Below are 69,309 nucleotides of genomic sequence, written 5' to 3'. Positions count from 1 at the left end.
ATCTTCCCAGACCAGGGCTCGAACCCTTGTCCCTTGCATTGGGAGGCAGATTCTTAACCACTGTGCCACCAGGGAGGTCCCTGTGTTCTTATATTTAAATCATATCTCTTGTAAGTAGCGTAGAGTTGGGTTTGTTATTCTTATCTAGTCTGACAATCTTAACTTTCACTTGAAATATTTGGAGTAATTTTTTAAAAACTACGTGTTTGAATTTAAACATCCTGTATCACCTCTTTGAAATAAAAGATAAATTCGCTCCTTTACATTTTCTTCCACTTCCCCTCCTACGCACTTCCCAGTTACTATTGTTCATATTCTTTTTGCTTTGCTGGAGTTTATAGCATTTAAATTCTGCTTTTTCGCCATAACTTCTTAGCTTGTTTAGTTTTAATTCTCTACTGAAGTGGATTCCATACTCACCTCAGGTCCTCCATTTTTGAGTTCCTTTATTTATAGTGACCTCTTAGCTGCTTGCCATCCAGCAGGAAGGGCTTCACAGTTTTTTCAAGAAGGGCTCATATATGCTTTATGTTTTAATTTAACAATACGTAATCACCTCAGGAAAAATATAAACATAGAAAATAAAGCAAAACCAACTAAAACAATAGCAAGATGCTTCTGTAGGCTCCCCCTTGTACATAGTATTTGCTTTCACTTCATCTCGCCTTTGATCTGTCTTAGAAACGGTGGCTCGTAGTGAGATTTCATTCAGAAAAGTGCTTTCCACTTTACCTTCAATAGATTGAGTAAAATGAAACTGCCCACACTGAGTGTTGGTGAGTGTGTGGATTGCTCACACACCACCGGTGGGAGTGGAAAATGGTCAAGCACGTGGCAAGACTGCTTGATAGATCTACTGAGGCTGACCATATGCCAACCCCATGACCAAGCAAGCCGACTCTTGGGTGTGAATCCAACACAGATGCACAAACATGTTTACTAGGGTAAGTGCATATGAATATTCATAGCAGCAGTATTTTTGTTTTGGCCGCGCTGCGTAGCATGCAGGATCTTAGCTCCCGGACTAGGGATCGAACCCGTGCCTCCTGCAGTGGAAGCATGGAGTCCTAACCACTGGGCCACCAGGAAATTCCCATAGCAGCAGTATTTGTAATAGCCCCTAAACAGGAGCTACCCAGATGCCCATTAAACAGTATATCCACAAAACAGAATGCTATTCAGTAACAAGACTGGATAATCTACAAATACACAACATTCTACAGATATACATACCTACGTGGAAGAACCTCACTGACGTGGTGAATGAAAGACTCCAGAGACCAAGGAGCACATGCTGGATGATTCCATTTCTATGAAGAACAAAAATAGGTGAAACTAATCCATGGCGACAGAGGACGGAAGAGTAGTTGCCTCTGGAGGAGGTCTTGACTGGGTGCTGGAGGAGGTCTTGACTGGGTGCTGGAGATGGTCAGTGTCTTGATCTGGGTGGTGGTCACCTGGGTGCAGACATTGGTCAAAATCCACTGAGCTCCCACTTAAGATCTGTACACTTGGACTTCCTAGGTGGCGCAGTGGTTAAGGATCTGCCTGCCAACGCAGGGGACACGGGTTCAAGCCCTGGTCCAGGAAGATCCCACATGCCGCGAAGCCTGTGTGCCACAACTACTGAGCCCAAGTGCTGCAACTACTGAAGCCCGTGCGCCTAGAGCCCGTGCTCCGCAACAAGAGAAGCCACCACAATGGGAAGCCTGCGCACCGCAATGAAGAGTAGCCCCCACTCACCGCAACTGGAGAAAGCCCGGACGTAGCAATGAAGACCCAATGCAGGGGCTTCCGTGGTGGCGCAGTGGTTGAGAGTCCGCCTGCCGATGCAGGGGACGCGGGTTCGTGCCCCGGTCCAGGAGGATCCCACGTGCCGCAGAGCGGCTGGGCCTGTGAGCCATGGCCGCTGAGCCTGCGCGTCCGGAGCCTGTGCTCCGCAACGGGAGAGGCCACAACAGTGCGAGGCCCACGTACCGCAAAAAAAAAAGAAGAAGACCCAATGCAGCCAAAAATAAATAAAATTAAAAAGAAAAAAGATCTGTGCACTTCATTGTGTTTTATATCTTAGTAAACATTTTTTGAAAGCTTTAAAAAAAGGTCTGAGGCATACGGTTACTTGATCCAGGACTTAGAGCTGACTCTGCCATGCACAGACAGAGCAGGCTCCTTGGCTGACACCTTGATCCAGCCCCAGTCACCTTCTGTGACAGAATACATTTTCAAAAATGTCTAGCACAGTATTTATCACCCCACACATGCTCTTCCAGAACTTTGCCACTCCTCCATCAAGAGGTACAGCCCATGCCCCTGTGGCCACCCCCAACCTGGGCGAGCCTGTGACTGCTTTGACCAATAGCGTGTGACAGAAGTGACACTGGCTGACTTCCAAGGCCAGGTCCTAAAGGGCGATGGAGTCCTCTGGCTCTCTTTGTACATGCCATGTTGGAAGCTGGCTGCCCTGAGGCCGTGATGCTTAGAGACCATGCAGTGAGACCACTAAAAGATAAAGTGAGGTGCCTGAGGAGCCCCAGCTCTCAGCCTCTAGATGCTCTTTGATCCCCACTGATGCCATGTGAGCAGAGACGAGCCACCCAAGTGCAGATTCATGAGCTACATAAGTGGTGGTTGTCGTTGTGTGCTGCGTTTTGGGGTGGATTGATACGCGCCATTAGGTAAGTGGAACATCTGGTAACTTTATTCCCCAGGGCTTTCTCCAGGCCCTCTCTCTGCCACTCACCCCGTCATATCTGGGTGCACTCAGTTCCCTACTGCACGCACCAGCTCCCTGTCCGTGGTGCAGGAATCCGCTCCCCTCTTCCAGACACAGCTTCTGCCCTGCCTCTTCCAGGAAGCCTTCCGGTTTGCAGTGTTGGACAGTTTATAAGCAAGTGTTTATAAGCAAGCTGATGGTGGGGGATGGTGACAATGAGGGAGGCTATGCCTGTGCTGGGGCAGAGGTTATATGGGAAGTGTCTGTGCCTTCCACTCAATTTTGCTGTGAACTTAAAACTGCTCTAAAAAATAAAGTCTATTAACAAAATAAAACAAAACAAGCTGACTCCAGGACCAGACTGTGTGTGGGTTCAAATTCCAGAGTTCCCACTTCCCAGCTGGGTGCCCTTGGGCAGGGCACTTAACTGGAACCTCAGTGTCCTCATCTATAAAATGGGGTAGTAATCGTGGCTACTTCCCAGGTCTGTCGTGAGGATTAAAGGGATTAATCTATGGAAAGCACACAGAATGGTCCGGTAGACAACAAGCACTCTGAAATGCTGGCAATTATTATTGCCCGGGCCTTGGGGTCCTATCCTCTCGGAGCTCTGGGAGCTTCCTCAGTGTGTAAGATGCATTGAAACCTAATATGGATCATTCATTCATTCATTCATTCTGCCCATATCTCTGGAATACCAACTGTGTGCCAGCTACAGAGTTAGGCACTAGGGATTCACTGATGAAGGAAGTGGACGCCACCTTTGTCCTCAGGGCCTTACATTCTATGGAGGATGGAAGTGGACACGTACATCAAAGAGTTGACACATCTTCATGAGAGCACACAGTGGTGGTGGAAGGCCTTCTTTCCACAGAGTGGACAAAGGAACCTCTCTGAGGAAGGGTCATGTGAGCCAGAATCAAAGGATATGGAGGAGCCAGTTACAAGAAAAGGGGAGGGAAAAGCCTTCCAGCCAGACATGGGACCAGTGCAGAGGCTTCTGTGGGATCCAAGTGTGCCAGGACGTGGGGCAGGATGAGTATGGAGGTGGGGGAGGAGGGAGGCAGGCAGGATCTTCTCAGCAGATAGAGCCCTCATGGATTGCAACAGCCATCACTATCCTGAAAGCCTACTGTGTGCAGGGCACTTTACGTATATTAACTTATTTCATCCTCAGAACTGCCCCATCTGTTAGGTACTATTCTCCTCCCCATTTTACAGATAAGGAGACTGAGGCACCGAGAGGGGTTTAAATGCAGGCAATCTGGCTCCAGAGCCTGCACCATGCTGCAGGTTCATTTCATCAGGCCACCCCCACTGCACAGAGGGTAGAAAATGAGGCCAAGAAAGGAGGTTCTGGCTCCCCAAAGTCTGGTAACAAATGAGGGGCAGAGTAGGATTTAACCCGGGTTTTCTTGTCCACACTGAGGTCGCTCATCCTCCCAAGAGCGTGTTGGAGTCAACAAGTTCCTGGTTGGGACGGGCAACTCTGTCTGTGGTCTTACCTGAGCCTTGGCTTCCTCACCCAGCCTGGGATATTAACAGGCCCTGCCCCCTGGGCTTGTGTGAGATGGAGGAGTTCAGCACCCTGCCTGGGTCTGAGGTCTACGCCAGTGGGATGATTATTCACCAGCCTACCGGCAGGACCGCCCCGCAACTCACCTCCTCCCCTGGGGGTGGTGTCTGAGTCATGGGGACTATGCAGAGCAGCAATGATGGCTCAGAATGGTGCAAGTCCCAGCAGGTGAGGGAAATGAGGGGCCCTTTGGGAACAGAATGTGAGATTTCCTGCCCCTGGGCCTTTGTACTGGCTATTCCTTCTGCCTGAACTGCCCTTCCTTCTCTTGCCTCTTCCTCAGCTTTAGTTTTTGATGCCCCTGGGCAGAGGACTCCCCCTTCTTACCACTGCGAGCGACTTAACCTAAAGTGGTTGGCCCAGGGCACCAAACAGGGCTGTGCAGGGAGACTGTGCAGGGAACTGTGCTGGTAGGTGGGCCTGGGGGAGGGGGAAAGGAGGCTCACACGGCGGGGGGGCAGATTTCTCCCCTCCATGCTTAGCACAGCACCAAAAACCTCACCCATGTGAGTCCACATGTCTAGCTGTTTGTTAAGATATTTTTAAAAAATAAATTTATTTATTTTATTCTATTTATTTTTGGCTGCATTGGGTCTTTGTTCCTGCTCGTGGGCTTTCTCTAGTTGTGGCGAGCGGGGGCTACTCTTTGTTGCGGTGCGTGGGCTTCTCATGGCGGTGGCTTCTCTTGTTGCAGAGCACGGGCTCTAGGCGCGCAGGCTTCGGTAGTTGTGGCTCGCGGGCTCAGTAGTTGTGGCTCGCGGGCTCTAGAGCTCAGGCTCAGTAGTTGTGGCGCACGGGCTTAGCTGCTCTGCGGCACGTGGGATCTTCCCGAACCAGGTCTCAAACCCGTGTCCCCTGCACTGGCAGGCGGATTCTTAACCACTGCGTCATCAGGGAAGTCCCTGTTAAGATTTTAAGGAGCTAATTTTGGAAACAGTTTGTACATAGTATGTCCCATATACAAGTGCTCAAAACTGTTGGCTATTGTTGTTATTGAGTGGCAACTCTGTGCCAAGCACGTTCCATAAAGCCATTCATTTAATGACATACAACCATTATTGTCTCCACTGCCCAGGGTCATGACCTCACTGAAGTGTCTGGGCTGGACTTTGAACCCGGGTCTGTAGGATCCCGCGTTTGGTCCTGGCAGGCGGCAGAGGAAGGCACGCAAGCCAGTGGGGCCCCAGTGACTCAGAGCTGGCAGGTCCCCTGGCCCGCCCTTTCCTACTGACTCAGCCCAGGCAATTCCGCGGGCTTTTCTGTGGAATTCAGGGCCCCCAGGCAACGTTCCTGAGTGGTTGCCTTCTCCTGGATGCACTCCCTGGAGAGCTGGCAAGCGGCTCATGTTCCCATGGCAGCCTCGGGTGTATCCCTCAGGTGTGTCCCCCTTGGGGTCTCCGTCTTCTCTCAGGAGGAGGGTCAGTGACTTGCTGGGATGGCCATCTCCCTCCAATTACCTTGTGGTACAGAGGGGCAAACTGAGGCAGAGAGGACCTGTGATGTGGCAGGGTGCTACAGCCATGCTTGGGGGTAAGGGTGGGCCAGAGAAGCTCAGCTTCAATTTCCGGCTGCTTCTTCTGTCTTTTCTCAGCCCAGCCCTGGACCTCCTGAATGGGACCCCTCAGCCAAGCCCAACTCCCAGCCCCTGGGAGCCCAAGGTCAGACAGGCACAAATCTCTCTGTAATTGATCTGAACTGGAATGAGGGTGAGTCGCCTTTCTGCTCTGCTGCTGCCGAGGCTGCTGAGGGTAGTCATGGGGGAAAGAGAAGGGGGGCACACAGCCACCCATTCTCCTCCTGACCCTTGTGGAGTCTCTAGCTCAATCACGTGATGCTGGAGGGTGGCTCCTGCCGGCCATTCCTTCCTCCGCCTCAGGGTGCCCAGCTGTTCCTGCTTTGGGGAACCCAGGGCTCACCCAGGCCACCAAAGCCTCGGGCCTCAGTTGCCCCAATTTCTGTAAAATGGTAGTCTTATTTCCACAGTGTCATTCAGATATAATTGATATACAATGTTGCATTAGTTGAAGGTGTACAGCATAATGATTTGATACATGTATGTATTGTGAATGATTACCACAATATGTTTAGTTCACATCCACCTCCTCACATAGCTACAAATTGTTTTCTTCTTGCCATGAGAACTTTAAAGATCTACTCTCTCAGCAATTTTCAAATATACAATACAGTATTGTTAACTATAATCGCCCTGCTGTATATTACATCCCCAGCACTTATCTTGTAACTGGAAGTTTGTACATTTTGATTCCCTTCACCCATTTCCCATGCCCCAGCCCCCATCCCTGGCAACCACCAATCTGTTCTGTTTCCATGAGTTCAGTTATTTTGGATTCCACATGTAAGTGAGATCATACAGTACTTGTGTTCTCTGTCTGACTTATTTCACTTAGCGTGATGCCCTCCAGGGCCATCCATGGTGTTGCAGATGTTAGGATTTCCTTCCTTTTCACAGCTAATGAAAGGTGATAGTCTTACAGGCTCTTCTGGCCCAGACTCCTGCGATTGGCCACAAAAGACTCCCCAGCCTCCTCCTTCCTTCCCCATCTCCGTGGAATAGGTCCCAGGGAAGCAGGTCCCCCCTGGCCTACTGCACAGAGTGACCCTAGGGGGACACTGGGCAGTGGGACAGAAAGAGATGTTGTCAGATGAATTCAATTGATCATGTGCATTTAGGCCCGTCAGATGAAGGGTAGAGAAAACTTAAATTGTGACTTGCCCAGGGTCACAAGCAAGTGTTATACTGGGATTTGAACCCTGGGGCGGTCTGGTTCTGGTGTCATGCATCCCATCAAAAGGAATTCTCCCCAGTGCCAGGTCCATTCACCAGCCTCTTACTGAACACCTACTGTGTGCCAGGTCCCATGCTGGGTGCTGTCACGTATGCACCCATGGGACCCAGGCCCTGCTCTTGGTGAAGAGATGGCCAGACAAGGTGAGATCAGCCTGGGGGCTGGGGTCGGGGAGCCCAGGTCCACCATGCACCCACATTTCCAGTCTAGAGGAGAGAGAAATCAAGGCTCTGATTCCTGGGATGCAATCAGAGGCCGCCTAAGAGGAACAGAGAAGGTGCCAGTGTTGGGGGCCTCCCTGAAGGGGTGAACGAAAAAGTAGATGCCCGCCTCTGTGGGCTTTGAGGCTGGTTTGGGGGAGACAATAATAATCTGGTACAGTTGATCCTTGAACAACATGGGGGTTAGGGACGTCAACTCCCGTGTAGTTGAAAATCTTCTTATAACTTTGCAGCTGGCCCTCCGTATCCCAGGTTTCACATCCTTGGATTCAGCCAACAAAGGATGATACTGTAGTACATATTTACTGAAAAAAATCTGCAAATAAATGGACCTGTGCCGTTCAAACCTGTGTTGTTCAAGGGCTCACTGTACTACTACTGATAAAAGGGAAAGCCAGGGCTTCCCTGGTGGCGCAGTGGTTGAGAGTCCGCCTGCCGTTGCAGGGGACGCGGGTTCGTGCTCCGGTCCAGGAAGATCCCACATGCTGCGGAGCGGCTGGGCCCGTGAGCCATGGCCGCTGAGTCTGTGCATCTGGAGCCTGTGCTCCGCAACGGGAGAGGCCACAACAGTGAGAGGCCCGCATACCACAAAAAAAGAAAAAAAAAAGGGAAAGCCAAAGTCTTGACAATAACCTGTATGGCCTTCTGCTGTGTATCCTCTCCCCTATCCTCCTGCCTTCTCCAATCTCCTCTCCTGTCTGACTCCACACCTCATCCTCACTGTTCTTGGAACATTCCAGCCCACTCCTGTGGACAAGACACTTCTGTTCTTGGAGCAGAAGCAGGCAACAAACAGGTAAAGTAATCGAAGAATGGGGAAATGTCTGATGGAGAAAACATGCAATGGAGAAAACATCACAGAACGGGCTTGAGGGGGTGCATGGGAACCGTGCAGGGGGAGCTCTGCCTGTGTGGATGCTCCTGTCCCAAGGGAGGTGACTTTTTTTAAAACTAAATTTTATTTATTAATTAATTTATTTTTAGCTGCGTTGGGTCTTCGTTGCTGCGCACAGGTTTTCTCTAGTTGTGGTGAGCAGGGGCTACTCTTCGTTGTGGTGCGCGGGCTTCTCACTGCAGTGGCTTCTCTTTGTTGCCGAGCACGGGCTCTAGGCATGCGGGCTTCAGTAGTTGCAGCACACGGGCTCAGTAGTTGCGGCACACGGGCCCTAGAGTGTGAGAGTTTCAGTAGTTGTGGCTCGCGGACTCTAGAGCACAGGCTCAGTACTTGTGGTGCACGGACTTAGTTGCTCCGCGGCATGTGGGATCTTCCTGGACCAGAGCTCCAACCCGTGTCCCTTGCATTGGCAGGTGGATTCTTAAGTACTGTGCCACCAGTGAAGCCCAATTTTTTTTTTAAGTTTTTTTTTTTTGACGTGGACCAATTTAAAACTTTTTATTGAATTTGTTACAATATTGCTTCTGTTTCATGTCTCGGTTTTTTTGGCCACAAGGCATGTGGGATCCCAGCTCCCCAACTAGAGATTGAACCCGCAGCCCCTGCACTGGAAGGTGAAGTCCTAACCACTAGACTGCCGGGGTAGTCCCAAGGGAGGTGACCTTTGATCTGAGACTTGAATAGCTAGAAGGAGCCCTCCGTGCCAGGAGCTGAGGGACAAGTGTTTCAGGCAGAGGGAACAGGCTGAATGAAAGCACTGAGGTGAGAAGAGCTGACCGGTTCCAGGAACAGAATGAGGCTGGTGAGCGAGTGGGGGCAGTGGGAGGAGATGGGGCGGGGCAGCTGGCAGGGTCTGGGGGCAACTTGCTTTATATTCCCGTTTGGTGGGAAACCTCTGGAGGGTATTAACTGTTTTTAAAGCCATCCCTCTGGCTGCAGAGTGCACTGTAGTCCAGCGACCTGTGGGTGGGCAGGTTAGTGGCTTGGACCAGCAGGGTCAGAGGTGGTGGGACATGGACTGGTTTGCGATATGGGGACATGCTTTGCTCTGAAACAGGAAGAGGACTGACTGCCCAGTGCCCATTTCACAAATAAAGGAACTGTAGCTCAGAGGCAGTCCCTGCATAGGGTGACCATTATGTCCATTTTACAGATGTAGAAATTGGGAAGGGAAGGAATTTGTCCAAGGAGACATAACTAAGGTCAAATGTGCCTTAAAGTCCATAGGGCACTTTCTCTGCTTCTAGACAGTCTTCCTCTCTAGGTGTGGCTGGAATTACTCATCACCTGCCTTTTCAGACAAGGAAATTGAGGCTCAGAAGAACAGCACTCGTGGCAGTCAGCCTGGGTTAAGACCCAGGGCCCCTGATGCGAGGTCTAGACCCTCTGTCTCCCTGCCTCAGTTCCTGCCTTCCTGGTGTGGCTGTAGAGAGATGAATGTAGCAGAATCCACAAGAGGACATAAGGTGATTTTTTAAAAAATATTAATTTAATTTATTTATTTGGTTGCTTCGGGTCTTAGTTGCAGCAGGTGGGCTCCTTAGTAGTGGCTCGCTGTCTCCTTAGTTGTGGTATGTGTGCTTCTTAGTTGCGGCATGCACGTGGGATCTAGTTCCCTGACCAGGGATCAAACCCGCCCCCCCGCCACCACCATTGGGAGCATGGAGTCTTAACCACTGCACCACCAGGGAAATCCTGAGGAGGTAATGTTTAATTGCACTCTCCCACCCTCGGTGCTGTGGATGCTCAAGGAAGCTCTGCCTTGTGGGGAGGGCAGGTGTGTGCCCCCTTGTCTCCCACCTGGTTGGATGCCCTCTGTGGGTGAGTGTATGTGAGTGTGTCTGTGGGTGTGTATAACTGCATGTGAATATGGGAGCATGGTGCCCATGGGAACTGCAGGTTCTCCAGGACTGCTGGGCATCCAGCGACCCCCTGCTCAGGTTAGTGTCCCATCACTTCTCTGTCTACTTACCTGCAGGCCCCTTGGTTTCTGTGCCTTATCTCCAGGCCCTGCTTAGGCTTCTTGATGAGGAAATAATTAACCACAGAAAGATTTTCAAAAAGACTTTCATCCCATTATCCTGGCCAAGTTAAAAATATTGACAAAGAACAGGGCTGCTGGCGGGAGGATTACAGGAAGCCGAGGGCACCTGGGGCTACTGGGAGGAAGGCCTGGTGTGTGCCTGGGCTCAGAGCCTGGTTGAGGAGACAGAGGGGCCAGGGGCTGGGCTCTGGCCTGGTCCCATTTCTTCCTTGCTGTGTGAATTTGGGCAAGTTCGTTGCCCTACTGGGCATCTGCTTCCTCCTCTGTGAACTGAGGAATTTGCACTAGAATCCAGTACTTCCAAAGCATTTCCCCCCATGTAAACTGGTGATCTCCAAAACAAAACAAAAAATGGTTAAGTTTGGGAAACAACACTAGGATTTGTAAAGTTAAACCAGTTTCTTTATCGCAGGGCTTTTCAGAGCCTTCATTTGTTGAAAACTTTTATTTCTTTGGATAAATAACACAGATGCACATGGCATTTAATTCAGGTGGTATGGAAGGAGTTCGGGGAGCTTAGAACTCTTTCCTGCCCTTCCGCTCTTCACTTTCAGCACGCCCCACTGGCAGTTTCTAACCCATGGAGAGATGCTATCGTGGTGCCAGCAGATATGGGTGCACACTTTATCATGGTAAGTGACTACGAGTTTCCCAAGGTGGCAGGGGGGAACATGGAGGCAGCGTTTCTCAAACTTCCTTGACTTGACCACAGAACCACTCCCAAGCATTTCTGGGTCTAGCATCTGGAGGAACACCCTTTTTGGGGAATGGATCCCTGGTCTTCGTGTTCTGCCATGAGACTTTAGGTAGGAGGGGATCGGCAGTGGTGCCCTGAGAGTTCAGGCTCCCATCTCTGAGAACGCAGCCATACTTCTGTCTTTTGCGGCCCATCCAGGGGCTGCCTTTTAGTTTGAGGGAAGGTGCCAGATCTGGCAGTCTACTTGGGGACACTGAGGCCTGGGAGGGCAAGCACTCACCCGGGTCAGGAGCAGGTCAGAGGCCTGGCTGGGATCAGGATCTCCTGCTCCCAGGCAGTGCTCTCACACGAGGGGCCCCAGTAGGCCCACAGCTCAGCTGGGCCACAGAAGTGCTCTGACCCTGGGACAGCTCTGGGGAAGAGATCTGGGGGAGTTCTCAGAAGCGTGGGAGCCCTGCCCCATACTGCATGGTCATTTTCTGAGAGACGGAGGAGATAAGATTGTGACCGGGTGTGTGGCATCTGCACAGGGTTGGTGTGACATGTGGGTTGTCTGGGACCTTTGAGTCCTGAGTACACTGCGCTGGTGTGATGTCGTGTGCCTCTTGCTGATGTGACGTGTGCGCCGTTTGGCCGTCGTGCAGACTGCGTGTTGAGGTGGGCGCCAGGTGCCAGGTGGGAGCCGCGGGCCGGGCGCGGGGGACGCGCGGTGCGCCGTGGGAGCCGACGCCGCGTGCCCCGCGCGCACGCGAGAGGGTGAGAGGTTGCATGTCCCGCCCGCGCCGCCGGGCCCCGAGGCCGGGCAGGTGTGGGCGGGCCGTCGGGACCCCGCCGAGCCAGGGCCGGGAGAGCCGGCGGGAAACAGGAAGCGGGGGGGAGGCGCGCGGCGGCCGGACGGCGGGGAGCCGGGCGTGCTGGCGGACGTGCGGGTGGTTGGCCGGCCGGACGCTCCTCGGCCCGGGCTGGGGCGGCGATGTGGGGAGGCCGGGGCAGCCCGGGCGGCGGCGGGGCCGGGGCCGGGGGCGGGGCCAGGGGCGCCGCGGACCCCGCCCCCCTGCGCCGGCGGAGCCGCCGCCAGAGCGCTGACCCGGGAGTCCGAGACGGCTCCGGCGTGCGGGGTGAGTCCCGGGGGCGCGGGGGCCGGGCACCCGCCGGGCGGACCGGGCGCGGGAGGGGGGGTTCCGGCGGCGACGGGCGGCTGGTCCTGCGGGCGACGCCCAGTGCTGGGATCGGTCGGCGCACCCCGCCCCCGGCGCCCGCGCTGACCCCCGCGCGCCTCTGGCCCGCAGATCCCGAAGACGCGGTCATGCCGGGCGGGGCCGAGGCAGGGGAGGCCGAGGAAGAGGCTGGGGCCGGCTCCGGGTCCGAGGCAGAGGAGGACGCGCTGTGGGAGCGGATCGAGGGCGTCCGGCACCGGCTGACGCGCGCCCTCAACCCGGCCAAGCTCACACCGTATCTGCGCCAATGCCGGGTCATCGACGAGCAGGACGAGGAGGAGGTGCTGAGCACCTACCGCTTCCCGTGCCGCGTCAACCGCACCGGTGAGCCGTGGGGGGCTCGGGGTCGGGCCTGAGCGGACGGTGCCGGCCTTCCCTGGGGCCTTCTTCGGGACCGTCGGGCCAAGGGCTCCGATCCCCGATCCCCGGGGCCTCGGTCTCCACATCGGTAGAGTGGGATGGTTGGTGTGCCCACCATCCTCCCTCCTCCTGAACCACAGCGTGACCCAGCGTGTCCGCGGTGCCTAGACCGCGTCTGGATTTTTCTCCCATTTCCTGGGCCCCCCTTAGAGCAAGGGGTTGGCTGTAGTTGCCGGTGCAGGCTGGGCTTGGGACCTCCCGATCACAGCTGGTGGATTTGGCAGCTTTCCTGTGTCCTTTGATCTCTTCAGTTCTCTCTGCTCCCCCCACCCCGCCCCCCAATTCTGTGTGCTACACACTCCTGGGAGCGTTTTCCTCAAGTGCTCAAGACCCATCTCAGCTTTCTGAGGGTGGCTTCTTCCGTAAGTTGTGCCTTTGAACAGAGCTGGCAAAGGGATGAGGGTCTAATGGTGGAATTTCAGGCGTTGGTCAACGAGAGAAATATTTTTCTTTGCGTTTGGGGATGGAGGGGGCTTCCCTGTGCCATTGAAAAGGCAGGCTGCGTTTGCTGGCCCTATATCTTGTGGGGGCTGCAGGCAGCGGCTTGGGGTGCCATGGAGGGGGTTGGGTCCTGGCTTTCCTGGCCGTGGCAGACGGGCTCTCCCCGCTGATGTGTTGAGTCAGGCCCCTGTGTGTGTCACCGGTTCAGAAATCTGGGGAACGTGGGCCCTGGAGTATGGCGGGGCGTGGGGAAGGGGGGAGAAAGCAACTAGGCACGGGGAGAAGCCCTCACCTTGACTCTTGGGCACCGCCCCCGCCCCACTTCTCAGGGCGCCTGATGGACATCTTGCGCTGCCGCGGGAAGAGGGGCTACGAGGCCTTCCTGGAAGCCTTGGAGTTCTACTACCCCGAGCACTTCACGCTGCTCACGGGCCAAGAACCTGCCCAGCGCTGCTCCATGATCCTCGGTGAGTGAGTGGGTCCGCAGTGGGTGCCAGCGCCTCGGACACCAGTGCAGAGGTTCCTTACCCCGTCCCTGTCAGGGAGGCACTCCCATTGTCGCTGTTGAACAGATAGGGAAACTGAGGCACAGAGAGAACTGTACCGGTTTGCCCAAGGCCCTCCCCAGCAGGCTGAGTGTGGGGCTGCGATTCTAATGCAGTTATAGTCTAAGTTCAGAGCCCACACACTTAATGCAGCTCTTTCCCCCAAAGATGTGTCAGGCATGTACCAGTTTACAGTTTCTTCTGTAAAAAATTCAAACACTCCAGGAGACTTGAAAGTAAATAGGAAAGGTCCTTACTTCTTCCTTCAGCTCTGCTCTGCTGGTATCAGTTTGGCGAGTTTCCTTTCTCTTTGCAGTTATACACACAGACACACACACAGGGAATCATCTTACATGTCTTGCTCTGTGTTTCACTTTTTCTCAGAACAACTAATTTTTGTGTTTCTTCCACATCTATTACACTTGTTTTAAATGACTGCGTAGTGTTTATTAGTGACGTGCCAGTCATTTAACCCATCCCCTGTTGATGGACATCTAGGTTTTTTCCAGTTTGCACCATTACAAACAATGCTGGGAACATCCTTCTAGGTGCATCTTTGTGCAAATGTGTGTCTCAGGAGGAGAGGTTCTGAGAAGTCAAATTTCTTAGAGAATGTGTATTTTAAAAGTTAAATCAGCATACATCCCTCCAGCAGTGTATGAGTGCCCATTTTGCTGTACCCTCATTCATCCTGGGGATCATTTTAAAACATTTTATGCAGTCAGATATGTGAAAAATAATGTTGTTGTTTTAAGTTTGTACTTTGTTGAGAGATGTTCACAGCTTACTAGTTAGTCAACCTTGGGCAAATGGCTTGACATTTCTGTGCCTCGGTTTTTCTGGCTTTAAAATGGGTACAATAAATAGTACCTATCTTAAGTGTTGGTGTGAAGATTAAATAAATTAATATATGTATGTAGGCCAAAGAATAAAGTCAATTGTTAGTGGTACTACTATTATTGTTATTGTTATTATTATTGCTAGTGAGTTGGAACGTATTTTCCTGTGTTTACCAGCCATTTTTGTTTTGGAACTTGCCTATTGATAGTTTTTGCCCACATTTTTATTTGGTCGTTTGCTTATTGATTTGTAGGAGCTTTTTATATGTTGTGGCTCTGAGTCGTTTGTTATATTTTCTCCCACTCTGTTGCTTGTCTTTTAACTTTGTTTCTTATATCTGTCATCGTTTAGAAATCTCTTACAGCGCTTTGATTTTGTGCCTTGTTTAGGAAGGCTTTCCCTGTCCCCAAATTGTAAAAATTGGTTCCAGTATTTCCTTCTAGTTTTCTTCTGGTTTGGGTTTTTCTGTGAAGTCTGTCATCCCCTTGGATTTTATTTATTGACTTTTCAATTTTATAAAATCCCCTTGGATTTTATTTTATGTCTTTTCTCTCCCCTGCCCCTGGCAGATGAGGAGGGACCTGAGGGCCTGACCCAATTCCTGATGACAGAGGTGCGGCGGCTGAGGGAGGCTCGCAAGAGCCAGCTGCAGCGGGAGCAGCAGCTGCAGGCCCGGGGCCGGGTGCTGGAGGAAGAGCGGGCAGGGCTGGAGCAGCGGCTGCGGGAGCAACAGCAGGCTCAGGAGCGCTGCCAGCGGCTGCGGGAGGACTGGGAGGCGGGGAGCCTGGAGCTGCTGCGGCTTAAGGACGAGAACTACATGATTGCCATGCGCCTGGCACAGCTCAGTGAGGAGAAGAACTCGGCCGTGCTGCGCAGCCGGGACTTGCAGCTGGCGGTAGGCCCTGGGGAGATGGGGGGGTGCCATGGGAAAGGGGCAGCTTTGCAAAAAATGACGGTCATATGGTAGACAGCCGGTGTTCCAAAGCCACCATCTGTCGCATATTGGACCGTGGGCAAGTCCCTTCCCTGCCCCGTGCCTCAGTTTTCTCATCTGTAACATGGGAGTGTTGATTTATTATGGGAGCATTTATTTCATTGAATTATGACTGTGGTTTCAACTGGGAGCGATTTTGCGCCCCACCCCCCGCAAAAAAAAAACCACATTTGGCCATGTCTGGAAACATTTTTGGTTGTCACAACCAGGAGTGTGCTGTTGACATCTAGTAGGTAGAGGCCCAGGATGCTGCTAAATATCCTAATTGCACAGGACGGCCCTCCACAACCAAGAATTGTCCAGCCCAAAATGTCAGCAAGTGCTGAGCCAGAGCAACCTTGGGTTACGAGGATTCCTTGAGTTTAAGTCACAGGATTTAAGACATGTAGAGTGCCTGGTACAGAGTTAGTGCTCAAAACCTGGATTTTCGTTAGCCATTGTTATTGATATCATTTTTAAGTGCTACTCGATGCCACACAGGTTACGTGCATCCTGTCATGTAATCTCACTAAGGCACCATGCACCAGGTTCTCATTTTGAAATACAGATACAGGTTTAGGATTGTAAAGGGATTTGCTCAAGGCTGCAAATTGGGAAATGGCACAGCCTGGGTTTGAACCAGGTCCACCTGGCTCCAGCGCTGGCCTCCGCCCCATGATGCTGTTCTGTTTGCTCCTGTCCAGGTGAAATCTCACCCAATTCTTTTCCATCAATGGGTGAGGCCATGCCTCTTACAGGCTGAGAAACTGAGCCTCTCTTTCTTGGTTCCTTACTGGGGCTTCGCATGGGATTTTACTGCAGCAGAGAGTTGTCCCAAGGACTTGACAACGCCCGCGGCACACAGTAGGCTCTCCCCAGTCATACCCAGAGCGATTCCACAGGGGGGATTCTGACTGTGGGATTTGAAGCCCCCTGACCCCATGAGCCTCAGCTGTGGCTGGAGCACCCCAGGGGGTGACAGGTGCCCATGGATGATGGGTGGCACGTGTGAGGCTGTCAGTGCGGGTGCACTGGTGCTCTGGAGCCTGCGGCTGTGCGTGCTGGGGGTTTGATGTCTGGGGAAATGAGTTCTGATTGGGGGTGTTGAGGCCACAGGTGGACGGGCCCAGGCCGTCAGGCCTACTTTAGCCTCAGCTTCCTCATCCTTGAAGCGCAAGGTCATGGATGCGGATGACATCACAGCAAGACAGCACCTCCTGTGCAGCAGGCATGGTCCTCTGGGCTTGCCGTCCATCAACTCCTTTAATTTCCCAGCAACTCCATTGGAATGGGGGTTGGGGGGGAACTGTTATTATCCCCATTTATGGATGAGGAAACTGAGGCACAGAGAGGTTGGTTGGAGTACTTTCCCAGGGTTCGAAGATTGAGCATTTCTGACTTTGCTCTGGGCACTGCTGGGAGTGGGGTGGGGTGGGGGCCGGTGGGGAGAGCCTGCTCCACGATGGCCACCGGCCCCCCTGGGTGTTGGGAGGGGCTGTGGCCTGCACGGTTGGTCTCACCTTTGGGCTGCGTGTGATTGAGTTTGGTCCCCTTAGGTGGCAGATATGTGCATGTGACTGGGGTGGGGGATGCCCTGTGTGTGTGTGCAGCTGTCTGGAGTCTCCTGGGGTTGGGTAGGGGGAGGTAGAAGAGGTGTCGGAGGTTCTCTGTGTGTCTGCGGTTCAGCTGTAGGTGCACACAGTATGGCCCTAGGGGTATGGCAATCTGCCAGTAGGCAGATAATAGTTGCTTTTTCCCAGTTTAGCAATGGAGGGTAAGGGATGAAATTCAATTAATAGATAAGCTTTTCTTATCTAGCTACCCTACATTTGCCTTAACTTACTGGAGCTTTTTGGCAACAAATTAACAAAGGCTTTGCCGATGGAAATGAACAGAGCAGCTGATGGTGCTTTTCTCGGCAGCTTGGGTTCCCTCACCCTGTGGACGGGTGTGTAGTGGCTGTGATTTAATACTGTGTTTTATAAGGTGCAAATGTAATGAGCTGCTATTTCCAAGCAACATAAACTTAAAGGAACGAACGCTATAAGTTTGTGCTAAGTGAGTTTGTACACCAGGATTAAATGCATCCGTATTTCTTGGCGTTCAGCGGAGACTCCCAGGTGCCCTGTCCCCTGAGCTCATCGGGGGAGCCTGCTGGCCGTGGGTTGGGCGGGAGGCCATGGTGTGTGGCTGCGGTTTGCTGGAGAGGGTGTGACCACATTTGCCCTTGTAACTAGCTGTCTTTCTCCTGCAGTTCACAAAGCGTGTTTTGTGAGGGGAAAGGAATGTGAGAGTCATGAATTTCTTTCTGAGTCCTCTGCGGAGGAGGAGTGGGCTGTTAATTCGTGGAACTGCCTGACCCAGCCTCCAGACCCTTGCGTGGGGGGGTGGGTAGGAGGGGGGTGCCATGCCAGGCTCTGGGGGTGTGGGGCTGCAAGTCCTTTCCAAGCGAGGCCAGGGCACTCCTAGGGCACCAGATATCAGCATGCCTGAGTATAGCCCCAGAGGTCATTGTGCCCTTTTTCCAACAGTGACTTCATTTTGTGGCCTGCCACCTGCTTCTCCTCTTGTCACTGTCTAGCCACCACAGGTCTATCCACCTGGACCTGCTGGACACCAGACCCTGCATGAATTTGGAAAATCACTCTGACTGAGTGCATTCATAATCCAGCAAACTGGCCATGCATATCTGCTGTCTGCCAGGCGGCCACCACCCAGCCGCCCACCCAGCACCCTTGGCCAGTTTCTGGCTGCCCACACTGAACTGGTGACAGTTGGGGTCCTAGGATTTTATTTAAAGCTGTAAAGATAGCCACTGTCACACCCTCACAGCTCCATAGTTTAAAGGATACCGTCCACCTGCTGTCTTGTTTGATTCCTGCAATGACTTTGGGAGGCAGGTGGTGCAGCAGGGGGATTGAATGGGCCCATTTTACTGATGGGGAAACTGAGGCTCAGAGGAGGTAAGTGACTTGCTCAGGATGACAGAGGGTAAAATGGTACAATTGAAATATGGATCCCGGACTTGGAATTCATGTTGGGGTGAACCAACCTCATAATCTTTCCAAGTGGAGGCTCTGGTAGGAATATCTTTAAGGGAGGGTGAGACTCACATGTGTTCCGTGAGTGTATGTTGAGTGGGGAGGCTGGGTGAGAGGGGGACATCCTGGCTCCTGGGCTGGGTGAAACCCTCAGAATCCTCCTCCTCCTTCTTCCCCCCACAAGGAGATGAGGAGATTGAAGCACAGAGAGGGGCTGTGACTTGCCCAAGGCCACACTGAGTTAGAGGCCGAGCTGGCCCAGCCCCTGGGTCCTCCTATTCTTTTTTTTTTTTTTTTTTTTTTTGCGGTACGCGGGCCTCTCACTGTTGTGGCCTCTCCCGTTGCGGAGCACAGGCTCCGGACGCGCAGGCTCAGCGGCCATGGCTCACGGGCCCAGCCGCTCAGCGGCATGTGGGATCTTCCCAGACTGGGGCTCGAACCCGTGTCCCCTGCATCGGCAGGCGGACTCTCAACCACTGCGCCACCAGGGAAGCCCGGTCCTCCTATTCTTGATGCAGCCCTCCTTCCCCTCCGTTATGCTGGTCCTGTGCTCAGTGTCAGAAGTGTGGGACAGAAGAGCGTGTTATGATACGGCCCCTCCACCCACAAGTCCTTGAGGCAGATTCCCCTGGGCGGGTGGCTTGGCCTTGCTGCCTCCCTTCCTTCCTCATTGTATTTGTCCAGCCTGTCCCTTCTTCCTAGACACGTCTGGGGAGGACACCTGCTTGGGCCCCTCTGGGAATCTGGGAGGCACCCAGGAGTGTGGGACAGGACCTCTCCTCTCTGGCCTGGCTGGTGCTCCCTCCTTGAGCTGACCCCTGTCCTGGGCCCCAGGTGGACCAGCTGAAGCTCAAGGTGAGCCGGCTGGAAGAAGAGTGCACACTGCTGCGAAGGGCCAGGGGGCCACTCCCTGGGGCTGAGGAGAAGGAGAAAGAGCCCGACAGCGCGGACCTGGTTTCCGAGCTGCGCGCGGAGAACCAGCGGCTGGCGGCATCGCTGCAGGAGCTGCAGGAGGGCCTGCAGCAGGTATGATAGGCAGAGTGGGGCAGTGAAGGGGGGCGGGGGGAGGCCAGACCCTCCCACTGCTCACTCGTCCCCCTGAGGCCTGGAGAACGAGGATTCTAGATCCGGGGATCTGAGATCTGGATGGAATCCTGGCTGGCCCCTTGTCTTAAGCTCTGAGTGGAGGGCCTTCAGTACTCAGCTTGTGCTGGGTGTTGAGTCTGGGGTCTGCGGGGGGGCGGGTGGGGTCGGATGGGGCAGGAAGCCTCTAAACTCCCTGAAACTGTGTACCCGATTTTGTGTGTGAGCATTTTTCCGGGGAGAGGGCCTCAGCTTTCCTTGGATTTGTAGAGGAGTCTGACCCTGGAAAGGTTGAGACCCCTGGGTGGCCCTGGAGCTTGCTCAGTGTCCTGTGGCAGGTCGGTGGCAGTGGGGGCCTGCCACCTGGCCACTGCTCCTCATAGGAAGTGGGGGAGGGAGCCGGGGCTCTGGTGTATTTCACAGGGTTGGGCGTGCCGGCTGGGGTGTGGGTCTGTGGGCTGGATCTTAAGCCTTCGGTCTACCTCCCTGGGCCAGGCTCAGACCCTGTGAAGACCCATTGTCGGGGCGGGGGGAATAGGCCTTGGAAATATCACCCGTCTGCTGTCCTGGGAGGCAGGTAGGGCCCAGAGCAAGAGAGAACAGGCCTGGTTCTTGTTGAAGAATATGGTCCTGGTCCAACTTGTCTGAGCACGCCCTCATCCACTTACCTCATTTGTACCCCCAGATGCTCCCTGGAGGGTGGGCAGGGCTGTTGGCGCCACACACACTCTACAGAGGGGGAAGCCGAGGTGCAGAGAGGTCAAGGCCCTTGGCCAAGGTGGCAGAGCTAGTAGGGTGGGGCTGAGGGCTGAGGGCTGTTTGTCCCCCTTACCCCACACTCAGGGTGGGCCCTGAGCCAGGGGCTGAGGCAGCCCTGAACTCTGACCCCACAGGAGGCAAGCCGGCCAGGGGCCCCAGGCTCAGAGCGCATCCTCCTAGACATCCTGGAGCATGACTGGCGGGAGGCGCAGGACAGCAGGCAGGAGCTGTGCCAGAAGCTGCACACCGTGCAGGGGGAGCTGCAGTGGGCCGAGGAGCTGCGGGACAAGGTAGTGTCCACATCTCCCCCCTCCCCTCGCACCTGCCTTGCCCCCACCTGCCTTCTTTTTTTTTTTTTTTTAACATCTTTATTGGTGTGTAATTGCTTTACAGTGGTGTGTTAGTTTCTGCTTTATAACAAAGTGAATCAGTTATACATATACATATATCCCCATATCTCTTCCCTCTGGCGTCTCCCTCCCTCCCACCCTCCCACCTGCCTTCTTGCTAACAGCCTGGGGAGGGCATCACCAGTTTACTTCAGCCAGCCTTCCCCCAGTATCCGCTGTACGCCAGGTCCTGTGCCAAGAGCTGTGCATTCATTTGCTCTCAAATATGTATTGAGATCGATCGGTGAATGGAACAAAGGTCCCTGCTCCTGGGGAGGGAAGATTCTAGCAGGGGAGACAAACAGGACACCATACACGTAATCCGCAGTCCGTTACCTCATGTCACAGAGGGCAATGAGTGCTGTGAAGCAAGTAGAGCGGGGTAAGGAGGCAGATTGCACTTGAAATGGGGAGGCCCAGGTTGGCTGGGACGGGGTTGTTATCCCCATTTTACAGAGCAGGCAGCTGAGGCCCAGTGAGGTGATGTCAGTCAGTGGCCCAGGCACCCAGCTGGGGAGGTGGGCACTCATTATTGAGGCTCAGGCCTCTCTGCCTGGACCTGCTGGACACCAGCTGGTCAGCTGCCCCTGTCCCCAGCCCTGGGGTCTGGCCTGGGCGTGTCCCACCCCGCTCCACCTGCCCACAGTACCTGCAGGAGATGGAGGACCTGCGGCTGAAGCACCGTACGCTGCAGAAGGACTGTGACCTGTATAAGCACCGCATGGCTACCATCCTGGCCCAGCTGGAGGAGATCGAGAAGGAGCGGGACCAGGTGAGCCCGGCCTGCTGTGTGCCCGGCCCTGGTTTTCGTCCAGGGGAAGATGACGAGAGGCAGACAGGACTGGAACTGTAGACAGAGATGAACAGTGCACTTATCAGTTTAGGAGGGGGCAAGTAGGCCAGGAGAAACAGACAGGGGACCTGAGATGTGCCAGCCCACCCCCTCAACACACCTGCCTCACTGGGCTCTTGTGACAGATACGAAAGTTGGTCCTGTGGCCCTTGCATCTGAATCCCTTGTTCTCCCTGCCTCAAGGGCAAGGCCTACACAGGGGGAGGTACTTACAGATATTTGCTGGTGAAGAAATCCTCAAAAGTTCTGGCTCCCAGGCCCTGGGTACCATAGCCCTCATCTCCTGAGGCCATAGGGTAGGCTGAGGACCTCGGGCCAGTTCCTCCGGGCCCGCAGTCCTCCTTGCGTGAGGTTCCCCATGCAGTGGGAAGGGCAGGAGGTTTTGTCCTTGGACCACGTTTGAATCCCACTAGAGGAGTTGAAGTGTACACGTGAGAATGGGCCTCAGGATCCCCTGGAGGGCCTGGTGAAAACAGAGATTTGAGGCTTCGTCCCTAGACATTCTGATTCATGTGGTCTGGGGTGGGCTCAGGAATGTGCGCTTCACCTGCCTGCTCCCAGCCTGTGGGTCTCTGGCCCCAGCTCCCTCTGAGACAATGGGTAGCAGGTCCTGGCCTTGGGCCTACCTCTCAGGGACCCTGGTCTTCACTGTGGGGAAAAGAACTTTGGGTGCACTGGGCTGGATTTGAACCCTGAAGGCTGGGAATAAAGACCCCTGCACCCAGTGGGTCCCACAGAAGAGTTTTAAGTTGTTTTGGGAAAACGGTACGAGCCTGGACTCTGCAACTCTGTTCCTGCTGGCTTGGTGTCCATGTCTGTAAAATGAGAATAGTGAGAATCTCTAAGTCGGAGAGTTAGTGTGAAGATTAAATGAGCTGATATTTAACACAGAGGGCCTGGCTCACAGGAAGTCCTTAATAAACGTTAGCTGCTGTTCCTGTTGCCACCCCTGCATCTGAGAGGTCAGCGGCCAGGACAGCTGAGCCGATGTGGCTCCTTTAGCTGCTGGCCCAACACCCTCCCCGCCCTCTCTCACCAGGCCATCCAGAGCCGAGACCGGATCCAGCTGCAGTACTCACAGAGCCTCATCGAGAAGGACCAGTACCGGAAGCAGGTCCGGGGCCTGGAGGCCGAGCGGGATGAGCTGCTGACTGCACTCACCAGCCTGGAGGGTGCCAAGGCCCTGCTGGAGGTGCAGCTGCAGCGGTTCCACGGTGGCCCCTACCTCAAGGTGAGCAGGGTCAGGAATCCAAGCTGGAGCTCTTGGCCAGGGTGGGACCTGGTGGGAGAACTCAGCCGGGGGTGGGGACATGGGGGACCCATTGGGAGTCCTCAGCTGGGCCTGGGAAGATGCAGGTTCTGGGAGGAAATACATGGGTCTTGGCTGGAGCCCTCACCCAAGGTCAAGAACGTGCCAGTCTTGGAGGGCCCTGTTGGCCAAGGTGGACAAAATGTAGCTCGGGTAGTTGTGGGTTGGTGTATCAGGGAAAAGACAGGAGCATGGGAGTCTCTGAGTTTCTGGGGTTGCACCTGGGGCACAAAAAATAGTTTGAAGCCTGGCTTAGCATATACTCGGAGAAGCCCGGCTGCCCGAGGGCCCGTGAGCATCTTAGAATGCAAAATGTGGGCCCTAGAAGTCCCTCAGAGACCAGCTAGTCCAGTTCCCTCATTGCATAGGGCCCAGAGAGGGTCAGAGGCTTGCCTGAGATCACACAGCCAGCCAACAGTGGAGCTGAGCCCCCAGATCCCTTATAAACCAGACACTGGCTCTCAGATCTCTGCCTGGAACTCTGCCTTTTCCTATCTTGGGTTTGCTTAAAGATGATCAGTTGAGTTTAATGCTTGAAGAAGTAGAACAAAGGAAGCGTGAATCTGTGATTTCTGACTTTTAAAAATCCTCAGTGGCTTTTAGGTAAAGGCAAAACCCCTTACCATGCCCTAGAGGCCCTACAGGGTGCCCCCCCCAACCAGCCTGGTTCTCTGGGTCTCAGCCTTTTAATTCCTGGAATGTGTCACAGTGCTGCCTCAGGGCCTTTGCACATATTGTTCCATCTGCCTAGACCATCCGCCCCAACTTTCATCCTTGAGTTCTCAGTTCCAACCACACTTTCTCTGGAAAGCACTCTGATGCCCCTGGCTGGGTGGGGCTTTTGAGTGCCTTCCCCACCCTGGGTACCTTCCTGCCTGGCCCTCCTGGCCGCTGAGCCTTATTTCCTTCATCTATCTGCTTGTTTATAGCTTATCTCCTCCGCTAGGGTGTGAGCTCCACAAGGGCAGAGATCCAGCCCTCCTTCCCCACCACATCCCTGTTCCCAGCAGGTGTTGAGAAAATGGCAGGGGCTGGCCCTGGCCCAGGGCTGCTGAACTCTCCCCACCCCCTTCCTCTCCCAGGCCTGCGCCTCTTCCCATTCCCTGTGCTCCAACCTCAGCAGCACCTGGAGCCTGAGCGAGTTCCCCTCCCCGCTGGGAGGCCCTGAAACAGCTGGGGAAGCGGCTGTCACGGGGGGATCTGAGCCCCACACCTCGGTAAGACACCTGCCCTAGCCCGGACGTGGGGGCTACGGATGGCCATCGTAGAATTACTGACACGTAGAGTACTCTCCAGTTTGCTGACAGTTCGGTTTCACACGAGAGGAAATCGAGGCCCACGAAGACCAAATGCCTTGTTTAAGCTCACGCAGAGCCAGCTCAGTGCTGAGCCTGGGCCTGGGCACCAGGAGACTTGGGGAGCCACTCACATGCCCATAACCTTGCAGAGCCTACCCCTCGGCTCTGGGCCCTAGTTCCCATCTGTGAAATGGGCACAAACTAGGTATGATGAGTTGTGGGCAGGTCCTGTGGGGGTGACCAGGCCCTGCTGTGGCTTTGCAGGAGGAGGCCACGGACAGCGAGAAGGAAATCAACCGGCTCTCCATCCTACCCTTCCCCCCCAGCGCCGGCTCCATCCTCCGCCGGCAGCGGGAGGAGGACCCCGCACCCGCTAAGAGGTAAACAGCTTCCTCCCAGAATCCCTGATGCCAGAGTCAGGTCCAGACTGTCACCTCCCTTTACTGCCCTTAAATGGCTGGAGCTCTGGAAACCCAGGTTGCAGGAGTCATAGGCATGAGTGAGGTCAGGGGTTAAGACAAGGTCAAAGGGCAGAGTGGGCTCAGTCCCTGCTGAGCACCTTGACATGAGGGTCACTGGAGGTCAAGCCTCAAAGATCCTTAATCCAGGGGGAAGCCTGGGTGGTTCAGGGCTAGGAGACATGGAGGAAGTTCCCAGGGGTCAGGGACCTCAAGCAAGAAAGGCCCCAGATTCAAGCAGCAGCAGAAAATGGGGGCCAGAAAAACTGAGCCGTTATCACTGATGGCAAGACCAAGGGCAGGAGACGCCTCCTGGCATGTGTCCCCGTCATGGGCTTGATCCGATGGATGAACTTGCCATGACAGGTGTGTGATGGGGAGGTCATGGTCTAGTGTTGGAGGGAGGCAGACCCCAGAGTCACGAATGACAAAGGTAGAAGGTGAGGCTGAGATGAGGCGTGAGAGGTCAGGGCAGCCTTCCGGGAGGGGGTGGCATTAAAGGACAGGCTAGGGCATTCTAGGTGGAAGAACAGGGCAGAGGTCAGGATGTTAGCTTCTTGTCCTGTGTGTTTAGGGGACTGGGTGGCACGAGTGCACCGTGCCTGAGACCCCTCCTGGGGTCTAGCCTGCACGTGCTTGGGGAGTGCAGGACATTTGGAGGCACAGGAGCACTGTGCTCAGTGCGGGCCCCTCCCACCCTCTCTCTGCCCAGGTCCTTTAGCAGCATGTCGGACATCACAGGTAAAGGCCTGGGGACTCCGTGGGGAGGGCTCATCTGGGTGCCCACCTGAGGGCTATGCTGCCTGCTCTGCCCTTGGCCTGCGTCCCCCTCCCTGAGGCTTTGCTGTCCTCTGGCCGGGCAGGGAGGCTCTGCTTGGGAGGCCCTGGGGGAGTTGCTTCCCACCTCTCACCCTGAGCTCACCCTGGTCCTCTCTCCTGGTCTCGGCTGTGCTCTATGGGGCTCCTCAATTCCAGCCCGTCCTCCATCCTCTTCTGCGAAACTGAAGGGTCACCCTGGCCAGCCCAGGCCCAGCCCTGAGCCCCGTGAGTCCAACGTGTTCCAGGGGCCTCAAACCTGCCAAGTCCCCAGGCCTCTGGGCCATGGGCCATCCCAGGGCTTGAGGGGCTCAACCCCGGGCCCTACGCCATTGCTCAGTCTGGCGCCCCTAAACCTCACTCCTCCTCCCCAGGGAGTGTGACGCTTAAGCCCTGGTCCCCTGGTCTCTCCTCGTCCTCGTCCTCCGACAGCGTGTGGCCTTTGGGAAAGCCGGAAGGCCTTCTGGCCCGAGGCTGTGGCCTGGATCTCCTCAACAGGTACTGCAGCTGCCTGGGGGGATGTGGAGCTGGGGGGCTGGTTTGGTTTCCCGGCGAGAGGGGAGCAGGGGTGAGGTGGGAGGGAGCAGCAGCGAAGCCTTCGCCTCACGGCTGTCAGACCATTAAGGTCTTTAGACAGAGTCACACGTTGGATTCATATGCTGTCACCACTGCTTATCGTCTGGGAGACTTGGGCTGGTCACTTCACCTCCCTGGGCCTCAGTTTCCTCACTGGCTAAAGGGCCATAGTGATGTCTTCCACAGGTGGTGTTTGGAGGTTTAGGACTCGTGGCAGTAAAGCACCCCACTTTGCCAGGCAGGTGGTGGGTAGATGGTAGCTGTTACTTGTGCTGCTTGCCTGTCCTCCCGGCTTGGGGTTCCCAGCAGGACTGAGCCTCCCAGCAAACTTCACGCTGAGGGTGGGGTGGGGCCCCTGCAGCTGGGCTGGCCCCAGGCCCACAACTGGAGTCATAAATCGCCTCGGCTCAGAGCACGCTGCAGACCATGTGCTCTGTCCGTTTTGGTGGATGTGTGGTCTCCCTGCTCAAGACTGTCCGTGATCTCAGGAGGACAGGAGATGGAGGAGGCCGGTCTGAGAATGTGGCCTTTGAACTCAGGAGCAGGCATGGGGGGCCTCTGGGTGACGTGGAAGAAGAGAGAACAGAATCTGTCCAGGGATGGACCTGGAGTTTGGTGGCGACTAGAGTGTGAGGGTGGGGGAGGGGAAAGGCGAAAGGCTAGGGCAGGCTTTGTGAGTCAGGATGGGGAAGTGTGGATTTTGGCTTCTGCACCCTGGGAGACCTGGTGGTGGTTGGGGGAGCTTAGCTATTACTAAATGCAGGGCCGGCTCCTGGCTGCCTTACAGCATTCCCTCTGTCCTGGGAGGCAGGCATTATTATGATTACCCCTGTTTTGTAGAGGAGGAAACCGAGGCTCAGAGAGGTTAACTGACTTGCCTGAGGTCACACAGCTGGGACGTGCCAGGGCCAAGGTGCAGAGTGACCTGATCAGATTTGCGTTTTGGAGGGGGCATAGGAAGCGCTGGTGTCAGAGCTGGAATGCGGGGATGCTGGTCACAGAGTGCAGGTCACACAAGAAATCAGGGCACAGCAGAGCCAGGGGCCTCCTGCCTCCTGGAAGCAGCTTGGCCAGGCCCCTGCCCCCACTCTCACCCTCCGGCACAGGGCCCAGTGCGACATTGTTTCTCACTGTGCAGGACGTGCTTCTGGGGGAAGGGGCGGAGGCGCCTCCCTTCCTGCCTGCCTCGGCCCTTCCTCCCTTCCTCCGCTCAGGCCTGCAGCAGGGGTCCTGGCTGCTGTCCAGGGGGCGCTGGGATGCAGCAGAGGGAGCTGGAGGTTCTGGCCCAGCCCCCATCTGGGCCCCATGATCACGTGGGGCCACCTCTGCTGCCCACGAAGTTTCTGGGGAGGAGGGAGATGGGGGAAGAATGAAGACTGAGGTGGACTGGGAGAGAAAGGGGTGGACCGATGGGAGGTCAGGGACTCGAGTGCCCTAACGGGCTGGCGAGTGCTGTTTGCATGTGTCCTGGGCTGGAGGCAGGGTTACAGCTCAGAGCACAGAGGGAAGAACAGACTTGGGAGCCAGCTGAAATCCGGGCTCTGTCACTAGCTACTGTGGGGCCTTGGGCAAGTCATTTAATTTCTCAGTGCCTCAGTTTCCTGCTCTGTAGAATGGGTTCACAATAGTGCCTGTCCCCTGGGGTCATTGTTGGGGGTTCCGGTACTCCTACTAGAGCGCTTAGTACCGTGCCTGGCTCGCGGTGAGCGGGAAGCTAGCTCTTAGCTATTATTATTGGTGCTGTTGTGGCTTAATCCTCAGGGTAGCCCTGCAAGCCCCATTATACAGATGAGGAAAATGAGGCTCAGAGTCAGGAATGTGTCCCATGGCCACTTGGTGGTGGAGCTGGGGATTCTATTGTCCCTTCCGCCCGTCGAAGCTACTTTAACCTCGCGCCTGTGTTGAGTGCCCACTGTGCTCTGGGCATTTCAGCCCTCTGCTCTCACCTGCCCCTCTTGGCTCCCAGGGCCTTGGGGCAGGGCAGGATGGGGGACATGGATGGACAGGCAGAAAAAGAGTGAAAGTGAGGTGCTGAATGGGGCGGGCACTGGGAGAGTACTGGGGTGCTGTCTCCTGGGCAGGGCCACCCCTGTCCGCACTTGTCACGTAGACATAGGGTCTCCAGCACTGGCCGACCTTGCACAGGGAGGGTTTGGATAAGTCATCACCTGACTCCACCACCCACCACGTGTGTAACCCTTGTCAAGTTATAACTTCCCCAGGGCCTCAGTTTCCCTCTTCTCTAATGTGGGGGGAATAACAGGCGGCTCCTGAAGGGTTGTCGGGAGGATTCAGTGAGGCAATCTGTGTGACATGCTTAAGTGTCAACTTCAAAGGTCCTTGGCCTGCCTAGGGATCTTCCCACAGTGCCCTGGGGTGGGGCAACACTCATCCAGCCCACTTAGCCCATCACTGCTCAGGGCTGGCAGAGTGAAGGACTTGGCCCCATTCCCCTGTGACCCAACTCCTGACCTGACACTGGGGAAGTGTCCTGGGACCCCATCCTTTCCACCCCCCACAGGCAGGGTTGGGGTCAATCAGAGTGTGCTGCGAGACCCAGGAGTCCTGAGAGGCTGGAGCAGGCAGCCCCTGCCCCCTACGCATTCCTTTCTCTTCCGAACCCGAACCCGCTTGTCTGCTGAGGCCTGGGGCTGAGGGACCTGGCCTGGACCCTGCCCCCACTGAACCGCCAGGTAGTAGCCTGGGGCTGTGGAGGCTCAGAGAAGTCACTTGGTCCCTTGGGGAGGTGGGCAAGGGCGTCCTGTAGGAGGAGATGCCTGAGCTGGGTCTCAGAGCAGCAGGAATTGGCAAGAAAAGCCTGAAAACCTGGGGTGGCTGAGAAATTGCCCTGATCCTGAAATTACAGGCAGGGGAGGGGGCGTGCTCAGGCAGGGGTGGGTGGTGAGCAGGTCGGTCCTGGAGGGCCTGGATGCAGGCTGCCCGCTGGGCCCTCGACTGGGGAAGCTGTGATGGTCAGTTGTCTGTGGGTTTGAAATGGGTGGGGAAATGGGGCCACAGAGAGGTGACTAGTCCTGAATCACACCTGATGACAGTGAATGTCTATTATTGAGCACTTAGATTCACTGGGCACTGTTCCAACAACGTCCCATTTTTTTTAAAGTAATTTTATTTTATTGATTGATTGATTGGCTGCGTTGGGTCTTTGTTGCTGTGCACGGGCTTTCTCTAGTTGTGACGAGTGGGGGCTACTCTTTGTTGCGGCGCGCGGGCTTCTCATTGTGGTGGCTTCTCTTGTTGCGGAACACGGGCTCTAGGCACACGGTCTCAGTAGTTGTGGCTCGCGGTCTCAGTAGTTGTGGCTTGCAGGCTCTAGAGCACAGGCTCAGTAGTTGTGGTACGCAGGCTTAGTTGCTCCGCGGCATGTGGGATCTTCCCAGACCAAGGATCGAACCTGTGTCCCCTGCACTGGCAGGCGGATTCTTAATCACTGCGCTACTGGGGAAGTCCCATGTCCCATGTTTTAACTCACTGAGTTGTACAATGAGGTAGGTAGATGCAGGTGGGACCGCTGAGAACGAGGCAAGCAGCCTGGCCGCCTGGCCCCAGAGTTCCTGCTGGCGTCCTCCACGCCACTTTTCTCAAACTCTTCTGACCACAGCCCTCCACGCGAGAAACCCAGTACATGTGCCTGAAACAAAAGGGTTACAGGAAGATAGTTGGATTTACTTGAAGGGAGGCAGGCTTATGTTTTCTATTCCATTCCATTAAAAAACAGTGCTGGTCATGACCCAGTGAATTTCACAACCCATTTAGTTGGAAGGCCCTGCAGCCCTCTGGTTTCCATCTCTACCTGCATTTTCTCTATATTTGACCCTCACACCCACAGTGGGAGACGGGTGCCATCATCGTTCTTGCTTTAGGGAGGTGGGGACAGAATCAAGTGGCCAGCTCGCTTGTCCAAGGCTAGGGCACAGCTAATGCTGGGGTTGGAGCTGGACTGTGTGGCTTCAGCCATCGGGCCATTGCGCAGCATAGCCAGGCCTGGCCTCAGGCCTCCTGTCTCTGCCAAGGCCTTTCTGTGCCACACTGATGTGGCCAGGACAGTCCCGGGGCTGAAGGAGCCTGTAAAGGCAGCCCTGATGCCTCTAGCATCCATGTCTAGCCCCAGCCCCTGGCGCCTGGCTCTGTTTTGATGGAGGGGGCAGGAGCCAAGTCGGACTCCCCAGGGCCAGGGTTCCGCCCCTTCATGGGTGCTGATTGGGTTAAGGTCTTTGCAGCTTTGCCCACCCCAGGCTGGCAGCAGGGGGCAGTGTGGCCCTGTGGCTGCAGCTGCCAGGGTGGGTGGGGAGGCGAGTGAACGCCTGGGCTCTTCCTGGGCCCCCTCTCCAGCTGGGGCACACCCATGGACCCTGGTCTCTCTTCTTCCCCAGAACCGTGGGGGCCCATGGGGAGACTTGTGGTCAGTTGTCACTTAGTCTGGCCACAGGGCCTCACCACTTCTCATCCAGGGACAGGCAGAGCCCTGCCATGATGGGGGTTTGGTGACTCTTTATCCTGTCAGTGGTACCCACTTCCCATGAGAGGAAGGCCAGGCGCCTTCATTCCGAGCCCTCCATAAGCTGGCTCCAGCTTGCCTGTTCTGGAAGTTAATTAGGGCAAGGAGCTTAGCATGGTTTCTGGCACATGGGAAGCACCCAGGGTTTCCTGCTACTATTATTTTTGTTGTTATTAAGTTCTTCCACGCTGTGTCCTGTATCCTGCCCTCCACACCTTTGCCCATGCCAGCTCTTCAGCCTGGAACCGTGTACTCTCTGTCGAGTCCCGAAGTGCTTCTATTTTTCACCATGATGTATGTAGCCCAGCTGCTGCTTCCTCTGGGAAGCCCCTCCCCTTTGTGCTCCCACTGCCAGCAGTAACCATCTCTGATCTGTTGTGATCTAAAGGTGACCTCCCGCCCTAGACTATGAGCATAACAAGCTTATATTAGTCATCTGCTATGTGCCAGACACTGTGTTTGGTGGTAGGGATCTGGAGCTGAACATGACAGCAGGCTTATTCTCAGGGCGTTCTTTCTGAGCGAGGAAACAAATGGGAAGATATAAAAACGCAGGGCTTCAGCAGGAAGCTCCGCCTCACCATGTGCAGGGGTTTGGGAGGGAGAGGTCGCTTTTGACCTGAACTTTGAAGGACGAGCAGAATTTGCCAGGCAGAGAAGAAGGGGGAGGGCATTCCCTGCAGGTGCAGTGGCCCGGGGTGGGAGTCATGGCATCCTTGGGGAATCACTATGGTTCTCCATGAATGTTGAACTGAATCAAAATACTGAACGCTAATTCCCATCTCCTTTCTCTCTTCTCAGGTCTCTGGCCATCCGAGTGTCTGGCTGGAGCCCCCCGGGGGGGCCTGAGCCCCAGGACAAGGGCTTAGACGGCCTGTCATTCCTCGGGGACAGCTGGTCTGGGTCTGTCGTTCGGAGGGTGCTCTCTGGGCCAGGATCGGCCAGGGTGGAACCAAGAGAGGTGAGGCCCCGCCCCTCTGAGCTGGGGGAGGAGTCAGTGCTTTAGTTGGGGATGGATGCCCTCTGATTGGTGGATCTAGGTCACTGGGCAGAGTTTCTTCGGATTGGCCGAAGCTGAGGCAGGCTCAGTGACTAGCGGCTGGTTGCCCCGCCTCAGCCAGCATCAAATGAAATCTGATTGGGCAGGGGCTGGGAGGTGGGGCAGACTGACTGAACCTGGACAGATCCCCACCTTTACACGTGGGAAAGACCAGACTGAGCCAGGCAGGGTGGGGAGGCCAGTTGCCAAGAGCAGTGTCTGACTGGGCACCACACTGTGAGCTGGGGGCAGCTGAATTTTGAGACATGGTCACCCCCACACCCGATGTCCTCCAGCCCCAGGGCTGTCTCCGGAAGCCCTGGGAAGCTCAATTCCCTCCCTGCCTGGGTTTTCTCCCAGCCAAGGGCAGAGGCTGCTGGCTTGGAGCGGGCAGGCCTGGAAGGCGAGGCCCAGCAGAGAACCTTGCCCTGGAACCAGACATCCACACTCCCTCTGATGGACTTCAAGGGTAAATCTGGCCTGGGGGGAGGGACTGAGGACTCGGGAGTCCTAGAAGGTCAGGACTGAGGGCCCAAGAGAAGGCTCATCTGGTCCATAGTGTGGGTGGGACAGCCAAGGCCTGAGAGGGGGATGCTCCGCCTCCTGACCCCTGGCAGTTCCCTTCCCTCCCGCACCGCTGCCTTCTTGCCGGTTGCTCTTGTGCCCTTCCTCTGTCTTGTCCTCAGTAAACAGCTTACAGTGAAAGGAGCACTGGATAGGAGTCCAGAGACCTGGGTTCGGGTCCTGGTTCTGTCCCGAGTGGGCTTGGTGGCTTTGGGCCAGCCCCCACCCTCTCTGGGCCTTGGACTCTCACTTTAAGAAGGGGAAGGTGGGGACTTCCCTGGTGGGCCAGTGGCTGGGACTCCTCGCTCCCAATGCAGCGGGCCCGGGTTCGATTGCTGCTCGGGGAGCTGGATCTGCGTGCCACAACTAAAGATCCCGCATGCCGCAACTAAGACCTGGCGCAGCCGAATAAATGAATAAATATTAAAAAAAAAAAAAAAAAAAGAAGGGGAAGGTGGGATCCTGGCTGCTCAGGCATCGAGAGGGCCACATCTGTGGCCTCTCTGAGGCTGATGCCTGACTTTCCCCTCTCCTTGTCCTCCTTGCTGCCCACTGCCTGTCCATGTCCAGCCTGCCAGTCCTTCCATGAGGCCCTAGATGCCTGGGTGAAGAGGCCGGGGGCCGAGCCCTTCTACATTCGAGCCAACCTCACCCTGCCTGAGCGGACTGACCCCCATGCCCTGTGCGTGAAAGCCCAGGAGATCCTGCGGCTGGTGGACCCGGCGTACAAGCGACGGCAGGAGTGGTTCTGCACGCGGGTTGACCCCCTCACGCTGCGGGACCTGGACCGGGGCACTGTGCCCAATTATCAGAGGTGACACTGCCAGCAGCCCTGGGAGCTGGGACTGGGATGGGGGACTCTTTCTCCCTCCTTCAGTCCCTCACCATCCTCTGGGACAGGATTGGGGGGCTGGAGGATAGAAGATGAGGGGCTCCCCTTCTCCCTACAAACGCATGACACGACCCCCCCTGCACAGAGCCCAGCAGCTCCTAGAAGTTCAGGAGAAATGCCTGCCCTCCAGCCGACAGCGGGGGCCCCGCAGTAATGTAAGCAGGGTTGGGGGGGCAGGACGAGGGCCTGGGGAAGGGGTACTGAGGGGGGCCCCAAAAGGGAGAGGACAGGCTCCATTATCCGGGAGCCGGGGGAGGAGACCCCAACCACGCTTGGCTGCTCATCTTCTCGGTGAGCTCCTTGGTTGCTTCTCCACCCAGACTTGGTTGATCCTCTCAGATGTGTCCAGCAAAGAGAACAACAGGGCTCCTGTCTGGGTAGTTGAGAGGGGGAGGTGATAGTGTGCCCGCTGCCCAGGAGCACGCGTGGCACGTGGTGAGCACTTAACGGAACAACAGTCACACCCCCTTCTCTAATCCCTGGACCAGGGCTGGGCTGGGTGACGGCCCCCACTGTGCGCCTGGGCTGAGTGAGGCTCAGAGAGGTTAAAGCGGTCTCAAGAGCCCACAGTGCTAGAGAGAAGGTGGAGAGCCTGGGCTCTGGAGCCAGGCCACCCAGATCTGCATCCCTGCTCTGCTCCTTCTCAGCCTGTGACCTTGGACAACCACGGGACCCTCCCTTGAGGCTCTGTTTCCTCATCTGTAAAATGGGGGGATTATGCTGCCTGCCTCTTGGGTTCATGCACGTGGGATCTAGTTAGTGTCTGTCACATTGTAGGCTTTCAACACCTGTCAGCTGTTGGTATAATTAGTGCTGTTGATATTGGTTTCTGTAATCTTCCTACCCAAGGTCACATTGCTCATTCATTGGAAGAGACCCCAGAGTTTGTCTCTTATGTCTTATTCTGGACCTCGGTTTCTCAATCTCTAAAGTGGGGGCAGACCTAAGGCTCCTCTAGCTCTAACTGGGTCTGACAGTCTTGCTTCCCTTGGTCCCTGGTGATGGTTGCCCTTCCCTGCCTCGGGGGCTGTGCTGGGCCGGGTGGGGGCAGGGGAAAGCCTGGTGGGGAGGGGGCTCTTGTGCTGACCCATGAGCCTGGACAGTAGTGGCAGCGGGGCCCTCTCTCCCTGAGGGTGGGATGGAGCTGAGCTCTCAGGTGCCCCTCTTTCCGTGCCCGTTCCCCAGCTGAAGAAGCGAGCCCTGGACCAGCTGCGGCTGGTGAAGCCCAAGCATGTGGGGAGTCCTGCTGGGGACTCCCCGGAGCAGCTGCTGCTGGAGCCCTGCTCAGGTGCGTGCACAGGTGTGAAGGTGCAGCCTGCGCTGCTCACGGGGTCCAAGAGTGTACACCTCTGGGTGTCCTTGGCCTCGGTGGTCCCTTTGGCCTGGAAGGGCCTGGGTTCCGGTGGGGGGCAGGGCCCATGCCAGGGGCCTGGTGGGAGATGGGCCACCAGGGTTGAGGGCGCTGTCTATGTCTAGGTGTGATTGTGGGTCTGGGTGAGTTTAGGGCACGCACGAGCACAGGCCTCTCCTTATCTGGCAAAGCATGCGTAGCTGTGTTTCTTGCCTGTGTGTGGTGGCAGGTGCCATGACGACCCCAGAGGGAGTTTCTGGAGGCAGGAGGGTGAGGCCTTGGGCCAGAGAAGGGAAGAGGGGCTGGGGGAGCCCAGATGAGGGAATAGCAATTCTGAGGGGCAAGGAGGAGAGGGTGGTTAGGGAAGACTTCCTGGAAGGGAGGTTGTTTGAACTGGGGCCTTCATGGATGAAGAGGAGTTTGTGCCAGGCAGAAGGCACAGCTTGTGTGAAGGCTCAGAGGCATGGCTGCATGTACTGTTTGGAGGACGCTGAGTACAGCAAGTGCATAACTCTGTCGTGTGTGGCAATGAAGAGGAGAGAGGGGAGGGGGAGGGGGAGGGGGTCCCCGCCCACCTGGGGACCTGGGAAAGCATGACCTGGGCTCTGAAGGGAGAGTTAACTGGGCCACCCCAGGGCATGCAAAGGCCCTGTGACTAGAGCTGCTGAGCTGTGAGGCAGGAATGGAGTCTGTTGTGAGGGAGCACGTGGCTCGCTGCTTCTCCAGGCTCCGGCAGGGCTGGCTCACCCACGTGGAGGCTGTGGCTTTCTTCCTGAGAGTTGTGGGGAGTCACTGGTGCGTTGAAAGCAGGGGAGTTACAGGATCTGACCTCAGTTTTAAAGCGTCCCTGCAGCTGCTGAGAGGATAATGGCCTGTAGGGGGCAAGGGTGAGGCAGGGGATGGGGTGGAGCCTCCTGCGAGGGTCCCAGGTCCCAGCGAGGGCGGGGGCAGCTCTGCTGTGTGTAGGAGGAGCAGCAGGACTTAGGAAGGGAAAAAAGTTAGGGGCCTTGAGAGTATCAAGGGGACTGGCTACCCCAGGAAAGAGGAGCTGGGGCCCTGCCTGCACCCCCATCTCTTCACACCCCCTTCCCTGCCCAGAGCCAGAGCGGAGCCTCAAACCCTATAGCCTGGTACGGCCCCTGCTGGTGTCTGCCCTGCGGCCCGTGGTGCTCTTGCCTGAATGCCTGGCGCCCCGGCTCATCCGCAACCTCCTAGACCTGCCCAGTTCCCGGCTGGACTTCCAAGTGTGCCCAGCAGGTGAGCCTGCGTGCCTGGAGAGGGGAGGGCTGGGTGGCACCCTGGGGCAGCCAGGCCCACTGGCCCTTCGTTCCTGCCTGTCACTGCCTGCAGAAAGCCTCTCTGGGGAGGAACAGTGCACATCGTCAGCGCCCGGAGCCCCCAAGGCCCGACCTGCCACCCCTGGGCTGGGCAGCAGGATCCGTGCCATCCAGGAGTCTGTCGGGAAGGTAGGTGCTTGGGGTGGGGCAGGGGGGTGCCCTCTGGGCCCAAGAGCAGAGCCTGAGTGCATGCCTGTGCCGCTCAGTTGCAGAGTGACCCTGGGCAAGTCCCTTCCCTTCCGTGGGCCTGTTTCCTCACCTGTGAGATGGGTGGCCTGGGGCAGTTGACTTCATGTGGGTCACCCTGGAGAATTTGGCTGATACATCTCACCTGTTTGTCTTTGCCTTCAAACTTGCCTCTTCCCTGGGAGCTGGAGCTGCTGGGGTCAGCTCCATCCTACAGAGAGGGAGGCTGAGGTCCAGTGGGGGGAAGTGACTTATTTCCCTGGGTCTTGGCCCTTCCCCTCCAGTTCTTTCCTTGTTGCCAAAGTCCCCCTGGATGCAGAAGCAGGACCCTGTAGGGGGCTGTGTTATGGGGCCCATTCAGGGGGCAGGGAGCTTAGGGTTTCTGGCCTGAGAGTAAAATGTAGCCTTGACCCCCTGAGAAGAAACACTGCCTGTTGGAGCTGGGTGCTCGGGGCGTGCGGGAGCTGGTCCGGAACGAGATCTACCCCATCGTCATCCACGTGGAGGTGACTGAGAAGAATGTCCGGGAAGTCAGGTGAGATGGGCCGGGAGGATGGGGAGGACCCCGGCGCTTCCTCCTCTTTGGGTGCCTGTGTCTCTGTCTCTGTCCTTCTCTCTCTCCGTCTCTTCCTCTTCTCCATCTCTTTGTTTGCCTTCTGTCTCTCTTTCTGTCTCCCGCTGTCCATCCTCTCTCTGACTCTCCTTAGTCTGTCCCTTTCTCTCTGTCTCACTGTCCATCTTTATCCCCCACTCTGACCACCGCCCACCTTCCTGTCTCTCGGCAGGGGTCTGCTGGGCCGGCCGGGCTGGCGGGACTCAGAGCTGCTGCGGCAATGCCGAGGCTCGGAGCACGTGCTCTGGGGGCTGCCCTGCTCCTGGGTGCAGGTGGCGGCCCACGAGTGGGGCCACTCAGAGGAGCTGGCCAAGGTGGTGCGTGGCCGCATCCTGCAGGAGCAGGCCCGCCTCGTGTGGGTGGAGCGCGGCAGTGGCAGAGGCAGCAGCAGCAGCAGCAGCGAGGCCTGAGGAGTCCCCTCTGACGCCTGTGCCTTCCTCACGCACTTCAGAAACGGCCCCCAGCGGGGACCCTGGTGTGTGCAGTGGAGCTGGGTCCTCCCCATCCTGAGCCTTCCTAGACCCTGAGACGCTCGACGTGGGGCCCTTGGCTCTGGGCTCCGGGCTCTCTCACCCGGAGGAGCCCCCGGGGCAGAGCTCCTTCCCATCCCTGTACTTGCTGCTCTGGGCCTTACCGTGGCCCCATGTCTCCACGGACCCATCTCGTGGGTCTCATGCACACGTCTGTGTCCTCTCCCTCGTCGCTCGCCTTGGAGCATCTGCGTTCTCACCCCTGTGCACTGGTTTGCACACCCAAGTTCCCATGGTGCTGGCTCGCGTCTGCCCCTCCCCCTGGCACACGAGGTCTCCGGGCTCCACAGCCTCTTCTGCTCACAGGAGCCCTGAGCCCGTCATGCGTGGTGCCCACCCGTCCAGCTCACATCTCTCGTGTATACCTCCACGGGGGCATTGTGGCTTCCCGGGTCCACTGTCACCTGTGCCCCTCGTGTCTTCCGGTCACACGTGTGTCCGTGGTTCTCCCCTGTGTAAATATCATGCCCCCACCCCCGTGACCCTTGGGCGCTGACCCGCGTGTGTTCCTGGTGAGCACACCCAGGACCGTGTTCTCACGGCGCCTGTGCCCTGCCCTGCCCACCTCTCGGAGGGACGGCCGGGGAGGGGGCCGGCTGCCCCGTTAACAGAATGTACAGCTCGTAGATTTTTAACGGGCCTTTTTCACTTAGAAGCTGCACGTTATGGAGCATTAAACAGTTTGTCATAGAAGCTGGTGGCCTTTTGCTTGCTTGCATCCCTGGCCCGGGGCCCCCTTTCCATCCCCCCACTTGTTGCCACCACAAGCTCAGGTTGATACCACCTTTCAGGTTCCCACTGTCCCGCGGGGAGGGTCACATTTCACTCCTGACTCATCCCGGAGCTGCCTGCCATCTGCGCTGGCATCACCTTACCTGCCCCGGAATGACTGGAGGAGGGCCCCACAGATGGGCCACCCCTGCGCTCAGATCTGCTCGTGTCTGATCATCAAAGGAGTGTCCCCTGGAGTGGGGATGCCAAGCCAGCAGGGTGTGGTCTAAGGCTAAGGGGCCCAGCTGCTGAATCCAGGGGACTAAGGGCAAACCCTCAGTGTATTACCAGGTCCCCTCAGTGTATTACCAGGTCCCTGAAACTGCTTCACTGGACAGGATGGTCACCTCCAATGGGAGAAATCTAGGTGGCCTTGCTGCAGGAGGTGCTGCTTGAGCTTGCATTGTGGGATTCCTTTCTTCAGGAAGCAGTTAGTGGACTTACATACCTATATGTTCTTGGTCCTCCTATGACTGTCCTCAGTCACAGTGATAAATTTGGACAGACTCCTAGGAGGTTTTGGGGGAATGGGTATACTAGGTGGAGGGAACCCCAAGAGCAAAGGCTCAGAGGCAGAAAATGGGTTGAGATTGGCCACCTGGGGAGTGGTAGGAAATGAGGCTGAGAAGTTCAAGTCCAGGGGTCGGGGGCTGCTTAAATTTGAGGTCTGGCTCAGACACCATCTCCTCAAAGCCTGCCTGATTCTCCCAGCCCTTGGGAATTCTCCTGGGCCATGCCATGCTCTGCTTTGTGGCAGGATGGTGGGTCTCTGTGGGTGGCTCTGGGCTCCCTGGCCATGGAGACTGGGTCATGCTCATTTGGGTAAACAAACCTCCCCACTTCCTTGCTGTATGCCTGGCCTAGTGCTTGGTCTATGGACATATGAGTCTGGGTGAAGATGCAGGAGCCCAGTAGCTGGTCCCATCTTAGGTGCCCTTTCCATGGGGGTGGAGAAGCCCACCAATCCTTTAATCTTCACCAAGTCTTATTTTTGTCCCCATCTGACAAATGAAAGTGAAGTTCAGAGAGGTGAAGTAACTTGCCCAGAGTCACACAGCTAGGGAGTGCCCCAATCAGGATTTGAACCCTGGTTTGTGTGGCATGAAGCACGGGATCATCCCTTGGTGATGCCATCCTGAGAAGACAGACTGTGAAGGGGCCTGGCACGGGGCTGGCCCATAGAACGGTGACTCAAAAGGGTTGCTTTTCCTTTCGTCTCCCTTTATGGGGCTGATGAAATTCACCAGCCATCTGGTACTTTCTTGTGTTTAGTTAACAAATATTGATTGAGCTCCTACCATGTGCCAGGCACTGTTCTAGGCACTGGGGATTCAGTGAATAAACAGAAATCCCTGCCCTGATATTCTCATGAGGAAGACAGACAATAAATAAAATATACAGGATGTTGGAAGATGAAAAGTGCTATGGAGAAAACACAGCAGAAAAAGGGGCCTGGGGGGGCTGCGAAGGACGGAGGAGAAGGGATTCCAATTTAAATAAAGTGGTCTGGGAAGGCTTCACGTAGAAGACATTTGTGTGTAAACTTGAAAGAGTCACCTGTTTCAAGTGAGGTGTATGGATCTCTAGGGAGAGACCCAGGCAGGAACAACATGTGCAAAGGTCCTGAGGTGGGTGTGTCCCTGAACTGGCCAGAAGCCCACTGGGTCTGGAGTGAGGAAGCACGGGGAAGATGGTAGGAGATGGGGTTGGAGGTAACAGGGCCCCCCTTACACAGGGCCTGTAGGCTGGTGTCTGATCTTTGACTTTTGTTCTGAGGGAGATGGGAGCCATCAGTGTTCTAGCGGAGGGAGGACAAGATATGAGTGATCTTGTACAAAACAAGACGGAGGTGGTAGCTGCAGAAGGTCCTCTGTCCACTGGCCTGGCTGGGAGAGAGGCAGCAATAAAGACTGCTGAGCAAGATGGGCTGCAGTGGGCCACAGCAGGACAGGCACCCTCAGGGGCCTCTGGTGGGCCAGACGAGGGCCAGCGACCTGGCTTCTACCTGGCTCTGTGGCTGAGCTGCTGGATCATCTTAGATCATTCTGAGCCTTATGTGCCCAGCTATGAACTGGAAATAATTCTAACACTGTTGTGAAGACCAGAGGAACTGAGCTAAATACTGTAGGAGCCCCAGAGGCTGGGAGGCTTCCTGGAGGAGGGAACCCTTGAGCTGAACCTTGAAGTCCAAATAGAATTAAGCCTGGTGGAAGGAACGTGGGTGAGGATGGTGGGGGCTGGGGAAAAGCATCCAGGGCGAGGAACAGTGTGAGCAAAAGCTGGGAGGCTGGACACCAGAAGATACTGGGTATTGAATGAACTTAGCCGGGGTCTCTGGGGAGTGGGAAGGCTGGAGGGCCCCTCCCTTCCACCTGGCATGGAGGGGCTGTTGTTGCCCCCACCCCCACTGCAGCAGCGGGCAGGGCCGGGCTGTCCCTTCAGCCGGTGACACTTTTTCAGCCACCTCTGGGCTCCTCTGGGCTCCTCTGGGCCGGCCCCGCCCCTGGGCTGCCCTGGAGGCAGGGGCGGGGCCAGGCGCCCCAGAGCCGGCAGTGGGAGGGAGGGCCCGGGAGCAGGTGGAGGGCTGGCGGCAGCGGCAGCGGGGCTGCCATGGCTCGGCCTCCGGGTCCAGAGCACCAACTCCCACCTCTCCCCTCCTGGCCTGCCCCCCATGCCTGGCAGACCTTTGCCTTTGCCGGGGCTCCCGCCTGACCAGCCTCCCCTCCCCGTCTGGTTGGGATTTGGGGGCTGAGCCGTCTGGGGTCCCAGGGCCAATGCAGTGCCAGCTCCTCCGGGGCCTGGCTGGAGTCCTCCTCACCCTTCTGTGCGTGGGGCTCCTCTCCCTCCGGTATCACTCAAGCCCATCCCCGCAGGGCGTGCCGGAGGCCCCCGGGCTGAGCCCGCCAAGCTCTCAGCCCCCGGAGCTGCAGATGCACGATGTCTTCATCGCAGTCAAGACAACCCGGGCCTTCCATCGCTCCCGCCTGGAGCTGCTGCTCGACACGTGGGTCTCCAGGACCAGGGAACAGGTGACAAGCGGGTGACTGCGGGCCCCAGGAGTGGCCTCTGGTCTGAGGGACTCACAGAGGACTTTCTACCGAGCTGGGGTCCCTGGCGGCCTCGAGGGAGAAGCTGCTCACCCACCTGCCCCACCTGGGCTGTCTTCTCGCTCCTTTCTGGGAGGATCGGGGGCTCCTGCGGCCCTGACTGTGTCCCTTGCTGGCCCCGGAGCCAGGTGCTTCTCGGGCCCACTGCTTCATTTCTTTTGGGGCCAGGCTGGGCCTCTACCCCAGGCTCCTGGGTCCCTTCTGGTGGGTGGTCCCTCTATTCCCTGGTTGTCCTGGCACAGGTTTCGTTCCTGCCCACCCTGGCCCAGCCTGGCATCGGGGGCAATGGGGGGTGTTGGGCAGCTGGGACAGAGGCCCCCGAGAGGTCCTGACTCTGACGTGTGCCCAGGCCAGGCCGCCCCCTGTCCAGGCCCTGGGTGCTCTCCTTCTGCCCTGGCTGTGAGCGTGGAGCACAGGGACTGAGCCGCTGAGGAGGGGACAGTCTGGGGGGGGCCTGTTTGGGGACAGCGGCGGGGCGGCATCCCTTCAGAATTCCTGACAGCCCCTGCCCCCACGCCTCTGCTGCCCAGGGTGTGCCCAGGGCGGTGGCACCGCACCTTCTGTGCTCCATTTCCTGTGGGGCACTTCCCGAGCGAGGGAGGTGGGGTGTGTGCTGTGATGGTGGTGGCTGAGGTAGTGGTGGGCAAGAGGTCAGGGCAGAGGTCTGCCGGGCCTGTGGGATTGTGTGTGTGTGTGTGTGTGTGTACACCCGCGTGCATGCTCACCTGCATGAAGCCAGTGTCAGTGTTAGATGTGCCGTGACAAGAGGCGTGTGTGTCACAGGGCTGCGTGGCTTCTGTCATTCTGGGGAGGTGGCTCTGACACGCTGAATCCCTTCTGGCTCTTCCCGTCCTCACATCCAGTGCCCTCCTCAAGCAAAGACAGTGATTCGGGGGTGCTGGGAGTCATCCCTGGGGGAGGTGGAGAGGCAGATTCTCACACACACACACACACACACACACACACACACACTGTCCCCACTTTGGCTCAGTGGAAGTGACGAGCCTTCGGAGGGGGTTGGGGGCTCCTGGAGACCAAGGAGCGGGGAGGTGGTGCCTGGAAGAGGCCAGGGCCCCCTGGGGAGGGGGCACCCCTGCCCTGATTTCCTAGCACCCTGGATTAACCCTTTCCTTGCTGTACCCCCAGCACCCAAGGCTCTTCCCTGGGGCTCTGCACAGCTTCTCATCTTGGGATCTCGATTCTGGTTCCACTTGCGGAAGCCGCCAAGCCTGGCCCTCCCTGCAGACCTTCCTGTTTATGGTGCTGTGTCTGTGTGTACCCGGGAGCACAGCCTCACGTGGTCAGAGGCCCTTTCCTGTTTCGTCTTGATCACTATGGTGGTGCGCTTTCTCCGGATGAGGAAACTGAGGCCAGAGAGGAGGAAGTGCTTGCCCCAAAGGCCTAAGGGGGCAGAGCCCAGTAGGACCCGGCTGCCATCTCCCGCTGGGGCCCCTCCTTCTCTGCTGAGACCCGGGATCCCAGAGCTGCCTAGTCACTTGGACCTCCAGCCTGGGTGTCTGGGCCTGGCAGGACCAGGCCAGCAGAGGAGAGGCAAGCAGCCCCCCTCTGTGCCCTGAGCTCAATCCCAGATGCTAACCAGGCAGCCAGAGGGAGTCCTGCCAGCTGCTCAGCATCTAAGTGACAGCGTATCGGGTGCATCACTCTATAGAACCCTCACAGTAACCTGAGTGGTAGGTATTGATATTCTCAGTTTACAGGTGAGGAAACTGAGCAAGGTTAAGCAGAGGTAGGAGATGAATTCACTCATTTGGACACTCACCCTCCCCCCACCCCTGCCCCTAGCACAAGGGGCGGAGTCTAGAAATCTTGTCCTTTAAGGCAGAGTTGAAAAAAGGAAAGATACTCAGAGGAAGAGGAGAGGAGACAGAGAGACCCACAGTTGCCACTGCATCTGGGCCCCCTTTGGCTCATCTCTTCCTGTGACCTTGGCCAAGGCCTTCCACCGTTCAGCCTCAGCTTCCCCAGCCACACAGGGCAGGAGGGTCTCGGAGCCTCTTTCAGCTCTGCTATCAGCAGTGGTCCTGAGCTGGTTAACTCCAGGGCTGGGCACCCGCCCCAGCTGGTTAAGGCAGCCGGGTGGCAGGTGGGCCTTTGTGGCAGCGAGCTGGGCTCGTGTGGGGCCTTTGTCCCAGGCAAAGGGGGTGGGCTTGGGGGAGGCACGTTTTGTGATTCAGGGGGGGTCTTCCTCTTCCCCACAGTCCTCGAGGAGGGCGGGTGGGGGATGGGGGAGCAACAATGGCCCCACATCTCCCCTCCTCTGCAGCAGATGGCCCCCCGCCACCCCTCCCCTGACCCTAGCAGGCTGTCTGTCCCTTTGTTTTCCCGCGAGGTTTTAACCATTGTCAGAGTCCCTCCTTGAACAAATCAAAGGCAACCTTCAGCTCAGAGGAAGCTGCCTGCCGCTCTGTGCCAACCTCAGGATTCCCAGGGACCGAAACACCAGCCTCATGCACCCTGCTCAGCCCCTGGGCCCTGCTGCGGGGACCCCTCCCTTCCGCCTCCCCCCACCGATTCATTCACAGGCATTCCCTGGCCCATTTGGCCCACGCTCCATACTTGAGAGAGTTCCGCTATCTGGGTGACTGTTTGGTGGCAAAAGTTTGCCAGGGAGCAGGGCAAGAAAGGTCTGACTTATTTTACAGGCTCCCCCGGGGGCTGTGTTGAAAACAGACTTGGGGTGGGGCAGGACAGAGCAGGGAGCAGGGAAAAGGTGACTGCAGCCAAACGGGCAGGAGGTGACGAGGGTGGGCAGGACCGAGGGCTGGCCGCGGAGGCTGCAGGGAGAGGGTGCACCCTGGGCAGTTGGAAAGTTGGGTGGACAGAATTTGTTGACAGACTGGATGTGGGTGTGAGAGAAAGAGAGGAGGCACGGTGACCCCAAGGTGTTGGGTTCCAGCAAGATGGGGAAGAGTGAGAGGAGCCCAGGTCTGGGGGTGCTTGGGTGCTCGGGGTTCTCGCCCTCAGTCTGAGGTGCCTGCTAGACCCCCAGGGAAAAGTCTGGCTCTAGTGGGAGTTGAGGGCGGGGAGAGGTCCGGGCTAGGTTCAAATCCTAGCTCTCCTCCTGCCAACCGCACCGCCTTGCCCCATCACTTAGCTTCCGTTTTGCCATCTGCGAAGGGGACAGATCGTAACACCTGTCTGGAGGTTTAGTGAGGTCATGGGGGACCAGGTGTATGAATGCTGTTGGTGGGTCACCTCTCCTATCTGAGAGATGTGTAAGGGCCCCGACACTTGCACAGGGAGTTTGTGTGGCTGTGAAAGTCATGACCGTCACCCTAAGTAGTTTGGTGTCCTAGTGTGTGGGTCTGTCTACTGAACAAGTGTTTAGGGTTCTGTATATGTGGAGGAGCCAAGCGGGACTGTGATGTGTGTGTGTGATGTGATGTGTGTGTGTGATGTGTGTGTGATGTGTGTGTGATGTGATGTGTGTGTGATGTGATGTGTGTGTGATGTGATGTGTGTGTGTGTGATGTGATGTGTGATGTGTGTTATGTGGTGTGTGTGATGTGTGTGTGATGTGATGTGTGTGTATGTATGATGTGTGTGTGTGATGTGATGTGTGTGTGTGTGTGTGTGTGGTTGATGAAGGTGTGATTCTGCTAAGGGTGTGTGACTCTGGTAGGGACCCTGTGGGTGCTGGTCTGTAAGGGGGCTGAGTGTGAGACTGATGGGCTGGTGTATACTGCGAAGTTGTACAAAAGCTGGGTTGTGTGTGTTGTATGGGGGGGGTTGGGTAGCTGAGAAAGTCATGTTGTCCTAAAGGAGCATGTGACTGTGAGAGGGGTGTGTGTCCATCACTGAAGGAGGACAGAGGTCTGCCATGTGTGTGTCCACCTGGACTTGGCTGTGGTGGGCTGTGCGCTGCCCGGGGCTCTCCTTGGCCAACCCCAGTCCTGATTCCTTTCTCCTTCCTAGACGTTCATCTTCACCGACAGCTTGGATGAAGGCCTCCAGGAGAGACTGGGTAACTCTGGGTGGGTTGGGGGCCCCTCGGCTATTGCCAGGGAAAGCTGGGGTGGCTGTCCCCTGGCCTGGGGTTCCCCAGGAAACAGGGCTGCCCACCCTTGTCACATGGGGATTCCCCTTTTGCCCAGGAGGGGAGCAGCCTTCTTCCCTGGAAACGGGTATGGGTGTGGGGAGGGACTGTGCTAGACAAGACCCTGGACACCTGGGTCCCAGCCCAGCCTACTGTCCATTAGCTCCAGGGTCCTGGGCAGGTCAGCCCTCCCTGACCTCAGCTTCCCCATACGTAAAATGGGACTGGATACACTGCTCCAGGCTTTCTGAGGCCCCGCCTTCCTCTGCATTCTCACACTGTGTAGGGCTGTTGGGAGGAGCTGGGCAGGGGCCCCTGACCTGTCCTCCCTTCTTCAGGGTCCCATCTCGTGGTCACCAACTGCTCTGCGGAGCACAGCCACCCTGCCCTGTCCTGCAAGATGGCTGCTGAGTTTGATGCCTTCTTGGCCAGTGGACTGAGGTGAGTTCACCTTGGTCTTTGGGGGCAGGCGTGACCTTTGCCTCAGGCCAGTTCCTAAATGAGGTGTCTCGTCAAAAAAGTAAGGTTGTCCGGGCCCTGTGAATTTAATCACATGTAAGGCCTGCTGGGGTCTGTCTCTGGACAGACAGATGGGATTCACATTCTGCTATTCACTGTCTGTGTGACCTTGGGCAAGTGTCTTAACCTTCCTGAGTCTTGGTTCCCACCTGTGAAGTGGGCACAACTTCCTCATGAGCTTACACCAGACGCTGCCTGGCACAGAACACACCAGTGCCTTCAATGTTAGCCTCCCCCACCCCATAAGTCTGTTGACTGATTATGAGGGCGCAGGGCGGAGTCTGGCTGGCTGGCAGCCCTTGGGAACCCCCTCCAAGTTCACTGTCCCGCATTCCATCCCCACAGGTGGTTCTGTCATGTGGATGACGACAACTACCTGAACCCGAGGGCGCTGCTGAAGCTGCTAAAAACCTTCCCGTGGACCCGCGACGTCTACATCGGCCGGCCCAGCCTGAACCGGCCTATCCACGCTTCTGAGCCGCAGCCGAACAACCGCACGGTCGGTTCCCTCGCTGCTTCCTTTGTGCATTGGCCGCTGGCCCCGGGGGCGGGGCCATGCGGGGCGGGGCCATTCGGGGGCGGGGCTGTGGAGGGGTCCGGTGGGTTTTCTGGGTTTCAGATTTGGCTGCATCCGGGTGTGTCTGGGCTGGTGGCTTCGCCTGTGATCCTCAGTCTCCTCCTTTATGAAATGGGGAGATTGAGATAATGCAGGTAAGGCACAGAGACTGGCACTTAGTAGGGCCTTGGCCACGGAGGAGCAGTGGGTCGTCCTGGTCACACAGTGAGCATGCGGGTGGGTGAGATGAGGCTTCCTGACTCCACGGTGGGGCTGCTAGCCACCTGGCATCACCATGTAGTTGTACAGATTGTTAAAATGCTGAATCTGCTGGGCCGGGTAGTAAATTGTGGCTGCCGGGAGCCCCTGAACCCTCCCCTCCCCTCCTCTCCTCTAGACACCCCTCCTCTCTCCAGATTTCACTAACCAGCAACTGAGTTGACACCTGGCACAACAGCGTTCCTTCCCAGCACCAGCTTCAACTCCAGACCTGAATGGACAGGTTTAGGTCGCCAGATTTTGCCCCTAGGGCTCCCTTGGGCCCTGTGAAGAGTCAGGCCGTGGGTCCCCCTCTCTAGACGTGGTGCCTGGAGCGGGAGCTGGGCCACTTGTGGGGTTTTCTCCCTCCCAGGGTTCACCATCTGCTTCACTAGGGAAACCAAGAGCAGGGAACACAGAACCTTAATTACCTGCAGCTAATCAGCCTCTGAGCCCTAATTAAATCTTCCTGGGCCTTGGGGGAGCGTGTGTGAGCGAGCTGATGCCAGGTGAGCCGCGGGGTCCTCCAGACTCCCACACCCCCTCACCCCTGACCTAAGGGTTTGAGAGCTCCGCTCTGGAACCTGACTCCCAGGGTTCACACACCAGCCCTGCTACCTCCTGGCTTTGTGACCTTGAATGAAGTCACCTCACCTCTCTGTGCCTCGGTTTCCTTATCTGTAAAATCAGTGAAAATAGTCACTACCTCATAGAGCCGTTGGGAGCAAAAGAAGAATTAAATGCGGTCATCTATCCAAGGGCTTGGAACGGGATCTGCCACGTGGTGGACGCTAGTAAGTGTTATCAATCAGCACCCGACTCAGCACAGCCTCATCTCTGAACTATGTTCTTCCTGTGCTGGTTCAGGACACACCCAGTCCTGGGCACACCCAGTCCCCAGCCTCACAACGTGCATGAATGCCCTCCTTGTCAGACACCCCACCAACGGGATCCCAGGACTCTGCTCCAAAGTGTCCTGGCCTGTTTAGACCCTGGCATCCCGCAGGGTGGGACAGCAAAGGGGGCAAGGGCTCGGGCTTGGAGTCAGTCCCAGCTCTGGGACCTCAGTCAAGTGACCTCAGTTCTGTGCACCTTGGTCACCTCACCTGCAGCACAGGGCTCTGCATAGTCAGTGCTCAGGGTTAGGCGCTTGCATGGTCGCTGCTAATGTTGCTACAGTTCTCTGGGAGTGGAAGCCCTGCCCTCATTAATTCATTAAACAAGCATTTATTGGGCGCCTCCTGTGTGTCAGGTCCTCAAGAAACCATTCATTCTGCCTGGTTGAGGCCTGACCTCTCTCTAAGAGGGCAGAGTTTCCAGAAGTAAGCTCGTAGAGGTCTTTAGGAAGAGGACACCTCTGGGCCAGGAGAACCATCGGATTTCAGAACTGGAGCCAATGTTGTACTCACAGGTGACAAATCTGAGGTACAGAGAGGGGCAGGAACTTTCTCAAGGTTACACAGCTGTGCAGTGGAGGAGGCGGGGGCCTCTCCACTTTCCAGCTCCCTGCCCACGGCTCTTCTCACTGCTGCATCATGGGAGGTGACCCAACCCAATGCAACACGCATCAATGAAGCACCAACTCTGTACTTGGGAGAAGGTAACTTTAGGGCACTTGTTTGACCAAGAGATGGGACAGCTGAAAAGGTTCAGTGTTTCTCAAAAGGCTTAAAGAAATTCATGGGTGAATTCACAGGTCCTCACAGAGGAGGTAGAAGAGGCCTTGGGCCATGGTGATGTTGGGTGAGGGCAGAAAGTGGTTTACACCCCAAAGGGGTGGTATTAGTTGCTGAGATTGAAATGCCAAGGGGTTTGCTGGCCTTGGGGCCCACAGGCCTGCCTGCCCTTCTCTCTTTCCTCCATGAGACCTCATTCTCTCCTTTTGCAGAAAAGCTTTCTTTTTTTTTTTTTAATTAATTAATTAATTTATTTATTGGCTGTGTTGGGTCTACGTTTCTGTGCGAGGGCTTTCTCTAGTTGCGGCGAGCGGGGGCCACTCTTCATCGCGGTGCGTGGGCCTCTCACTGTCGTGGCCTCTCTTGTTGCGGAACACAGGCTCCAGACGCGCAGGCTTAGTAGTTGTGGCTCACCGGCCCAGTTGCTCCGCGGCATGTGGGATCTTCCCAGACCATGGCTCGAACCCGTATCCTCTGCATTGGCAGGCAGGTTCTCAGCCACTGCGCCACCAGGGAAGCCCAGAAAAGTTTTCTTGGTCCCAGGAGTTGGGAGTGGCGAGGCCAGTGTACATGGCCCGGTGTAAATGGCATCAGGATTATCTTTACTGGTGACCCTATAAAAGCATCTCTCCCTCACAGCATATGGAACTCAGGCGAGGACTCTGATTGGCTGGCTGAGTCATGTGCCTGTTGCTGAGCCAGTCATTGGGTCAAAGGTGTGGTCCTGTGATCCATCATTCCTGGGGCACCTGCCTGTATCCGTGACCTATGGGAGCAGGTGCTGTGTTGGGCAGTCCCTCCTGAACCACATGGGGATGTTTCTCTGAGGACAGGGATAAGGTGAACTGGGTGGACAAATATGATATGTGTCCTCTTTAACTGAAATCCAGCCAGATTGGGGTCTAATTGGTGTCCCCATCATTCTTAAATAGCTATGTGACTTTGGGTCTCGGTTTCCTTATCTATAAAATGGGCATAATAATGTCAGGCTGTACGAAGACTCTAGTGAGACGTGAAATAAAAAGTTTTGAGCCATGCTGGTTGGGGGTAAGGGGGAGCCTGGCTGTTGCCCCCACCCCAGGCTCACCCTACATTTTGGCCCTCCCCATCTCTCCCCGCAGAGGCTGGTACAGTTCTGGTTTGCCACCGGGGGCGCCGGCTTCTGCATCAACCGCAAACTGGCTTTGAAGATGGCCCCATGGGCCAGGTAAGCAGAGACCTAGAGACTGGTGGAAGAAGTGGGGGGGTGCAGAGAGGGGGTGTTGGCTGGTGTGTGGGTGGGGCCTTTGCAGCAGGAAGGGCTTGAGAGCGAGCTCAGGAGAAACTACCTCTCATTCCCGCTGCATCACAGAGTTACACAGTTAGTGGTGAGCAAGCCACCTGTCACCATGCCCTTGGGGGTACACCGCCTAGTGCACTCTGCCACACACAGGCAAGCTGTGTAATTTCCGGGAGCCTCAGTGCCCTCATCTGTAAAATGGACCTGATAATACAATGGCCAGTGGTTGTTGTAGGGGTTAAATGAAAAAGTGTCTGGGCTGGCACCTGGCAGGAGCCCGGCAAACATTAGGTCCCGTTTTCAGCCCTCTTCTGACTTGTCACTGTCACAGGGGAGGTGAAGGCCAACTGGAGGGGCACTCAGAGGAGGGAGTAGGGACTTCTGCTTGGGGAAAGGAGGGAAGGCTTCCTGGAAGAGGTGGAATTTGAGCTGGGATGGTCCTAGAGGGCTCAGACTGAGGGGGATCGTGGGAGTAGTGGAAGCCCTCAGTACCTGGTGGGGGTACTGATATTCTAGAGAGGACGTGGGAAAGGTCTAGCCTCTTGAGGTCTGCCGAGCAGGCTATTGTTATTAACAGCCACATCAGTGTCACTACCTTGAATTGAGGGTTGACTGTGAGCCAGGCCTGTGCTTTGCTAATAGTATCACAGCCCCCAGGGAGGAAGGGGTGTTGGCCTTATTTCTACTTGGCTGAGGAAACTGAGGTGCTGAGAGGTTAAGCAAAGTAAATGGTTCAAGGTCACTCAGGTGCTGGGTTTGGCTCTAAGGTCTGCGTGCTTTGTCACTACACCAGCCTGCCGTGCCCTGCCCTGGACGGGAGAGGTCCTCCGGGGGCAGTTTGTGCCCTGGCTGGGAGCAGGAGTGCTGTCCTAATACTAGGACATACTAGTGCTAGGAATACTAGTGCTGTCCAGATACTAATCTGTGGACAGCAGGCATGTACACACAACCAGGGGTCACCCCTGTGCCTGGGGTGCCCCCATCGAGGCTTCTGTCCACCTCTATGGTACATTTGTGTGAATTAGAAAAATGTACCCACTCTGGGCAGGTGCAGCCTGGGGAGGGGAGCAACGGCTGGGTTTCTGCACCCACTCGACCCCTCGGTCAGGCATCCCGCACAGCGGGACAAGCTGCCCCGCCTGGCACCCCCGGGCGTTCGTGGGGTATGCAGTCAGGTGACGCCCTTGCCTGGAACACTGCTCCTTCCCTGCTCAGCACCTGGCTGACTCCAGCTCATCCTGTAAGACTCTGTTTAAAAACTGCTACTGCCATGATTAAGTAAAGAGGAAAACAAAGACTGCCACATCCTCTGGGAATCCACCTTGTCCTCCCTGTGTCCCCACACCTCGTGCTTCCCTCTGACTTAGTACCAGTCCTCTGAAATGACCTGCTCATCTATCTGTCTCTCTCCAGAATCTGGGCTGCTGTTGAGGGCAGGAAGCATTTCTTTCTCAACTCTTTGTCCTCAGCCTCTGTGTCATGGTGGCTGGCAGCAGGTAGATGCTCAAACTCAAGAATGAATGAATGAGTGAGTGAATGAATGAAAAGAAAGAGAGAGAAAGAAAGGATACATTTATAAAGGGCTGCATTTCACCTTTCCTCCACTTAATCCTCACAACAGCCTTGTGAGGGCAGGGCCATTATCATGCCCATTTTACAGAAGAGGAAACTGAGGCTCCCCGAGGCTTGTGACTTGCACAAGGCTACACAGTATGCAAGAGGCAGATGCTAGAGCCAAGCTCTGTTTTCCCAGCTGGCCCGGGCGGAGGCAGAGTCTTCAGGGAGGCAGGGAGGGCTCTAGGTGTCGAGGGCCTTAGGCCAGTGGCTGCAGCATAACTGTGTCCTTCAGTGGCCCCCGCTTCGTGGACACATCTGCCCTCATCCGGCTGCCTGACGACTGCACTGTGGGCTACATCGTCGAGTGCAAGCTGGGCGGCCACCTGCAGCCCAGCCCCCTCTTCCACTCCCACCTGGAGACCCTGCAGCTGCTGGGGGCTGCCCAGCTCCCAAAGCAGGTGAGCCAGCCTTGGGGCAGGTGGCACTGGGGAAGGTGTTTGTGGGGGCTTTCCCCTATTGATGGAGAAACTGAGGCTCAGGGTGGTAAAGGATCCCCTTGAGGGCATGCAGTGACTCAGCTCTCTCCACCTCTAACCCTCAAGGGTCTGCATTTATGATGCTAAAATTATTTGATCTGGTTCCCAAATGCCAGCTGGAGATGAAGCACACATGAGATGAAGCTCGTCTTGAGGTTCAGACCACCCAGCTCGCCACATGCTACCTCCTTCCCTCTCTCCTCTCTTCAACCTCCCATCCTCCCCACACCCTCTGAAGGGGCCAGTCCTTTTCAACTGCCTATCGGCAGCCCTCTCCTTCACCAAAGCTTACCCGTCTACTGATTGCTGCTTTTCCTTCTCACCCAGGTGTCACTGGGAAGGACCAGGTCTTCAGTAGGGACATCCAAGTGTAATGTCAGGCTGGGGGTGGGGGGGTAGGGACCCCTCCCACCACCTGGCAAGTAATGACTCTGCTGAGGTCCAACTGGCTCTGCTTTGCAGACACGCCCTCCAACTCATGGGTTTCCAGCCTCGTAGAGGGTCCTGGCTGTGAGGCCCCTGGGATCTTCTGCCTCATGGTGTGAGTCAGAGCCCTTTTGGCTGCAAGTGATAGAGAGGCAACAGACTAATTGAACAGAAAGGTCATTTATGGGCCCGCGTACCTGAGAAGCTGAGGGCTTGGCCTGACTTGCTAGATCTGGCAGGGTCTGGGTGCTCAGACTCTGTGTCCTCTCTCATGTGCCCTCCCGCACGTTGGCCTCATTCTCAGGCAGGCTCAACCCTCATGCTGGCAAGGGGGCAGCCCCTGGTTTCCACCCCACCCACGGGAAGAGAGCTCCTCCTTCCACCAGACCTCAGGACTGGTGCTCATTGGTCACATGGCCCACTTGCGTCACATGACCTGTCTCCTACCAGTGCCTAGAGTTAGAGTTGATTGGCCAGGCCTAGAACAGGGATGCAGATTGGTCCCATTAGGATCACAGCCAGGAAAGAGGGGCAGATTTTGGACAGCCAAAACCAGGGCCCCTTAAAGGTGGGGTTTTCAGATCCCCCGCTGTGCCAGGCACCACACTGGGGGCCTTAACTTCTTTAACTCTCTGCTTCCTCACAGCATTGACGTGGGGGTGAGTCCTAACATTATTCCCATTCTACAGATGGAGAAACTGAGGCCCAGAGAGTGGAACTAACTGTGGCACACAGCTAGTAGAGGACAGAGAGGGATTTGAACCCTGCTTGGGTGGCCCCTAAGCCCACAGTCTTTAACCACTGTGCTTGACTACCTCTTGACGGGTGTCATCATCCTGCATCCTCCTTTCTCGTGGACTGGCCTTAGGCTCTGGGTGGAGATGGATTGCCCAGGCCCTAGAGTGGGTCTCAGGAAACCTCCGTTCAGGCATGCAACTTCCTGGAAAGGTGCTTTCCCCCCTTGAGCCTCAGTTTCCCAATCTGTAGATGAGGGAATCGTTCCAGCCTCCCTAGTAAACTAGACTGTTGGGGGCACAAATGGGATTATGGTCAAAGGGGAGCGGGGTGGGGCCCTCAGCGGAACACCCGTTACTGACGGTGGAATTTCAGGTGCAGAGGCAGGCTTTTTGTGCCCCTCAAAATGCCTTCTGTGCCTTCTCTGTTTCTGCCCAAATGCTGCCCCCTTGTGGTGTCGCCAGTGGGACGCCCTGCACCCTTCACTGTCTTCTCTGTGTCTCTCTGCGCAGGTCACCCTCAGCTACGGCGTCTTTGAGGGGAAACTCAACGTCATTAAGCTCCACGGCCCCTTCTCCCCTGAGGAGGACTCCTCCAGGTGGGTCTGGAGGCTGAAACTGTAGGATGGGAGGAGTGGGGCCTGCGTCCAGGCATCCAAAGATGGGGGAGCCGGGAGGGAGGCAAGTGAGAGAGGCCAGTGGCTGACAGCGCAGAGCTGGAAGTGGAGGGAGTGGATTTCAGTCTCCGCTCTGTCACTGGCTTGCTGTGTGACCTTGGGCAGGTGCCTTGCCCTCTCTGGACCTTAGTCGCCCCATTTGTAACACAGGAGGCTGAGCGATGTGGATCTGAAGGGCTCTCCCAGGCCTGATCCTCCGGGAGACTGTGAAAGACTGAGCTCTCTTCACTGAGCAAAGGTGAAGCTCTAATGGAGGAGCTCCAGGCGCTCATGGGGAAATGAAAAGAAAATCTTTCTTAGGCTCTTTGTTTCTTTGATGATACTTTTCGATGGACAGAGGGTTGGAATGGGGGCTAGAATGCCACTTAGGCACCTTCCAGTTCTGTCCCCAAAGACTCCCTGGGGGGATTAGGGCTGCTCAGCCCAGCCCCCTCCATCCCACCCCCAGCCCCGATTTCTGTAGGGCAGCTAAGAGCACAGCCTGTGACATACTGTGGCAGGGGAGCAAGACCTACTTAATGAAGTAAAAGAAGCCAGTGTGACTGGAATGTGGGAGGAGAGAGGAGAGTGGTGTCAGATTCAGCTGGGGAGGTGGCAGGGAACACCCTCCCCCATGCCCCCGAAGGCCTTGTAGTCTCTGTCTGGACTTTGGATTTACCTGTAGGGTAATCCTTAGGGGAGCCAGCACTCCTGCCCCTGAAATTCTGCAGAGCTGTCTGGCTGGGGGCAGAGGACTCACAGCTATCCCAAGGCTGCCAGGACCAGGGCTGTGTTGAACAAGTTGGACATTACAAGGAGACAGAGTTTGGCTCAATTTCTAAGAGGAAAGGAGCTGTCTTCTAATAGAGTGAGCTTCCCATCAGTGGAGGTGTGCAAGCTATGGCTATACTGCCAAGACGTTTAAGAATTGGTGTTAAATTCTCTCAAAGCCTGAGGATTAAGAATCTAAAGGTTGCTACCTAATGGCGCTGGAGCCAACTGGGGACTCAGATATGTGCGGTCAGAGGGTGTGGCCTCAGCTGAGGCCTCTTCATGGTTTCTCTGGCTTTTGAAGTCTTTATAAACCACTGGTTCTCAACCAGGGACCATTTTGCAACTCCCCCCCCCACGCCCCCCACTAAGGGACAATTGGCAGCGTGTGGAGGCATTTTTTTGTTTTGTTTTGTTTTTTTGCGGTACGCGGGCCTCTCACTGTTGTGGCCTCTCCCGTTGCGGAGCACAGGCTCCGGACGCGCAGGCTCAGTGGCCATGACTCACGGGCCCAGCCGCTCCGTGGCATGTGGGATCTTCCCGGACCGGGGCACGAACCCGTGTCCCCTGCATTGGCAGGCGGACTCTCAACCACTGCGCCACCAGGGAAGCCCTGGGGGCATTTTTTATTGTTAAGACTCAGAGGATGCTTGCTGGCATCTAGTGGGTGGAGTCCACGGATGCTGCTAAATATCCTACAATGCACGGGACAGCCCCACAACAGAATTATCTGGCCCCCAATGTTCATCATGCTGAGGTGGAAAAACCGCGCTCCAGAGCATCTCTGTGACGTGCTCCCCAGGAACCCGTGGGAGTGACCCGTCTTGTCCATTTCTGGTCTCTCCACAGGTTCCGCTCCCTCCATTGTCTCCTCTACCCGGATACTCCCTGGTGCCCACAGCTGGTGGCCCGATGAACCCTGAACCTCCGGGCAAAGGTTGAGCTGAAGCCGTTGGTTGTCCTTAGCCTCCCAGGTGGCCTTGAGGGCCCGTGGCAGTTCCTGTGTGGGCAGCAGTCCCTGGCAGGGCCTCTGTGGTGGGCAGGCCCAGGATTGGATGGTGGCTGGCGGTAAAGGCATCCCAAACCCCTGGGAGGTGGGCTGGACAGCCCAGGACCAGGTGCACCATGTGAGGGCCAGAGAGGCCTCAGGGGCTGGACTTCCATGGGCCTTAGGTGGCTGAACTGAACAAGGGTAGGGGCCCTTGAGCTGCTCAGGCTCAGGAGTCCTAACTCTCCAGAGAATTATATGGGTCCCTTGGTGTGGTCAGAGCCCCCACCTCTGGTCCCTCAGTCACTCTCCCGGGGTCAAGTGCTGGGCCACCCATTCCTGGCTTCCTCGGCTGGATCCCCAACCACCGAGGAGACACAGGTAGAGGAAGGGCAGAATCCAGGGTCTGCGGCTGATACTGTTATTGCTGACCAGTCTCCAGTCCCTGCTCCCCACCCGATTTTGTTTGGAGCATCAGCATGTCCAGACCCAGATGATGAATCAGAATGGGTCCTAGCCAATCATGATGAACCTTTTGCTCACTTTCCCAGCTTCCCTTTCTGTTAGGAGCTACTATATGACCCAGCTCTGGCCAGAGCCAGAGCTCTGTCTGTTAGTGCAAATTAAGCAAAGCCAATAGAGAGGCTTCTGGGGAAGGTTTTGCAGCCCCAGACCCCATCTGCCTGCTGTGAATGTGGGTGTGATGTCTGGGTCTAGGGCAGCCACCTTGCAACCATGAAGGAAAGGCCAAGACAATCATCCACAGCTGTCCCTTCCAACATCTGGTTGTGTAAGAATATTAAACCCTTATTTGTTTAAGCCTCTCTTGGTTCAGTTTTCTGTTACGTGCAGCCAAAGTCGTTCCTGACCGGGGCAGGGTCTTTGATCTGTCTGTCGCAGTGGTGTTGATTTGGGTCCCTCGGCTAGACAGCCCTGCCCTACCCTTGCTGGCTGTGTGACCTTGAGGAATCCACTTGGTCTCTCTGGCCTGTTTGCTCATTTTATATATGAGAAAAGGAATACCTACCTCGCGGGTTGTAGGTGAAATGATGCAGAGTTTGTAAAGGGCACAGCATGGAGAAAGGAATGGCTCAGTGAACAGTGATGGTAAGTAGTGTGTGCTGTGTCATTGCATGCCAGGGCACATAAGAGTGCGCATGTGCCGTACACCCTTCTACGCTCATCTGTGCCTAAGGACATACGTGGGGTGTATGGATGTGTTTGTGCCTGTGTCACACCTGTGTGTGTGTGATGTGCACGCATGTGAATATCTGTGTTCTATGAGGTGCTGGTTTGTTGGGGACGATTCTTCCTTTTATCTGTCTTCAGGGCCTGGGTTGCCGTGGCCAGAGAATCAAGGAAGGCTGAATGGAGCTAAGGGATTCAGCCTCTGGTATCAGATAAAAGGGCACTTTGACAGCCCGTGTAGGAGCTGAGTAAAGGTAAATGCCCTTAGAATTTCATGTCCCAAAGAGGTTGCATGATTGAATGAAAGTGATCATGGTGAAATTTCAGGCCTGATGGTACCTGTGGGAGGGCTAGGAAGGGAAGTTGTCTGTTCCCCGCCAGCATCATGCTCAGAGATGTTGGGGAATTGGCGTCACAGTGGGGCTCAGGGCTGAGGGGAGGAGGGAGGGAGGACAAAGGGGCTCTGACCCAGGCAGCCGGGACTGGGGGCTCCTTTGGATCACGTCCTCCAGCCCTCGAAGGACCTTGTCCCTGCTGCAGCTCTGTCTGGGCTGATGGAACCACTGAGCACTGGAGCCTTAGCACCTCTTTTCCAAGGAGGAGCCTGACCCAGAGGGAGGCTGCTCTGTGCGTGTTAGGTGCAGGGCTTCCTTTCTTTCTGGGTTGACCTAATGCTGGGTTTGTGGGATGCGAGCCGAGTGGGGCGGCCCCTGGGCCCACAGCCCAGTGGGGATGGGATAGTGTGTTGTACTGCCGCTGTCCTCTCCACCCTGTACGTGGAAGGCTGCTGGCTGGACCGCTTTTAGAAGCAGCAGCAGATTTGCAGGTTGCTCCCAGATTCTGAGGGTCGGGTGGAGGGAATAGGACTCGGGCCATCTGCTGCCTCCATTGTCCCAGAATAGCTGCTGTAGGGCGGGGAGCAGAGTCAGCAAGGATCAGAATTGGGATGGAGGAAGGAGGGAGGCTGAGTTTAACCCTCTGTGGGTCCGTATGGGAGGGTGTGAAGCTGCCTGTAGGCTCTGCTAAGGTGACCTGTGTGGGCCCCACAGGCAGGGACTGGGAGCAAGGTTGGACCACCTTGTCTCGGCTTTGCTGTGCACCCTGGGCAAGTATTATTCCCATTTTACAGGTTAGGAAACTGAGGCACAGGGAGAAGGCCCTTGGTCCAGGTCAAGGGCTTCCAGGTGCCAGGACCAAGGTTTGAGACTCTACAGTGGTCATCACAGCGTGGGATGACCCTGCAGGGTCAGAGGGCCTCCTCAGGCCGGGGCTCTCTCCTCCTTTCCCCCTCTTCCTCTATGCCCTTGGGCAGGTGACTTCACTACTATTCACTGGCCTCACCTGTGAAATAGGCACAATGACCTCTACATAGTGTGCAGGGGCGGTTTTGAGATGCTGCACAGAAAACTCCTGTGGCGGGTAGTTACTCAATAACCACTATCTCCCTGCCCTCCCCAAGCTCAGTGTTCTCGGCTGTAAAAGGGGGTGGAAGGGGCGCTGGCCTGGCCATCACCTCCACTCCGCCATCTGGTCTGGGTCATGGTCAGTCTCTCCTGTGTCACCATAGCAGCCTCCTCGCTGGCCTGAGGGGTGGTGCTGAGCACACTCGCCTCCTCATTACTGCTGATGGGTGTGCAGCTTCTCTGCCTGCCCCGGCTCTCTCTCTCCCTGGAATGCATGACTGGATCGCTCTTGTCAAGCTCCAATGTCCTCTCCTAGGGAGGCTCTCCTTGATCACCCACCACAAAGTGGCTGCCTGACCACCGTCACCTTGCTCTGGGGTAGCTCTTTACATGGCTCTAGACGTCTCTTGTTGGTGTACCTGCTTGCTCATGTATTTGTTGTTCGCCCCCATCTGACTGTTGGCTCTGTGATCCCAGGGATTGTGGTGGTTTTTCTCACTCCTGCTCACTGCCTGGTGCATAGTAGATGCTGAACAAATATTTGTGGGATGAGTTGAAAAATGAGTGAATGAGTTTCTCAGAGCTATTCCAGCTTTGTCAGTTTTAAGATTTTACGAAAGGTGCTAAAACCCCTTGGGGACCAGGTGATGGGGAAGCTTTTTTTTTTTTGCGGTACGCAGGCCTCTCACTGTTGTGGCCTCTCCCGTTGCGGAGCACAGGCTCAGCGGCCATGGCTCATAGGCCCAGCCATTCCGCGGCACGTGGGATCTTCCCGGACCGGGGCACGAATCCGTGTCCCCTGCATCGGCAGGCGGACTCTCAACCACTGAGCCACCAGGGAAGCCCGATGGGGAAGCTTTATAATGCAAGGATCAGGCTGGTAACATTGATCATTTTTAGTATCACACACAAAAGGAATATCTGACCTTACCTGCTCCTGATATGGTGCCCTAGGAAGGACACAGCTTCACCCAGGAAGTCTGCTTGCCAAAATAACTGACTCTACACAGATCAACCCTCTGGGTCTAAATCAGTTTCCAGGAAATGGGTGGGGGTGGGTGGGCAGTGGAACATGTAAAATGACACCAGCAGGGCTCAATTCACCAAATCAACAATGAGGACAATTCTACAGGACAAAGAGCCTGGTTTCTTCAACAAGTAAAATGACATAAAAAAGGGAAGGAGGAAGGAATGTTAGAGATTAAAACAGATTTAAGAGTCATAGCAACAAAATGCAGTGCATGGACCTTGTTTAGATCCTGGTTCATAAAAACGGACCCTAAAAAGACATTTTTTTTTAGATGAATTTGTTCTTTTATTTGCCAGTATAACTACAGTAGCCTGCAAACTTTTTTAATCTAAAAAGTACATTTTACATCACAATCCAACAAACACACACATATATAATATGTATACATATATAAAAGTGAAACCAAAGTTTTGCCAAAAATGTCTACCCTCAGTGTTAATTCTTTTTAAGACTTTTTTTTTTTAACCAAGGCTGAACTGCACTGATACATCATAATCACCAAAGTTCCTAGTTCATCTTAGGGTTCACTTTATGAAGTGAATAGTGTTGCACGTTCTATGGGTTTGGACAAAAGTATGATGACATAAAATCATTATAATGTCATATAAAGTATTTTCACCGCTCATAAAAACTTCCATCTTCTGTGTATTCATCTCCCCTCTCCCCTCAAACTCCTGGAAACCATTGATCTTTTTATTGTCTCCATTGTTTTGCCTTTTCCAGAATGGCATATAGTTGGAATCTGTTTTTCGTTTTTCTTTGAAGAGAGGGGTTCAAAGCCTATATGCCTATAAGACCACTCATGGCCCAGCCACGTGTGGACAGGACAGGCTCTAGGTGGCAAACTCCCCCACTAAATACTGTCGCTTTCCTTCCAGTACTGAGCCCTGTCCCACTGGTCCTGCCCAGCAGCCACGTGGAGGTACAGGGGGGATATGTGTTGGGTATTTGTTCATAGGAAGGCCACAAGGATGGGGCCCTTGTCACAATGAACCCAGATTCCTGTCGGGTGTTAAAAAGACATTTTTGATAAAAATGAGGAAATTTGAATGTGGACTTTGCATTAGATGGTATTAAGAAATTGTTAATTTTATTAGGTGTGATAATGAGGTTACTTTTTCAGAAATGTTCTAATATGTGAGAGATACATTCTGAATATATTCTGAAATGATATATTGTCTGGAATTTTCTTTAAAGAGATGCTTGGGGGAAGGAATTAAATAAGGATGTTAAAATGGGGACGGTTGTTGAAATGGGGTGATGGGCACATGGGGGTTCATTATTCCTATTCCCTTTCTTTTGGTGTGTGTTTGACATTTTCCATAAAAAAAGTAAAATTAAATAAATAAGAGGGCCTGTGGATATTCCATTTTGCTAGCTATGGCCCTCCCCCTTGGCTTTTCTTTCCCCTTCCTCTCTCCCCTGTCCCCTCCTCCATGCCCCACATTCAGGCCTAGGGAACATCTGTTCTCATCAGACACTGCTGTCCTGAGTCTACTTCCTGTTCTTCCCAAACACCCAGAGAAAGGAGAGGCAGGCCTTGACCAGAAGCTGGCCCCTGCCTGATTTGCATTCTGCCTGTTTCCTGGTTTCCTTGGGACCCATCCTGACTTCTTTTGGTTCTGAGCACTTGTCCCAACTGCTTCGTAACCCAGCAGCACTTTCCCTGGGCACAGTCACTGGGCAGATTCCTCTGCCCACTTATCACTCCCCCTGGTCATCCATCCAATAAGAATTTACTGTTCGCCTCCTCTGGTGGGGGCATGGGGAGGTCCCGGTGTTAGAGGCTACACAGGGGAGTCAAGTGTAAGCCCTGCCCTCAATAGGGAACTCGAATCCCAGTTGGGACAATATTGAAAACATGGTGTATCATGTAATCGATGGTGAAATGTGACCACGGGACAGAAGAAGGGAGGACTAAATTCTAGAGGGTGTAAGGGGCAGCAGGAATCAGGGAGATCTGGGTCTTGAGCATGAGGAGGTGAGAAGGAACAGAATGCATCACATATTGCCTTGAAGATAGGTCTAGGGAGACCCTACGGAAAGATAAATGTTAATTATGGTTGTGATTACTGTTTTCACGTGCCTACTTATCTCACCTTGCAGGACTAAGATGAAGTATGTACCTGGCACCATGTCCACATAAAACAGAGCCAGTTCTCTCCCTCCTTCCCTCCCTACATCTCCTCCTGAATGACTTTGTAAATTCCCCCCGGAAGGGAGACCCTGCTCGATGCAGCTCTGTGCCTTATAGTATCTGGCACAGCGCTGGGCACATAGCAGGCACTTCATGAAGACCAATGACTATTTAGGTGGGTGAGTCAACCTCAGGCTAGTACCAACCTGGCTGTATTAGAATCACAGGTGCTTGGTAAAAACAGATTCCAAGGCCCCATCTTAGATCCTCAGAATGCAAGTCTCCAAAGAAGGGGCCAGGGAATCTGCATTTTTACCTGGTTTCCCAAGAGGATCTAAGTGGCTGCTGGGTTAGAGAACAAGGATTTGAGGTGCGTTCAGCACCATGGACAGAACCTCACACTGCTGCCTTGATCTACTCCCCTTCCTGGGACTAGATGGGGCGAGGGCATTCTGTGTATGTATATGGTGGGAATTAATGGTCTAACCCTGATGGGGGCCGTGAGACATCTGTGGCCTTGGCCCTCAAGTGACACAGCCCTTGTCTTTGCTTCAGGAGCACGTTTCGGGGTGGACACTGGTCCTGCTGTGGGAGACAGCTCTGACTGCACAGGGAAAGGCAGGATAATAAATATTCCCTCTATTTCTTTTGTAAGTTGTAAGCAACCCTCATACTGTGCAAGCAGCAAAGCATGAAGCCTGAGCCAGTGTGAACAAATTAATCCCCCAACCGTGGTTTGAGCACCTACTGTGTTCAAGGGCTGTGCTGGTAGCCAGGGGCCAGAGGGATGAGTGAGATACAGCTGCCACCCCAAGGAACCAGCAGCTTGTCAAATATGGTTCATTGACTGTTAGAAAGCAGAGCGGCCTCGAAGATAACCAGACCCGGAGTCAGTGAGTATGCTTACTGGAGAGGCTGCCAGGGGAGTGGAGAGAACAGACACGTGGCAGAAGAGGCTTCCTGGATTGGAGACCTGGCCCTGGCACCGACTAGCTGTGTGGCCTTGTGCCTGCTGTTTAGCTTTCAGAGCCTCAGTTTCCTAATCTGAGAAATGGGAGTGACTACGTCCTTCCATCTCCCAGGACATTTATAAGGAACATGCCTACTCAGCCCGGTTCCAGCGGTGCAGCCCCAGCACCATTCATTCACTCATAGACTCCACATTTATGCCAGGCATGGTGACAGTCACTGTGAACAAGGGGCATGAGAACTGGCACACAGGGGGAGTAAACTGGGGGGTAGGGCAATACCCCTGGCCTCCAGTGAGACTACATTTCCAGCCTCCCTTGCAGTGAGAGGGTGGCCATGTGACTGAGTTCTGGCTGATGGATGTGCCCCACTTGCAGGCCTGGCCCATAAAATCCGCCCCCCATGAGATGATCTCTCTCTGTCCTCATCACTGGCTGGATGGGGAGGACTTTGAGTTATAGGAGCCTGGAGATGGGAGGAGCCCAGGTCCCAGAATCTCTTCGTGGAAGTCTGTCCATCAGACAGATGCACTGAAGTGTTAGAAGAACCAGAAACAAACTGGTGTTGAGTTGAGCCCTTGGGTTTTGGGATGTTTGTTACAGCACTTAGCCTACCCTGACTAATAATACAGGGAGATACAGCAAACAGGTAAACAAATAAGCAGGAGTTCTAGAAACTGATGGAGTGAGGAGAGCCACACACAGGAAGGAGACAGTGGGGGAATGTTTGGAGGATACATTATGGATTTATTTTTAAGTTCTTCTAAGCTTAAAAGATAAACCTTTAGCCCCTCAATGGTCCAGGTCTGAAATTCTCTAGCTTTGGCTATATAACTTCCTTCTCAAGCCTCCTGAAACCCCATCTTGTGTGATATATGTCACTCATAACTCCACCTTCTGGATTTTATTTCAAGGACCTGCTGACCAAGTTTTGTCTTTAATCTGGCCCTGCTGGGTCAGAAACCTGTCCTTTCATGCTACCTAGCTCCAGTGACCTTCCTCTCTTCCGTAACCTGGCCTTCTGGGAAAACAGTCTCCAGATGGACCTGTGTTCCTATCTCTCCACCCCACTGAGCCTCCCCCCACCCCAGCTTCGTTCAGTATTTAGGAGAGAGTATATTTGCACCTTTAATGACTTTACAGAGGCAGGATACAGACCATGAGAGTGAAAACATCCAATTTACCAGTTGGTTTGCAAGAGATATTTATGGAGTCCAAACCTGTTTTATTTGTATCTGATTATTTTTAAATTAAATTGAAATAAATTCTAATACATAAGTAATATGTTTACCATTCCATTTCCCATCGCTGCGTAACAAACTACCCCAAAACTTGTGACTTAGAACAGTGACACCACTTATTTTGCTCATGAATCTGAGATTTGGGAAGGGTTTTGTGGGAAAGCTTGTCTCTGCTGCACTTGGTGTCAGCTGGGGCGGCTCTGGCTGGGGCTATGATGATCTGAAGGCTCTTCCACGTGTCTGACACCTGGTTGGGGAAGACTCAAATTGCTGCTCTCATTCTATGAGGCCTCTCTGGTATGACATTGCAGGGTAGATGGACTTCTTGCATGCTGGCTCAGGGTCCCAGGTATAAGCTGGGTTGCCCCCTATGACCCAGCTTAGGAAGTCCAGCAGCATCAACCAAGGCCAGGCCATATTCATAGAGAGGGGATTTAGACTCCCCACCTTGCCTTTAAGAAATTACATTATTAATTTTAAAAATTGTGTTAAAAGATAATACATATAAAACATAAAATTTGCCATTTTAACCATTTTAAGTGTACTTCAGTGGCATTAATTGTATTCACAATGTTGTGCAATCACCACCAAAACTTCTTCGTAATGTTTCATCCATGTTGTAACATGTATCGGAACTCCATTCCTTTTCATGGCTGCATACTATTCCATTGTCTGTATATGTCACATTTTGTTTATCCATTCATCCATCCGTGGACACTTGAGTTGCTTCCATCTTTTGACTATTGTGAGTAATGCTGCTATGAACACTGCTGTACAAATATCTGTTTGCATTCCTGCTTTCAATTCTTTTGGGAATATACCCAGGAGTGCAATTGCTGGATCACATAGTAATTCTGTGTACATTTTTTTTGAGGAACTGACATACTGTTTTCCACAGCAGCTGCACCATTTTACATTCCCACCAGCAATGCACAAGTTTTCAAATTTTTCCACATCCTCACCAGCACTTGTTTTCTGTTTTTTTAAAAAATAATAGTCATCGTAATGCATGTGAAGTCTCCTCAATGGGTGGGAACCATCTCATTGTGGTTTTGATTTACATTTCCCTGATTGTTAGTGATTTTGAGCATCTTTTCATGTGCTTATTAGCCATTTGTATGTCTTCTTTGGAGAAATGTCTTTTCAAGTCCTTTGCCCAGTTTTAAATTGGGTTGTTTTCTGTTGTAGATGAGCCCTCATTCTTTTTTGCAGCCATGTAGCATTTCAAAGAAGAGTTATACAGTTCTTTTACTAACCAGTCCTCTACTGATGGCTATTCAGGTTGTTTCCAATCATATGCTGTTCAAGCAATGCAACAGTGAATTTTTTTGTACACATGTTATTATGCTCATGTGTGAGTATATTGAAAGATAAATTCCTAGCGGTAGGATCGGTGAATTAAAGAGAAGCTGCATTTATCATTTAGGTAGATACTGTCCAATTGCCCTTGAGAGAGGATGTACCGATTTATATTCCCTGTAGCTATGTAAGAGAGCAAGGTGCAGCTTTAAAACTAACACATATGTTTTCAGCATTGTGCCAAAGATTTCTTCTTCCTTGGGGATGCTAGTCTGACATTTCCTAATACCGATTAAAACATTGGCCTAACACTGCCCTCTGTTAAGGGATTTGCAACTCAATTGCATTTGTTCATAAAATGGAATTAATATTGAATAACTTGCCATCAACAGAACTGATTTTTGACCCTGTGCTATGACAAATCTATTCATGTTTTATGTTTTAAAAATCTATTCAAAATTTAAAAAGCTGCTCCTTAATGCTATTAAAATGATATAAAAAATTAGACTCAATCTCAATAGGTATGCCAGTCTTTCCAAATAGGATGCAATTTATTTTTATCAATATTTTCCCAGAGGTATAGCCATGAAAATTCATGATGGGAAATTCTTTTCTGTTATCAGTGGTATCTAACAAGATAATGGAACAACTCACACATCAAATAGTAACTCAACCTGCGCTTTTTATTTTATTTATTTTTTTTGCGGTACGCGGGCCTCTCACTGTTGTGGCCTCTCCCGTTGTGGAGCATAGGCTCCGGATGCGCAGGCTCAGTGGCCATGGCTCACGGGCCCAGCCTCTCCGCGGCATGTGGGATCTTCCCGGACCAGGGCACGAACCCGTGTCCCCTGAATCGGCAGGCGGACTCTCAACCACTGCGCCACCAGGGAAGCCCTAACCTGCGCTTTTTAGATGACGTGTGGATTTAGAAGCAAACAGCATCCCTTTCCAAAGCCAACGCCAAACACCTCACTCCTCCAACTTCTAATTAAGAAAGTAACTGAAAGTTGTGATCAAACTGGGATCCAATTAAAACAGATAAACAGATTGTAGCCACATTAACTACATTATATTAATATATGTTCATAATTAACTAGACACAGTTTTCAAGAAGAAGGGGATTCTTCTTTTTCAGGAGAGAAAACTCCCGTAAATGAACTAACTTGTAAATCAACTCAGGACAGCAAATTCTATATCCTCTGTATGGCAACTAATGTAATATTTATATTAACTGATAATAAAGACATATGTCAAATAAAACATGATGTGCAGGGCGAATAAATGAGAAATACTTAATTAGTATGTTAAAACCATAGTAAACACACATTAACTTTGTACTGTGTGTCAATGTAGAAGCTAGTTTACATAAAGAATAACTCACTTCTCTTTCCTTGCATGATAACGTCAAGTTCATCCAGTCCAATCTCTTACCCAGCAAAGGAGTCCCAGGTCACCCAAGCACAGCTTGCTTCCTCCAGTGATGAGTTTTACTGTCTCAAGTGGTAGCGAAGCCATGCTGCTCCTTATAAGTCACCTAAATCGGGTGCTTTGTGTCTTTCCCCTCCTCTGGGAGCTGTCCAGGACACACTGGTTTCTTCCTCAGCCACCGGAGATTCAAAGACACATACCTGCCCAGAGATATTTTTTTTAAAAAGTTCCTCCAGTGATTAGTTTACAGCAAAGTTTGGGACTGTCTACCTTCTGCTCTACAAAGAGCATCATAATCTGCTTGTCATCTCCTCATTCATTTATTAGCATTAATTGAACACTTTCTATGCTAGGTCCTGAGAATACCCATATGTTACTTACTTAATGGTTTTTTTTTTGTGCCTAAAGACATTTGTTTTAAACAGAAAGTTTATATAATGGATTTGATGGGCCAGATCTATTATATCTAACATACATCAAAATAAGTACATAATTCTTAAAATAAACAAGAATTATTATCTAAAAAGTACACTACTATCTAAAAGGTATCTTGTATATTACTAGTGATATTTACACCACCTTTTAGGAAACAATGAATTCATTTCTGCATTTGTTCACTCATTCTTTCATTCATCCATCCCACGTTTCCTGAACTCCTCTGATGGGTCATGCTTGATACTGGGCATCCTCCCCTGCCTTCTTTCTTGACCATACCTAGTGTCCATCTGCCACCCAGGAGCCTCCCGAGCTCCCTGCGGCTGGAACAGGAACGGAGCCATCCCAAATGTCTTCAGGCCCTGATGTTAGACCTGGGGGTGGAGTCCCAGTGGGTAGTGTAGGCTGTTACCACCAGGGGGCACTCCTGCCTCACTGCTGGCTTCTCCCCCAGGCCAGGGACCGGCAAGGTGGGCCCCAGCTGGAAGGTTAGGATGCCTGGGATGCTGCTGGGGGCGGGGACCAGGCCAGGCTTGGGAAGAGCCTTGTGGGATAAGGAAGCATAGAAATGGGCCCCCTGCACTCAGATTCTAGGAAATTTCACCTCCTCCCTGTCAGGGGAAAAGAGCACACAGTACATCTTTTTACACAGGAGAACCTGGGGACAGCAGTCATCAATTAAATAATCCTGCCATTTGGTGAAGGGCAAGGCTACCCCATGTGCAGACGCTGCCCACCATGAGCACCAGACAGCACGCCTGTGGCCAATCCAGAACCTGTCCTGTACCTCAACCCTTTGCTGATTCTTTCCAGAGAGAGGAGAGGGCTGATGGGGGTCACTGGGGGACTTTCCTGGGGTCTGAGGCCACACTGATCCCCACCTCCAGCCAGGAAGACCAGTCCAGGTGGAACTTCTACAACTGTTCTTCCCCTGGGCCTCAGTTTTCCCTTCTGTAAAATGGGACTGAAATAATTTCTGCCCTGCCTGCCTCTCTTGGGAGTATGGCTGTGAAAACTGCTGCAAACAGCAAAGAAGAGGTTTAAACAGAAACAAGAGAATCTAAAATGGAACTTGGAGCCTCCCCCCACCACTTCCTGCTTTGGAATTTGTAATCTGTGCCAGTGAGTCTGTGCTTCACCATGCCTTGCTGGAGCTGGCAATTAGGTGCGGTGGTGGCTCCTGCCTTGCCCTCCGATGATTTTTCTCTAATTGCTCTAATCTATGTTTTCACGCACTCGCTGGAAAATGAGAAGAACCGCCAGCTCCACGGAGGAGGGGAGATGAGGAGTGAGCCCCAGGCAAGGGGGAGGGGGAGGTGTGCTGAGCACCTACTGCCTGCAGCCCTGTTCCTGGGAGCTGCATTAAAGGAGGACATGTGGGAGGGTGGATATTCCTGGGGGTCTGCGTATCTGGGAAAGGGGATGGGTGAGGATAGGGAATCCTGATTGGGTTTGACTCCTGGGGAGAAGACTATGGGGGCAGAGCTAGCTAGGGGTAGGAGTGGGGGCACAGGGCACAGAGACCCCAGGGGAGCAGGTCTGTTGGTGAGTGTTTTTCAGGGTGCGTGTCCACCTTGTTTCTGGGTGTGCACAGTTGTGGCTTTCTCTGAGACAGGACGATTCCCTGTGGTCTTTCTGGATTTGTCTTGCCTTTGGGAGGACAGTTCAGTGTGCATCTGTGTCTGGTGTTTTGTCTCTGACTGTGTGTCTGTGCATGAGTGTGTGTGTATGTGTGTGTGTGTGTGTGTGTGTGTGTGACAGAGCTACCACCGGTAGCTGCTGGCTCTGTGGGATTCAGCTTCCAGCCCTGCAGGATTTCCTTTCTGAACCTCTGGGAACCTCACCTTGGGACAGAGGTGGCTGGTGCAGCTTGTGGGGGTGGTGCTAGCCTAGATAGCAGCTTAAGCCCCTACTGCTGGGGTAAAGCGATTATCCATGTATGTGTGCATGTGTGTGTGTGCGCATGCACACACACTTGGGTAGATGGGTGAGACTGAGCTCACAGCTCACCTACCCCAAAGAAGCTCCAAAAATTTTCCCATGGTGTTTCCTTCCCTCCCTTTCCTTGCTATGATTCACTCCCTGTGGCTGACCTGGATATGTGCATTTACTCCAAGACGTTCTGTTCCTAAATTGCTTCTCTTCCTAGTGGTTCTCTGGCTCTAATGGTGGCATTTCAGTCAGTGTCAGAGGGGGGCATGGTTTGGGACATAGGGTGCTTCCTGGTGTTGCCTTAGTAACATGAACAAGTTGAGATTCTTGACCCTGTGTTTGACAAATGAACCATGTATAATCACCACTTAGTTTTACTTGCATAAACTTAAGCAAGAGGGAAAGCTTTGGGTTGCTCTTCCTTTTGCCCGGAGGCTCTACACAGGGTTAATTATGATCAGAGCAGTGAGTGTGAAGTCCGAGAATGAAATGTTCCAAAGCTGGTGAGTAAATTCAGTTTCCTATAACAGACACACGATAAAGAATGTTCTCAGCACGAACATGTCAACAGTGGCTGATACTTAATATCTCCTCCTACATATCAGGATTGAGCTCTTCCTAGGTCAGCTCCTAAAACCCTCAAAGCCACCTATGGTGCCCATTTTATAGATGAGGCACAAAGTGGGTAAGGAATTTGCTTTGAGATCACACAGTTCATGGAGCAGGGACTTGAACCCAGGCTGGCTGGTACCCTTGCTTAGTACCCAGCCGCTAGGCCATGAATTGTAGGACAGCCCTGTAGGGTGGTCTCAGTGTGAGTTTAATGGTTTCCCCTCTTGCAGGAGACCCACAAACCTTAGTTTCACATGGCAAAGAAAGGGGAGGACAAGTTTAAAAGAGACTTTTACCTCACCTGGCTAGTATTCGTTTTGTTTGTTTGCTCTTTGTGATTTGCAAATATTTTCCAGCTTCTCCTTTATTTCTACAACAGGCATGAGTTTCAGCCCAGTGCTTTGCTTTCTCAACTACACTTGTCTCGACAGCTCCAGATGCAGTGATCAGCGTGGAGCACCACTCACCCTGAGTTGTGGGGCGCCCTCCAGGTCAGGTCAAGGCTTTTTTTTAAAAAAAATTATTTATTTATTTTTGGCCGTGTTGGGTCTTCGTTGCTGTGCACGGGCTTTCACTAGTTGCGGCGAGCGGGGGCTACTCTTCGTTGCAGTGTGCGGGCTTCTCATTGCGGTGGCTTCCCTTGTTGCAGAGCACGGGCTCTAGGTGCGCAGGCTTCAGTAATTGTGACACGCGGGCTCAGTGGTTGTGGTGCACGGGCTTAGTTGCTCCGCCTCATGTGGGATCTT

At 54.5% G+C, this 69,309-nt stretch overlaps 2 protein-coding genes across 3 annotated transcripts; both read left to right on the top strand.

Moving 5' to 3' along the window:
- Window positions 1–12,244: 12,244 nt before the first annotated feature.
- On the top strand, window positions 12,245–37,692 carry CARD10 (caspase recruitment domain family member 10). The gene is made up of 20 exons (XM_079715347.1): window positions 12,245–12,494; window positions 13,361–13,498; window positions 14,986–15,311; window positions 19,265–19,456; window positions 20,407–20,562; window positions 21,308–21,433; window positions 22,554–22,745; window positions 23,906–24,040; window positions 24,386–24,501; window positions 25,292–25,320; window positions 25,770–25,893; window positions 31,289–31,448; window positions 31,887–31,995; window positions 32,661–32,904; window positions 33,068–33,137; window positions 34,168–34,270; window positions 35,432–35,590; window positions 35,684–35,799; window positions 36,279–36,391; window positions 36,642–37,692. Exons 1-20 carry the CDS (start codon window positions 12,260–12,262, stop codon window positions 36,877–36,879), a joined length of 3,081 nt encoding a protein of 1,026 aa, XP_079571473.1. The 5' UTR covers window positions 12,245–12,259; the 3' UTR covers window positions 36,880–37,692.
- A 2,852-nt stretch (window positions 37,693–40,544) lies between these two features.
- Window positions 40,545–54,818, top strand: MFNG (MFNG O-fucosylpeptide 3-beta-N-acetylglucosaminyltransferase; the record flags this gene model as incomplete). 2 transcript variants are annotated; one of them, XM_079714595.1, is made up of 8 exons in its annotated part: window positions 40,545–40,799; window positions 44,814–44,862; window positions 45,273–45,375; window positions 45,799–45,952; window positions 49,065–49,150; window positions 51,072–51,237; window positions 52,989–53,074; window positions 54,752–54,818. In XM_079714595.1, the coding sequence occupies 8 exons, from the start codon at window positions 40,545–40,547 to the stop codon at window positions 54,816–54,818; spliced, it is 966 nt and encodes a 321-aa protein (XP_079570721.1). The 2 variants fall into 2 exon arrangements, with proteins under 2 accessions (XP_079570721.1, XP_079570722.1); XM_079714596.1 differs by lacking the exon at window positions 44,814–44,862 and having other exon boundaries at window positions 40,545–40,806.
- Between the last annotated feature and the right edge of the window lie 14,491 nt (window positions 54,819–69,309).

The sequence above is a fragment of the Hyperoodon ampullatus genome (assembly GCF_949752795.1).
Source record: "Hyperoodon ampullatus genome assembly, chromosome: 11".
Taxonomy (NCBI): domain Eukaryota; kingdom Metazoa; phylum Chordata; class Mammalia; order Artiodactyla; family Ziphiidae; genus Hyperoodon; species Hyperoodon ampullatus.
The sequence above is the reverse complement of the archived record's forward strand: the minus strand, read 5'-3'. Positions and strand labels throughout refer to the sequence as shown.

Coding starts and splice junctions, on each gene's coding strand:
- CARD10 (XM_079715347.1), top strand. CDS start 12,260: ATGCCGGGCGGGGCCGAGGCAGGGGAGGCCGAGGAAGAGGCTGGGGCC. Junction 12,495..13,360: donor GTGCCGCGTCAACCGCACCG/GTGAGCCGTGGG, acceptor CCCACTTCTCAG/GGCGCCTGATGGACATCTTG. Junction 35,591..35,683: donor CTTCCAAGTGTGCCCAGCAG/GTGAGCCTGCGT, acceptor CACTGCCTGCAG/AAAGCCTCTCTGGGGAGGAA.